Here is a 51,017-nt window from a genome sequence, read left to right as displayed (position 1 = left end):
GTGAGGACAGCAGACAAAATTCTGCCCTTCCCTGTGTGTTCAGGCAAAAGTAAATTGCTGCAGCATCTCCTGGCCAATGTGTTCTTTCTCATTAATATATTTTTGCCATCTTTACTTCAATCCGATGTTGCTTGTTCACATATTTCCTTTGTGAAACATTTAAGGGGGTTGGTCCTAGCAACAATGGTTGATTTTTTTTTTTGGCAGGGCATGAAATCCATGCCATGGCACTGTCCAACTCATGAAAACATCTCATGCAACCACCTACAATGTTGTATAACGACTACTAATATTATTCTAATATGTCCTGATTTCACAACTATGTTTGTGTTGGTGGAATAACATCTGCTTCATATTTTTGGCAACGTTTCTGAAATTGTGTTTTCATTATGGTTCACAGGATGACTACAAGTGTGGCTGAGCAGGAGAGGGAATTAAATATGTGGGCATGACATAGGTTATCCCTTATCTGATATGCCTGGGACAAGATGTGCCTTGGAATTTGGATTTTAGGATATCTGTATTTGCATATATGCATATAATGAGGTATCTTGAAGATGGAACCTAGGTTTAAATACAAAATACATGTATGTTTCATATATCTTAGACATATAGCCTGAAGGTAATTTTATACACAAGATTTGAAATCATTTTATGCATGAAACAAAGTTTGTGTATATTGAACCACCAGAAAGCAAATGTGTCAGTATTTCAGCCATCTACAGGGACATTTAGTTAGTGCATTCGAATTGCCCACATAAATGCACCTGCATGAAAAGGCCCGGAGGAACCTGGAAACTTGTAAGCCAGACAGGGGACACAAAAAGGCTGTTCCCACTGAGGGCAGAGCAGCCCAGACAAGGAGGATCTACCACTTAGCCATAGATCCTGTGGTCCTTGGAATCTCTTGCTCTTCCTTTCCCTAAGCTCATTCCCATGAAGTTCCCAACTAGCCTCATTCATGAGGACTTCAAAACTTTCCTCTCAGTTGGGTGCATGGTGAGATGGGCACAAAACATCGGCCATAACATACAAATAACAGATTGGGAAAACATGTGGAATACTAAACTAAAATACACGGACTCCCATGACCTATGCGAAAACTGGTACAAGATGATGTACCGCTGGTACATAACTCCAAGCAAATTAGCGAAATGTTATAAGAATCTATCGGACAAATGCTGGAAATGTCACTCGCAGGTGGGATCTTTCTTTCACCTTTGGTGGACATGTAAAAAGGCAACCAAATTTTGGAAAATGATCCTTATAGCAATGCAAAGAATTATGGGTCTAACCTGAGCATTTCCTATTAGGAATTGTTGATTTCGCTATGGAAAAAAATAAGGAAAAATTATTTAATTACTTGACCACGGCTGCGAGAATTATATACACAAAAAATGGAAAGGAAAAGACTCACCAAGCATAGAGGACTGGATAATCAAAATTACAGAAATAATGAATATGGACTATCTTACCCAACACCTAAGAAATAAAAAATTGAAGACACAAGAAAAGACTGATTGGACTAATGTCAAAAACTTTATAAACGAAAGAGCCTGGAAGGCAACGCGATCAACAATGGAACTGATAGCAACAAGACTGACAGGGAAAAACACAATCAGATTGACAGCAGAGAGTAAGAAGATCACAACCGCCTTCTCATCACCACTCTTCTCTTTTTCTTCTCTCCCTTTCTCCCCCAGTCACATCCCCCCTCTCACTCCAGCTCCTTCCCTTTCTATCTCTCCCTCTCACTAATATGCTTTTCCTTTTTTATGAAATGCTTTTTCTCTCTTTTTATGCATCACTGTTAAAACTTTAATAAAAAAAATAAAACCTTCCTCTCAGTTGGGGAATCAAGCGAAGCTGGCGAGTTCAACAGCCTCTGCCTGGTGGAGGGGTATTGCTATTGAGCTGGCATATCCCCTCCCAAGTTAATCTGGACCTTTGTAAGACTTTGTGTGAACTTATATTTTTCCTTTTCATTTTTAACTTTTTTCCACTTCACCAAAGTTCTGCTATTGTGAAGCGGCCAAAAGCCTTGGAAGGACTTAGCAGTTGTTTTACCCAATGCCTATCAGACTAAAACCTTTAATAAATGTTGTTCATTTGTTCAGTTGTTTCCAACTCTTCGGGACCTCTTCATGACCCACGCCAGAGCTCCCTGTCAGCCATCACTACCCCCAGCTCCTTCAAGGTCAATCCAGTCACTTCAAGGATACCATCCATCCATTTTGCCCTTGGTCATCCCCTCTTCCCTTTTCCTTCCAATTTCCCCAGCATAATTGTCTTCTCTAAACTTTCCTTTCTTCTTATGATATGACCAAATACTTCATCTTTGCCTCAACTATCCTTCCCTCCAATGAGCAGTCGGGCTTTATTTCCTGGACTGGTTTGTATCTTCTTGCAGTCCAAGGCACTCTCAGAACTTTCCTCCACACCACAGTTCAAAAGCATCTATCTTCCTTTGCTCAGCTTTCCCTTTGGTCCAGCTCTCACTAAATGTACCAAATGGTATTTTGGTGTGTGTTGTATTAATTAATATTGTATAAAGTTAAGTCAAATGTATTGTGAAGGCACCTGTTCATCCAGTTCTATTAACACAAACCCCTGGGATATCTGGCATTATCAACTTTTGTCTTCTGTGCTCCTCAGCTTTGTCTTCCTTGAAACTAGACAGTAAGTCAATCAAGAAACCATCTGCATATCCATGTCATCATCTTCCTTGGTTGTGCGCCCTTCACAGGGGCATCCCCACTATAGACTGGACTGTTAAATTCTTGCAATGGTTACCTGTTCTTCACAACATGGGGAACCCCTCTTCCTGCTTGTGACATGAAGGGAAACCCAAGGAAATCCCTGCATGAATCCTAGCTGGCTTATTTCTCAGTCTATCAGGGGGAGGCATGGGAAGTCTGAATAGCTATCACAATGTATATAATGTATTGTATTTCTCTGTGTGTATGTGTGCTCGTACATTTATAAGTGCTGACTTGGTAATTAGAATCATAGAGTTGGAATCATGGGCCATCCAGTCCAACTCCCTGCCAAGAAGCAGGAATATTGCATTCAAAGCACCCCTGACAGATGGCCATCCAGCCTGTTTAAAAGCTTCCAAAGAAGGAGCCTCCACCACTCTCCGGGGCAGAGAGTTCCACTGCTGAATGGCTCTCACAGTCAGGAAGTTCTTCCTCGTGTTCAGATGGCATCTCCTTTCTTGTACTTTGAAGCATCACTTTTAGCCAAATTGTAATAAACTTCGGTCATTTGCCTTCAATCCTGGGGTGCTTTGTTTTCTGTCCTGGCTGATCTGATTTAGTGAAGCTCTCCGGGCATAGATTTACTATCTGTGGTCTCTGCTGAAATCACTACGGTATGGCTTCCCAAATGGCCTCATTCATGCTGCCTGCTTCCCTGACATAGCATGCATGTGTCAGCATACCACGTCAGCATTAAATTAGAGGAGAATTCCATTTTTTAAAATGTGCATCTTCAAAATTGGTCCATTGATAAACTGGTCCACAATTGGTCCACATTCTATGGTGATTATAAGTTTCCAAGTCAACTGGGTGCTCCATCTAATGTGGGTTTTAGTTCAGATTTTAAATTTGATGTCTAGGATGCTATACCTTATCCCAGAAATGAGATCAGCAATTTGGAGAAATCCTTTAAAGTTCTGAACCAAACGTGGAACACATTCACTAACCAAAAGACATGAGATTTACCAGGCATCACTGTGGATTGAAGATATAGTCAACCTCTGCTCAGGAGAATTGAGACAGATGCAGTCCAACCCCCAGCATTCCCTATTTACTTTATCCTGTAAGAAATCAGGTTCCCCCTTTCCCCAGACTCATGTGATGTTATCATTGAACATATTTATTGTACCAGATACGGCAGAGCAGTAAACATTCATGGCTCAGAAAGATAATGGCAGTTAGTTTAACTTTCACTGCCAGGACAAAACATCTAGGCCTATGGATTCTGTTAAGTTGTAGAAAATGCATTTTATAGATGTGTGTGTGTACACATGTGTCTTCAAGTCACTTGTCAATTTATGGCAAACCCATGCATTTCAAAGAGTTTTCTTAGTCTGTTGTTGTAGGGTTAAACCCCTGTGCCGGCAGGACTGAAGACCGACAGGTCGCAGGTTTGAATCCGGGGAGAGGCGGATGAGCTCCCTCTCTCAGCTCCAACTCCTCATGCGGGGACATGAGAGAAGCCACCAACAAGGATGATAAAACTATCAAATCATCTGGGCATCCCCTGGGCAACATCCTTGCAGATGGCCAATTCTGTCATACCAGAAGCGACTTGCAGTTTCTCAAGTCGCTCCTGACACGATTTTAAAAAAAAAGCCCTGTTGCAGAACACCGAACTTGCATTTAGCTAACATGTTGATTTTTTGTATCTTCCTTGAAACCTATCAGGAAATTCATTATGTGAAAGTGATTCCTTATGAAACAAAAACAGCACGATGTGTCTATATGTCACTTCAACTTGCATGTTGACTTAGAGCAACCCAAGGAACATTTCATAGGGCTTTCGCAGGAAAATAATACTTCGAAGTGGCTTTACCAGTTCCTTCCTATGAAATATGGCCTACAGCACCTGGTATTTGCTGGTGGTCTCTCATCCTATACTAACTAGGTGTGACCCTACTTAGCTTCCAGGATCAGACAGGATCTGATGACTTTAGGGTATTTTAGTCCCTGACATAATTGAACTCCTGGCTTCCAGCTCTTCAAATATGTGATCTAATGGAAGTTTTAGCAATTTGTCAGATCACATCTTTGTATGAACGTGCCTTGATGGATATTATTTCTTCAGAAACCACAAAGCAAATGGACAAAGTCTGCAAGTCACCACCCTCAAAACTATGTACAATAGGTCCTGCACTTTTGCAAGTGTTAGAGGTATAGGACCGCTGTAACCTCTGGCTGAAACTGACCATAGAGGTGCCCTGGAGAACCTTGAAATTTTTAAGGATAACACATTAATCCATTCTGTGAATAATCAAAGCTGCCAAAGTTAAACCTGTAAACATGGAGGGTCTCTCGGCTGTACAGTCTTAGACAGTGAAAGTAAGTCTCATTCAGGCAATAGAGTCTGAGTTTCTAATATTTCAAAATGATTCTTTCAGGGTCCCAGCTGCAGCTGCCACTGTGAAGGCTGCAATGGAGATCTGCTTCTTGACTTCTTCCCAGGCCTTGCGCTGGTCTGGCTTGTGGTCAATGTCAAAAAGTGCATCATAGATTCCAGGGAAAGATACTCCGGCATACTTGTTGTGGTTATTTGGGGCAAAGATGATGTGTCTGAATTTTTTAAAAATAAAAAAGGAACAACACAAGGCCATTAGCAAAATATCATTTACACTGGTAATATCTGGGGGATATTGCAACTGGTGAGGGTCAATCTTTCAGAAGTTTTAAGGAAGGGATGGAGAACTAGGTGAAATCAATTTTCTACACATCAGTCATATTTTCTTTTGAAATAAAAAACCACCATATTCCACTACAGTCTCTTCCAACACATTGTCCAGAAATTACTTGTAATTTTGTGAGGAATTCCAGAGAAAAATGGGATTTGGGGAATTCTGCATCTTCTGACTGCCCTGAGTCCCCTCAGTGAGATAGGTGCAGGATATAAATTATTATTATTATTATTATTATTATTATTATTATTATTATTGAAGGATATGCAAAGGATGGGACAATTTTGAGGGACTTTCTGCTTCATTTGGTAATTTTTACTTGATTTTTTTTAAATGGGGGTTTACAGGAACCTGTGGTGGGCTTCATGAGCCACAAAATTGGGACCTAGAGCTGTTTGTGGCTCATGAGCCATACTTTCCCTCTTTTAAGATGATGGAAGATTGATGGTGCTCCACCTGTTCCTGAACTACAGCTTCCATTGTCCTTCACTACTGACCAGGCTTGCTAAAGCTGTGCACAATACAGCCCTGAAGCATATGGAAAAAAATCATACAGTCCCAATGCAAGTTAAAGAGAAGGGTTTCTTGTTTTTATGTGGGAAAGGGAGTTGGATGGATTGAAATAAATGGTTTGGGGACTTATAGGAAAGAAACAAAACTGAATGTCATTTTGGTTCAGAAAAGAGCCAAGCCAAATCCTTATTTTTGGAGAGACATAATTGGAATTCTGTCAGTTATACAGTGTTCCCTTGCTACTTTATGGTTCGCTTTTCGCAGTCTCACTGTTTCACTGTTTTCCTCTCAGTCCTCCCTCCCTGCAGTCTTGAAGGACCTTCCCTTCCTTTCCTTCACTCTCTCTCTCTCTCTTCACCTGGTGAAGGGAAAGGCGAGGAAGGCTTGTTTCCTTTCCTTCCTTCCCTGACAGCCCTTTCCTTCTCCTGCAGCCACCTCAATGACAGGGAGGCAGGCAGGGAAGCTACGGGGGAGGTGGGGGAGAAGAGGAGGAGGAGAAGAGGAATGCGAAGAAGATGCATGTGAGTGGGGAAGGAGGAAGGGGAAGAAGAGGAGAAGGGGAGGGAGAGCCAGGCGTGCAGTGGGACAGGGTTTCCGGCACCTGGCAGGAAGCGTCCTTCCCGTGCAGGTCTGGCAGGATGTGCCTTTCAGTGTCCCTACTTTGTGGATTTTCACTTATCATGGGTGGTCCTGGAACGGAACACCTGTGATAAGTGTGGGAGCATTGTAATCACAACTAGATTTAATGAGCTGAATTACTGTTGAATGCTGAAATAACACATAGATAAATGCAATGGACTCAATATCTCTGCTCTAGTTGAGATTGAAAACTGAATTTAAGCCTGACTGAATGGCTCATTCCCAAATCATTTTATTGTGAAAGTTTAAAACTTCCTGTTGTCAATGCATGCTCTACATACTTTGGTTAGCAGATTAGATTCAGGGTACAGCTCCTTTAGCTACAATTCTGAACAAATCTTGGAGCAGATGAGATAGCATAAAGGGATAAAAGCCTTCAATCACTTTCCAAACTTCAACTTTTAATAAAAGCTTTCACCTCCCAACATGCCTCACTGGTAAGGGATGGCACTGTTGAGGTTTGGAAGATTTAAAAAGGAGAGGTAGTTTCCCCCTTCTTGATGGAGCATTATGGTATCTCATCCTGTTCCAAGATTTGTTAAAGATTAAGATTTTTGAAATGCCATTCTGTTTCTCATCTGGCAACCTTAATGTATATCTCTTTCTCATCAACTGAATCTAATTTGGCTTTAAAACAAATGGAAGGTACTATAGGAAACCTAAGAAATGTAAAGATGAGCGGGCAGCAAACTTGACTGAAACACACAATCTTTCTTACCTATAGAATGCCCTGCCAGGTAGTCCAAGGGGATCAATAAATGCTCTTTCCAAAAACATCAGCTGGTCATTCAGAGCTCTCACTTCAATTGGGCTGAAAATTAGACAGTGTGGACAAAAAGGTTAGAAGAACTGACCTCAAACAACCTTCAGAGACCACGTCAAGTCATGTGGTTTAAGAGGATATAGACCTTTGGATTATCCCAGGGGACATGTTGGGGTCTCCTGGATAAACCCAGGACATGTATTGAATTAGTTTCTTTAGTACGCATTTCTTAATTTGAGGATAGCTCATGCAAAATTTGACTGTATGCCCAGGACCTGGGAGACCTACTTATTGATGTTCAGGATTTGTAGTCTCTTGTGAAAGTCGCTGGCAACTTCTGAAAAGTTATTCACTGCATCAAATAGGGAATCTGGAACAAGAAGAAGAGATAATGCTTACAGTTCATTGTGAAAAATCTTGTCCGAATTGGTCATTGTGTCCACAGAGACAGAATGTGGATGCAATTACTGTATTAAACAGTTGTGTCTGGAATTTGTTTTCCAGTTCCTCATGTGAAGTCTTGGGTCTGCCTTTTCCTCTCCTCTGCTTTACTTCCCCGTTTATAGGTTTTCCCAATAGTGTAGATACCTTCCTTTGTATTAGTTTTTGAGTGGAGTCTAAAATCCCCCCAAAGGCCAGCCTTAGTTGGTCTATTCCATTTGCCTGTACAGAGCTCTTTGCTGGACTCCTCCTTTTTCTGCAGCAGAGCTACAGTGAACAGAGTCTTGAGTATTGTCTGGTAACCCTAGGCCCAAACAAACCAAAAAACGGGCATCCTTAACACCTGCATTCAGCAGTATTCTTATACCATCAGTATCTGTGACAACAGAAGCTTTTGACCAGCTTAAGCTTCATAAGAAAGTATTGAGACAGCTTATAAGCAACATCTTGTAAACCATCAATTTGCACCAGAGGCAGAAGACTCCAGAGAGATGACTACAACCAGTAAAGGTTCCTTTTGTAAGTTACCTTATAATAGTCCTAGGTGGAGTTAACCCTTTATTCATCTTGTTTTCAATAAACTCTTTTCACCTTGCCTAAAGTGCCTCTCTGTGTTAAGGATCTCAACAGAAGATATACAGATAGCTCCCAAGTAAAGCCAGACACTATAGTTTTTCCAAAGGTTAAGGCATGCCATCACACCTCAAAAAAGAAAACGTTTACAAAGGAGCATGCATTCCATGAAGAAAACATAGGGAAGGGGTAAGCAAAAAATCACCCCTGAAAGCCTTGTAGGGTAAGGTCCAATGCCTGAAATGCCATTCAATAATGAAATGTGAAAAAGAATAGTGCAGTACTGCTGGAACCAAAGCCCTATTAAAAGCTATTGGATGTTTCTGTTGTGTTTTGTTGTTTTTGTTGACAATTCACAAAGTCACTTAGGGATCATGCCCATTGTTCTACTAGCTGGGCATGTATCTCTAAAATGTTCCAAATGTTTTGTTTACTTATCCAAAGCTTACCTGTTCTTGTTTCATTGCTCATGTGAATATTGATACTTTCAAAATATAAAGTCAGCTGAATCACATTGAACTATTCATTATTTCTGTGGATAGGAATTTAATCCAGTTCTTTCCATGTTATTTTAGTCTCTGGTACAAAGTTACTTAAGGACATAGCTACTTTATTAATTGAGATATCCATACACATGGAACAAAGTTCATGGTCTCAGTTTGCACTTCTGGGACCAACTACTAAGTACCCTAAAGGCACCTGACCCTGTCTGATCTTGGAAGCCAAACTGGGCTTAGCTTGGATGGGAGTACTTGGATGGGAGATTATCAACCAATACCAGGCTATAGGCCACAAAAGAATGACAGAAGAATGACAAAGCCATCTTTGAGTGTTCCTTGCCTAAGAAAAGCCTGTGAAATTCATGGGCTTGCCATAAGTTGAAAGACAAGTTGAAGGCACATACATAGTTTGAGTACTAAAGTGAGATTTGGAAGACCATGATTTGATCCCTGATTGGTCTTGGAACTCACTGGGTAACTTTGGTGAGTCCAGAAAATACAATAAGATCCAATAGGATGTCATAAGTTGTAAACAACTTGAAGACACACAATTTGAACACACACACTTGATATTGGAACCCCCGGTGGCGCAGTGGGTTAAACCCTTGTGCCGGCAGGACTGAAGACTGACAGGTCGGAGGTTCAAATCCAGGGAGAGTGCAGATGAGCTCCTTCTGTCAGCTCCAGCTCTCCATGCAGGGACATGTGAGAATCCTCCAACAAGGATGGTAAAACACAAAAACATCCAAGTGCCCCCTGGGCAATGTCCTTGCAGACAGCCAATTCCCTCACACCAGAAGCAACTTGCAGTTTCTCAAGTTGCTCCTGACACAGAAAAAAAAAACCACTTTGATATTTAATACCTACCAAAGGATACCTCATAGGCTGCCACTGCTGCTTGGTGTTTCAGCGTTATATTGTAAATTACTTGTGCATAGCTGCTCAGTGCTGCAGCGTAATCTCGACAATCAAAGGGAATGATGACAGAGTCAGCCAGTTCAAACACCAGCCCCCCTCGGACTTGGGCTACAGCCAGGTGGTTCTTAAAAGTGGGATCATAGAACCGTTCCACAATCTCATAGGTCTCATAGACACTGTGATAAACTGGATAGCTGCTGTATTTGTCCACTTTCTGTAAAAAAAGAAATGAAATGAAGCTATACAGACTGCATTTAAAAAGAGAGAGAACGCTCGATACTTTTTTTTTTTTTTACATTCTGCAACAATAATGTTGCAGAATGTATAAATTAAGATCTTGTACTTGAGGTGTAATGATGGAGGGAATTGGGGCATTAACTTTCCAGGAGAATTTTGACTTTCCCATGAAAGATTTATTTATTTATTTATTTACTGCATTTATATCCCGCCCATCTCACCCTGAAGGGACTCAGTGCAGCTCACAGTAAAGGCACAATTTGATACTAATATATATGGAATAAAACAGCATATACTTTAAGATCACATAATTAAAACATATCAACTTAAAACAATTACTTATAATAACACAATCCAAAAGCATATTCCAGGGTCGATTCTGGTTGTCATTTGCATTGTTCATTATTGCACTGGGATATAATTATTGCACTGGGAATCATTGTCCAAAGGCTTGGTCCCACAAGCATGTCTTCACTTTTTTCCTGAAGGTCAGGAGAGAGGGGCTGAACTAATTTCCATGGGGAGGAAGTTCAACAGGTGAGGGGCCACCACTGAGAAGGCCCTATCTCTTGTCCCCATCAGCTGTGCCTGCAAGCAGGGCGGGATCAAGAGCAGGACTTCCTCGGACGATCTTAACCTCCAAGATGGTTCATAGAAGGAGATACATTCGGACAGGTAAGCTGGGCCGGAACTGTTCAGGGCAGTGGTTCTCAAACTGTTTGTCCCCAGGTGTTTTGGCCTACAACTCCCAGAAATCCCAGCCAGTTTACCAGCTCTTAGGATTTCTGTTAGTTGAAGGCCAAAACATCTGGGGACTCCCAGGTTGAGAAGCACTGGTTTAGGGCTTTATAGGCTAAAGCCAGCACTTCGGAGATTTATTAAGTTATCAAATTTGTGACATTGCAACTTACAACTTCTTACAACTTCAGTTGAACATTAAGAAATACATTTTAGGGGTATAAATAAAGATTATTAGTAATAAGAGAAAATAGGCAGGCAGTTCTATTCTTAGTACACTCAGGACACTGCTGCCATCTTGGGCACAATATAATGTGTTCAAGACCACATATATCTAAGGTTTCATCGTTTTTAATTCAGTTGACTTGATATGTAAAAATGAATCATGCCAGTGAGTAACAGTGAGACTTACCAAATTCTTTGTGTAACGAGCTCTGCCAGAAGCAATGCCCAACCTTTGGAAAAAGACTTCAAAGTCATTGCCAGAGCCCAGCTTGTTGATCCTTTTGATGTGTGAAAAAAGGACAGAGGAAAGATTGCATGAATATCACCACAAAATTGTTGGTTTAAACAAAACACTACAACACCCAGTATATATCTTCATATATAATTACTATGGAACCTAGGGTTCCATAGCAAAGAATGTGTGTATTTGTGTATGTGTGTCAGTGTGTCTATGTATTTACCTATGCAAGGCTATTTTGAAATGGTGACATCATTTGTGAAACAGGAATCAAAATTGGACAGACTTCCCAGCTCAACCCGGGAAGAGCGGGTTGAGCTCTTTCTGTCAGCTCCAGCTCCCCATGCGGGGACATGAGAGAAGCCTCCCACAAGGATGGTAAACATCAAACATCTGGGCATCCCCTGGGCAACGTCCTTGCAGACGGCCAATTCTCTTGCACCAGAAGCAACTTGCCGCTCTTGATGCGGAAAAAAAAATCACATGTGTCTGCTGGTCAAAGAGATAAAGACTAAACTATGTTCCTACTTCCAGCTACCTATCTACCTATTGATTTATTTGCCACATTTCTCCCAGAGTGTAACCAAAGGTGGATTGCAAAAGGGACCAACAAAAATGTGACAACAAAATATTAAACACAATGAAATGAGTAAAAAACATCAATAGCTTCCAATCTTGCAACATTAACATAATCCAATGAGTTCTTTCCATTTTTGTATTTGCATGTCAGCATTAATGTGATCGTAGGGACCAAGATTCTCCTCCTCTCCCTCTCTCCTCCTCCCTCTTGGTATTCCCAAGTTGGTTGTTTTCTTTTGTTTCATACACACCTTTGCCCCTTTTTGTGTTTTTAATGCTGAAATTGAACAATTGCACTAAAAATAAAAACAAAACAAAGGAACTGCAGAAGTGCAAAAGGCAGGGTCATGACAGAGTGTGGAAGTATGATCATGAGACTATGGATTGGTGAATTAGCCCCAGGGTTCTATTGAAGAGAGATCAATGTCAAAGGTGCTCAACATGCTATGAATCCATTATCTACAATAATGGGGCTGTGATTTAATAGCAGGTTCATTTGATACAGTCCTATCTGAGTATCCACTCACTCTCTTAGATACAAAATTTTCATAAGGTGATCAAGTTGAGGTTGCAGGTAGGCTGGAGGTGCTTTGGGAAAGCAGGCACCAGATACTTCTTTCTGCAATATCATAAATAGCATGTACACAAGCACAGCCCTTGCTTTTGCCAGCATTTATCTGCCATAGGAGTCCGGTCTAACTAGTTCACTGCAGCTATAGGAGGAAACTCCACCTCACCCCACATTGAAGCACAACTGATTTCCCCTCCATTCCAACTTGGCATTTACCTGGGGACACCTTTCAGTTCTGTAGATGGGTTTTTCTCATACCAGCTTTCATAAAGAGATTTGCCTTCAAACTCTTCATCAGGGCTTGGTATCTAATAAAACAGAATACAGTTTGCATTCATGAAAGGGAAATGAACAGGTAGAAACTTTGCTGTACTATCCTCTATCCCTTTCAGCAAGGTGGGAAGCAGACAGTGCACTTTCCCTTTAGGAAAAGGAAGTTTCCCTTCAGGAAGTCCCAAGTTCAATTATCTGCTTCTCTGGGAAGGATAGAAAAGAATCTTACCTGAAGAAAGTAGTTGTCAGTCAGTTTTAATAATATTTAGGGAGATAAACAAATATTACTTCAGATTTTCACCTGGACAGTGCCGTTAAAAGCATACATGGAATTACCACAGCATGAGTCTCATGGAGACTAAAAATATTTTGCAGGAGGATTTAAAATAAGAATCTTCCCTTTCTTTCCTTCTCCTCTCTTTATACTCGTGCAAATACTTCTGAATCCCCTGCCTTTGGGGAGTTTTCTTCCACAATGATATGTCTATGCCATTGTGTTATATAATCCTGTAAAGCATCTGATAAGTAAATGTCCTGTTAAGCAACCTGTTGCTTAAGCAACAGGCTTCCTTGCCTGTTGTTTTCCATTAAATATCCATAACTTCTGCTCTTTTGCATTAGAGCAAAAGCATTTACAGTGAACCTTCCACATTTGGAAGCACAAAGCCAGTACAGAAAATGGAAAAAATGCAATTTAAAAAAAATATTTTTTCAACCTGTGAAAACACATCTCTAGGAATCTCTGGGCTTTCCAGAGCATCTTTATGGTCAGTGTCTGTTGGAGGAACTAGAAATTCCAATGGAAGTCCTTGAGAATGTCTAGTCCCAATGGTCCACAATTAATTCCATAGCACAGCACTTTCGTCCCATGTCCTAGTTCATTAGCTAAAATTTGCACTATCCTATTCCCTGCTCCTGTTTGCACTTGGCTATGTTTTACAACAGCTCTCACCCAAGATTTTTGGGTGGAGCTTAAACTTTGTTTTAAATGTTATTAGTTATCTTGCATTGTATTGTCTGTTTGTTTTATGCGTTGTTTTAGGCACATTGTGCCATATGTGAGCTGTACCAAGTACCTTCAGGGAGATGGAGGAAGGGTACAGAAATAAAACTGTTGTGTTAGATATATTAATAAAATCTGTAAATAATGAAATCCACAAAAGTCAAATTGGCAAATGATTGACTTTATAGATTTTATCTGAAATTCTCTTTGTGATCTTGTCCCTTTATATTTGGAAGTTTGGCTATTATATTAAAAGAAAATACATCACAAAGCCTTATCACATGAAGAACTGGCAGCATCACAGCAATATTACAAGTTTTGGGTTGCTGGGGCTTTGGCTAAAAATTATCCAGAAAATCATTCTTCTTGATACTTCCTTGCATTATTTATTTATTTATTTATTTATTTATTTAGGGTATTTGTATCCCGTCCTATTTCAGCCTCCACAGAGGGACTCAGGGCAGCTACCAACCGGCACAGCAGTACCAACAACAGAACAAAACAAGCATAAATATGCATATTATAAAAAACAATATAAAAACATTATAAAACATTAAAACAGTTCGCCAATTTAAGCCGTCATCATAAAAGCAGTCTATCATAGTCCATTAAAACAGTATCTTTGCCAGAAGTCAGTCTAGTCCGCAAACACTTCATCCCATAGCCAGGATTTCACTTTTTTCTGGAAGGTCAGGAGTGATGGAGTGGATTTGATCTCATTTGGGATGGAATTCCATAGCTGAGGGGCCAACACGGAGAAGGCCGTGTCTCTCGTTCCCGCGAAACGCGATTGGAATGGTAGAAGGACCAGGAGCAGGGCCTCCCCTGATGATCTTAAGGTCCTAGGTGGTTTGTAGATGGAGATACAATCAGACAGGTAAACTGGGCCAGAACCATTAAGGCAGTGGTTCTCAACCTGTGGGTCCCCAGGTGTTTTGGCCTACAACTCCCAGAAATCCCAGCCAGTTTACCAGCTGTTAGGATTTCTGGGAGTTGAAGGCCAAAACATCTGGGGACCCACTGGTTGAGAACCACTGCATTAAGGGCTTTATAGGCTCAAACCAGCACTTTGAATTGTGCTCAGAAGCTAATAGGCAGCCAGTGGAGCTGGTGCAGCAAGGGCATTGTGCGCTCTCGATACTCCGCTCCTGTAAGCAACCTGGCTGCCGAGCATTGGACTAGCTGAAGCTTCAGAACAGTCTTCAGAGGCAGCCCCATATAGAGTGCGTTGCAGTAGTCTATTCGTGATGTAACCAGAGCATAGACCATCGTGGCCAAGTCCAACCTCCCAAGATACGGGGGCAGTTGGTGCACAAGTTTTAATGGGTAATTAACATTACCAAGATATTTCAACATACCTACATTTGGGATAGAAGGATTCTGAGCATTGTTTTTAAAATGAATGTGTGCAAAAGAAAAACTGTCTGATTTCCCCATTCCTAATGAAGACATGGACTTTTTGTGGAACTGGGTTTTTTGCTGCTAACATGTAATGCAGTTCAGTCAGTAACCCGTATGCAGCTCAATCCTAAATTAGATTCACCAATGCAGTAATTAAGTTTCTTCTTTTACACAGTATCATTACTCAAGTTGTATTACCTTTGTACTTTTAAACATGAAGTTATTTATGTCTCTAAGAGGGAGGTGGTTGGCTTTAATTATAGTTTCTCAGCAGATCTTTATCTCTTAGATTAGCTCTGAGGTAGATTTAAAAGAACAGTCAGGTTTGTAGTTTTGTTATTTACGCAGAGATCCGTATCTGTTTTTAATTTTCTTCACCTTTATAGAATTCCCTTTATAAAAAGTCTATAACTCAATGACAAGGACAATGTTTTGCATTCATAGGTCTAAAGCTAATTGTTTGTACAAACTGGATCAGACCCAATCAAGGCAATGCTTTTCAGATTGTAATTTTGTTGGTCTGAATCCTGTATTGAAGTTAAGTCTTGATAAGTAGGCTTATGTATTTAGGAATTAGAATTGGGCAGTTACATAATCTCCATATTCATTATAGGGCTGCTGTCATGTTACAGGGGGGCAAAGCCAGAAAAGTGTTGATACTGATTGGGATGAGGATTGGTCTGCACTGCACTCCATGTATATCAGGCACCAAACTGCACCAGACACTTAACTTTCTATGTATTTTCACAATTTGTTAAAAGGGTTTCCTAGCACCTATGTTATTTAATGGCGCTCCGTGCAGTCATGACGGCCACATGACCTTGGAGGTGTCTATGAACAACGCTGGCTCTTCGGCTTAGAAATGGAGATGAGCACCACACCCCAGAGTCAGACATGACTGGACTTAATGTCAGGGGACTACCTTTACCTTATGTTATTTAGCTAAGTATAGTAGGTCCTCCACATTTATTGGGGTTAGCGGTAAAGGATCCTCACAAAAGTAGAAAAATGCAACTTTTAAAAAAGTCCCTTTTTCCCTTGAGAGAATACCTCTCTAGGAATCTCTAGCACAACTCTGCCAGATGATCATAGAATTGCACTGGAGCATTTACAGATGCCTAGAGAAGTTATATCTCTAAAAATCCTTGGTCCTCCAGCATAGTTCTGTGGTCAGACTCTGGTGGAAGCTGATCACAGATGACCTAGAGATTCCTAGAAAGAACATATTCCTCAAATCCACAAATAATAATAAAAAAGTTACACCCACAAATGTGATGGGACAACTGTTCTAACCAGAAGATGGTTGAACCTCAATGTCACAATGATTGGGAAGGAAAGAGAAATAATAATAGTGGGTTGTTGTAGGTTTTTTCGGGCTATATGGCCATGGTCTAGAGGCATTTTCTCCTGATGTTTCGCCTGTATCTATGGCAAGCATCCTCAGAGGTAGTGAGGTCTGAGGATGCTTGCCAAACATCAGGCATTTTCTCCTGACGTTTCACCTGCATATATGGCAAGCATCCTCAGATCTCACTACCTCTGAGGATGCTTGCCATATATGCAGATGAAATGTCAGGAGAAAATGCCTCTAGATCATGGCCATATAGCCTGAAAAAACCTACAACAACCCAGTGATTCCAGCCATGAAAGCCTTCGACAATACAGAAATAATAACACTTTATTTGTATTTCTATCTCCCCGAGGGGACTCAGGGCAGATTCTAGCATACACAAAAACAAGACATATATTCAATGCCTTGAAAGAACTTCCCCTTCGTCCATGGGTCTGAGGATGGTGGTCATCTCCATTTCTATGCCAAAGAGCCTGCATTGTCTGTAGACACCTCCTAGGTCATATGTCCGACATGACTGCATGGAGCTCTATTTACCTTTCCACTGAGGCAGTACCTATTGATCTACTCACATATTGATCTACTGAGATTCACATGTTTTCAAACTGCTAGGTTGGGAGAAGCTGGGCTAAAAGTGGGAGCCCAGCCTGTCCCATGGATTCGAACTGCCAACCTTATAGTCAGCAAATTCTGCAGCTTAGCGGTTTAACCCATTGTGCCACTCTGGCCTCTAACTAGGAAGCTGGTTAAGTATATGCATAGATCTATGAATAATTAAATCCACAAAAGTTAACTCACAATTATGGTGGGCTGACTGTATATATAAAGTTATATTAAGGACTAGGATGTAAGATTCCAGAAAATGTTTATTATATGGAGCTACTCTAATGGGGATTAACAATTCGATCTACACCAGTGGTTCCCAACTTTTTTTTTATAAAACCAGGGATCACTTTGACCAGGGACCACTCCCCAACATTAGTACCAAAAGGATTATGAGTCAGTCTTTGGTAAACTTTAGATTCAGTTTGGTTATTTGGGGTGCTGATTCAGAAAATTGCATTGGATAGACCACATCAGCTCTAGTTTCTGATACAGAACATATGCCATCTATTAGTTACTATCAGCTCACCCCCAAAGAACCATATTTAATGATCTAGAGCTGATGTGGTAGTAGTAATCTTTCTGGATAGTCATTCTCTTCCCTCCTGACATCCCCATTGCCTTGACACTTATGAGAGGGTTTCACAAGACCAATTGTTCTCGTTGCTACATGGTTTTGAGGCAACAGTGCAGTAATGATGAAGCCGCGGACCATATTTTCGTTCTTGCAGACCATTGATGGCCCACGGACCACAGGCTGGGAACCACTGATCTACACCATAGAAATTGTGAAGGGAGTTGGGGAGACTAAGCAACTCCCCATCTATGAAGCTCATTGGGTGATTTCAGAACAAACATCTTTTCGGCCTCACCAGGTTGTTTTGAGAACGGTAATAGAGAAGACGATTACATTTGGTGTGTTTAGGTCCTTGATGGTAAAATAAAAGACAATAAAAGAAGTAAAATTAATTAATATGTTTCTTCACAGAGTGATACGGGTTTCTTACCTCCTTAGTCAGATCATATACAAGGCTATGCATCAGTGGAGTACAGTCAACTCGAAGGGTATAGTTTCCTGGGGGGTAGAAAGAAGGAATTGTATCTTAATTCTTCTTTAGATTGAACGTGATCTTTTCCCCTCTTAAACATGTTACAAATAACATGTTTTGAACTTTGAGCCTCCTTGTAGCCGCTTTAAGTCTCCTTGTGGAGAGAAAATATTAATAAATATAACAATAAACATAATAGTAAGCATTTTAATAATAATACATCCAATGTATTTTTAACTATGTGATTATGTTGCCTTTAATTTGTTGTTAGACTACAATTCCAAGAATTCTCAAAGTATTACAGTCAATGGGACAATGAATAATAATAATAATAATCTTTATTTGTACTCCACCACCATCTCCCCAAAGGGATTCAGAGCAGCTCACAGAAGCACTCCAAGTGCCACATGCAGACAACAATACATAAGTATAAATACAACGACATAAGTATAATAACAGTGCATAAAAATCTCATTAATAAAATTATATAAAATTGAAAATCATAAAATTCCTAAAATGCAATGAGACCGTCGGCCGGCTATCTGTTGTAACAATCAATCAAAGTGCGGGCCAGTACTATCAATGATTCATCACAGTGGCCATAGATTACTCAGGAACAAAGGCCTGACTGAAGAGCCATGCTTTTAGACTCACCTGGAAGGCCTGAAGAGAGGGAGCTAATCAAATTTCCTTAGGGAGGGTATTCCAGAGCCAGGGAGCCACTACCAAGAAGGCCCTCCCCCTCGTCCCTACCAACTATGCTTGGCACAGAGAGAAGGGCCTCCCCAGCAAATCTTAATGCCTGTGCCGGTTTGTTGGAGGAGATGCAGTTTTGAAGATAGGTTGGCCACAAAGCGTATATGGGAAATGCATTTTAATTTTAAAAGTTCAAAATGGTAGCAAACATCTTCTTTCAGTTGAGAAGTGGAAGGGTAGAAGATCACAGAAAAGGAGGCTATCATGGATTCTACTTTTTAAAATACAAGATAAACCTACTATAACATCCCAGACAGGCAGTTATCTAGCTTTGCTAAGATATCTCCACTGAAGCAATCAGTTTCATAGAACACCTGACTCTTTGGCTCTTCTGTTGTTTCTCTTCCATTCAGAATTGTCCTTCTCCAACTGTTTTCTTTCTACAAGAGAAATGATCTGGAAGCTCTATCGGTGTAATTAAGTGTTTTGGTGTCAAGTTTGGATGAGTGCATGTTATGGGCAGAAAATGGAAGCTAGCGGGTTTAGCAATTTTGTGTAGTCTTCAGAGCCTTCAATGCCAGTTGAAGGCTCTGAAAACTAACTAACCACAAGAAGAACCAACAAACATCCACTAGACATTGTCTAATGTCTCTGTCTGGCCCTATTATTATGCTAGTACAGTAAGATTTGTATCTTATAGGTAGGTGTTTTTAATTAATAGGTAGATTAATTATTTTAGCACAAAGCTGGTCCAAGTCAGTCTATTTGTGCATACAATCTGTTGTACATAAATAAACAAATAAGAAAAGTTATTGGATTGGACTACAACTCCCAGAATCTCCAACAATGTTAACCATTGGACATGTTGCCTGGGAAGATTCTGGGAACTGTAATTTAAATCATTAACTTATCCAAGCTCTTCAAATCGAAGTATGCCTCTTTTATGCCTTATTATGCACTTTCCAGAGATATCTGTGTGCCCTAGGCAAAATTAAGAGTAAAAAATTATTTGGCTTGTTTATCTTCATGAAGTCCTGAACAACAATAAAGCAACAAAGCAAATAAATAAATAAATAAATAAATATTCAGTTCAAGATCTTGGAAATTCAACTCTCAGCTAGCTTGTTCAGTGGTGAAATATGCTAGTTGAAATGGTAATTCAAAGACTTTGAGAAGGTCAAAGGTTCCCCTTTCCAACCACAACCAAAATAGTCAAATTACTGAAGAAGTGTAACCATTTGCAAAGCAAACCATCATTATGTCAACTTATCTATTATATCATTGCTTTCTAGATAAAAGATGGTGTATATGTTACCTTCTATGGAGGAATCAGCATTAATATATGCCACTGCACGCTCCTGTAGTATTTTAACATTTTCCTACAGTGGAAGAAATAGAAAAACAAATCGATGCTACTGTCCAATGCAATAAATTGGTTCACACATGCAATCTCATCATTTGCTAACAAGTGATGATGATGTGGATGGTGATGATGTTGGGGAGCATTTGATGTGGATGATGATGATGTTGGGGAGTGCTCCATTCCAGATTTAACTTGATATTAGGTATTACATTGGGCATCTCCAAAAGCTCATCCCAACTGGAAAGCCTGCTGCCAAACTTGGAATTCCCCCGAGACCTTTCTACTGTCTCTCCATGTCTCTATCTCCTTGCCTGTCCCCTCGAAGGTATTCAGCATTGACAAGAGGGATGTAGTTGATTGGAAATAGTTGAGCATATTGTGCCAAATGAGAAACACAAAGTAAATGACAACAGCATCAATATCAACAAAGAAGTTGCCCCACTTGTTACAAACCCACTGAGAATGTATCTTCTCACCACCCCCCCCCCCCCCACATATCATAGACCCCTTCTACAGTAGATTAACTGCCACCAAGTTGACTTTGATTTCTGGCAACCCCATGAATAAAAGCCCTCCAACTCACCCTAACATCAACCACCCTGCTCAGGTCTTCAATCCATCTGGAATGCATTCTGCCTCTTTTCTTACTGCCTTCTACCTTACCAAGCGTGATAGTCTTTTTCTAATGAGTCTTTTCATGATATGTTCAAAGCACAATATCCTCAGGCTGTTTCTAGGTTGCCAAAATATAGTGGATTCACCACTGAACTGCAGTGGGGAGTTCATATGAAGCACAGCTGGATTCGCAAAACAATCACTGTATCTACCCCAGGCATGGGCAAACTTCAGCCCTCCAGGTGCTTTGGATTTCAACTTCCAGAAATCTCAGCCAGCTTACTGGCTGTTAGGAATTGTGAGAGTTGAAGTCCAAAATACCTGGAGGGCAGAAATTTGTCCATGCCTAACCTAGCCATTATTAAACACTTGAGGAATGCAGGATGTATTCCAGAGATTTCTGGAAGCTTCAAAGTGAAACCATAGTTTCTGAGATCTGGACAGCTGGATTGGGTCAAATACAGTGGCATTATCAACACTACTAATAGTACCACTGTGTGTCACCACCAGGAAGCACCTCTCTCCCAGATGCTTGCAAGAGACATTATATTTTTTGTGATATTTCTAGCAATGAGACGTGTGATCAGAAATGCAACAAGGCTCTGGAAGATAGCTGCTTGCTGGCAGTGATACAATGGCAGCAGCAGCTCTGATATACCTCAGATCATCTGGTGTTGTAGATAGCCAAAGAGCTCCAGAGATGCTCCCACACTGCACTGGAGCAACTCCAGAGCCCAGTATACTGGATTTATCTAATAGGTGTAGATGCAGCCTCAGTTTAGCCATCTTAGTTCCTATCTGGTCCCTCACATGAACATTCTGCTTTGGGTAAACCATTCTCATTCTCAGATTCAGCTTACTCCATCACTTTGCTTCATCTGGAACTCACTTTCCTCAAAAGATTGATGCAAAGAGAACTCAATAATTCATACAAAATTATAATTTTAATATACAAAGGCTAAGGGAAATTAACAATTTCCTACTGATTTACCTCAGCCCATTCTGTTGAGCCTATCAAGCCAAACTCTTCAGCATCCCAGCTGGCAAATATTATTGTTCTTCGAGGCCTCCATCCTAGAGTTGCAATATTTAGAGCACCATGATCATTATGATATTAAAAACCAACAACATATTATCAGAGCATTAAGCTAACAATCAAGCACTAAGGTGGCCTTTTTTGCAATGTGATCGTATGTAAATATAGGATTTTACCAAAAAGAAAAATCCAGGTGATGGAGATCAAGTTTTTAAATAAAAAACAAAGTAGTTTTTCCAAAGACTGGAAAATTATTGGTTTAGGTCACAGCTCCCAGAATCTCCTTGCCAGCATGGGGGATTCTGAGGGTTGAGGCTCAAGTTATTATCTTTTTCAGCCTCTGATTCTTGTTTGATCTGAATCTGACATGCCTGGCAAACACATCATTCAGACGTAAACATTAGACCATAATTTTGCACTGCAGAAACATGTCTGTGATAAGGTTCAAAACGACACATTCCTTCCCCATTCTCTTCCTCTAGCACATCTAAAACAGTGGTTCTCAACCAATGAGTCCCCAGATGTTTTGGTCTTCAACTCTCAGAAATCCTAACAGCTGGTAAACTGGCTGGGATTTCTGGGAGTTGTAGGCCAAAACACATGGGGACCCAAAGGTTGAGAACCATGGATCTAAAACGAGATTATTGGAAATATTTGCTTCGCCACTAGCTGTAGTTAGTGTTTGAATCTAGAACCATGTTTAATGTTGGTTTATTTTACTCTTGAGTGTGAGAACAGTGCAATCCTCCAGGTTTTCTGACATTGAAACCTGCACCACTTTATCCAGTTTACATCTAATATTAGTCATATTACAATTTTATCTCAAAATCTCAATATCGTAGGAAGAGTCAGCCTCTTGCAAATGGGTTTGCAAATGAACTATTAGATTAACTTGTAAATTCATCAGAGCAATGTCCCCACATGTCATAGAAACTATGTACACTTAAAGTTATTAATACATTTTGATGAGTTTTCTAATGATATCTGACCTGCTTCTTAAGTGTATTCAAGGTTTTCATTGCCTGACTTATGGTTAAGATTGTTTTGGTTCTGCTACTTGTATTATAAATACGGTAAATAAATAAGGTAAATTATTCCATTTGTTTTTATTGTTTCATATTTCTATTAACTACTTTATTGTTGAATACTTTGAGAGAAGGCAGGATGCCTTTCCACTCTCCCGGCAAGCACTTTGCAAACAGATGTATGGGTGCTTCATTCTTTAAGTCTTACCTTCCTGTTTCAGCTTCCCGAAACTTCTGACAATCTCATGAACGACAGCAGCTCCGCTTTGAGGGTCAATCCCACCAAACACCCAAGAGTCACGGTGGCCACCAAGGATAACGTACCTGTCTAGCACAATGAAGTTTAGAAACAATTTTGAAATGGGGGTGCTACATTATCACTATTTAGTTAAGATCTTACTAAAAGTCAGACCAATCTAGAGGGAAGAGAATACAAAACATTCACTCCATTTAAAAAACCTTCCCCTCCAGCTGTACTGGGTGGATTAATGGACTAGCTCATTGTTAAAGTGACTTCCCAAATTAGGTTACTTCTTAAGAGGTGACATGTTTTTTAGGATTTGGATTGGCACCATTAACCCAAGCTGGTCCTTCAGCTGCAGTGCCTTTCTTGGTTGGGCTGCTACTTTGTCTAAGTGACAACAATCTTCTTGGTTCTGGTGTGTTTCTGAATGGCATCCTCAGTCACCAATGCACAGGGAGCAATATATAGAAAACCACTTTACATTGAGAGAGGCCATTATTCCATGTGGTACTTACTGACTCTGCAGAAGAAAAGCTTTACCTGGCTCTATTGCACCTCGGAGAGTACCAATCACATTGTAGATTCTTCTCACTTCCTTGAAACTGTGGATATGCATTTTGACTTTGCTGATAAAATTTACCAAAAAAAAAAAAAAAGGAAAAAAGAAAAATAATTAGATTTTTTAAAATATATCTTTAAAAATTTGATAGCTCAACACTGGAAGAGAATAGATTTGAAACTAAAGTAACTTCAAACTTAAACAAAGAACCTACTTCACTATTATTTTCCAATAGTGGCTGCTGTGTGTTTGGGGAAATGGAATCTTGGCTGGTCATAACTTGTCCAAAAACGCAGTCAAAGTAAGCCTGACATCTGGATGAAAGACCTCTGAGTCACCTGATCATCAACAGCTCTACTAAGATCATACATACTCAAGATTGTGGCTTTCTTGTATGAGTCTATTAAAATGACATGATTAAGATGTTAGGGACAATGGTAAGTTGTTTCAACATCTGAGGTGGGAAAATGTGTGCTGTCTTGCTTTCTTCTCCATTCCACCTGTCTCCTACCTCCTCTCAATCACAAGCCTCCAAAGGCCTCATTCTGAGGGTTATCTCCTTTAGATGACCAGGGAGACCAAGAAAGGTCTCAATTTTAATTCTGTGACTTCATCTCTATCAGCCATGTGACAGCGCGAGTGGCGCCACCTGTGTGTAGAGAAAACCAGTGCAAAGGTTTAAATTTTGTAACATGCCCAAACTTGCCTAGTTTGTAAATGTATAGTTGGATTGGTTATTTGTAGCTGTCAATCAATGTTGTTGCACCAGTTAAATTGCTCCTCCTGCTCAATTGTTTGACCCCACCTCTTCCTAGAGAGCAGGACAATGTTTCCTTTTCCATTCCACCATCAAACTTTCTATCAGATGGACGTGTGAGAGAGATTTGGCTTGATTAAGTCCTTGATTAAGTTACCTCTCAGCACCAATTTGGAGGTTCTTACCCTTGAGACTTATGCTTCATGTTCAGATCAACCTGGATGATGTCGAAAAGTCTCAAGCGCCTTCAAACCAGTTCTTTGGAACCAGACGAAGGCTTTGTGCCTTCAAAATATAGGCCATTGGAATTGGGGTTGTGATTATTCCGATAGTCACAGCCATTGAGAAAGAGGGACCTGGAAAGGCTTCTCAGCTGCAAAACCCCTTGGACCCAAGACAACCAGAGATTGTAATGTATATTTATATTTATATATTTGTAATATATAATTGTAATGTATATTTTCCTTTACCCCTTTGAAACTTCCAGCTTATTGCCTTAAAGAGCTAACTCTTTGTGAACAATAAAACCTATTTTGAGTTATCTACAGTGTTTTGGTCCTTGGGAGTTCCAGTTTTCCTAAAGGAAAGCAAGAAGCAATCCCCTGGGGAAAGATGTCACGTCCATGCCTATTTCACTAAGAGTTATAGCCCCCAGGCGCGATGACACAAACTAGTTGGTTAGCTGTTCTAAATCCTGGATAGACAAGCTCTGAAAGGCAGGAGCGGAGATACCAGTTTTTCATCCCCAGGGACACAGTGATGCATTAAGCCCAAGAGGAATGGCATTTCATCGTGTTTGCCAAGAAAGGAAAAAGAAAGGACTAAATAATTCTGTGGGATGTGTTGTTGAAGGCTTTCATGGCCAGAATTACTAGGTTGCTGTGAGTTTTTTCGGCTCTATGGCCATGTTCCAGTAGCATTCTATGCATTCTCTCTTACCACCCTGACTGGTACATATAGGGAGGAACATAGGATTAATAATAATAATAATAATAATAATAATAATAATAATAATTTTATTTCTTGCTTTCCTCTCTTCGTGGCTCAAGGAGGGTTACAGCATAGTTAAAACGCATAAACATTGTAAAGATCCTATAAATATACATATTAAAGGTATTTTAATACATAGTAAAACATATTTCTATTATCTGCATATTAAAGCATACATAAAGCCTTCTTGGTGACTGCTTTCCAGTCTGGGAAATTCCCTTCCAGGGGAGTTGGGTAGGCTGGCCTCTTTCTGCTCTTTCTACTAATAGAAAGATACCTCTTTAAGGAAAATAGTTAAAGCCTTCGGGGAGAAGGGGTAATATAGTAGGACTCTACAGTTTTAGAATGCTGGTGTGGAAATAGGGTTCAAAAGGTTCAAAAGATCTTGTTTATATTCCTGTGTGTGGAACATTGCTTTTAAGAAACTCAAGTTATAGTACCATTCTCTATAAAAGTAAAGCCTGAGAATTTATTGAAACCACTACGCATCTTTACTGTTCAAGAACAAAATAAAAACCTCAAATTCTTGTTTTATTTCACCTAAAGAGTTTGTATGGCTTCTTGAATATTTTGGTGAAGGAGGTGGCCTATGAATCAATGAATGGTGCCAGCAAAAGAAACCTTAACAATGAATTGGTGGCAGCAAAGAAATATATAATATACAGTGGTAGCTTCCCACTGTCCTGCCTCATGTGTGGGTGTCCCTTGTCCACTCATGGCCTTGGCTGGCCATATCTGTCGTCCTCATCTTTATTGCACATGGCATTGAATGTTTGGCTCTGTATGTACTGTAAACCATCCTGAGTCCCTACGGGAGAGAGAAAGAGGTCTAGAAATAAAGTATCATCATCATCACCATCACAGGAGGCCTTTGGGATACAGAAGTCTCACCCCTTCTCTCAAATTGATCCAAAATTGTATCTTCCCACACACACCTTTTGGAAGCACTTCCTTTAAAGCCAGGACCAACATTGTAAGACACAGAGAGATTTCCCTTCCAACTGTCATCTGGTGGAGGAGATCCACCCATGTCCCTATTGGAAAAAAGAGAATAATACAAGGTTTTAACAACAACAACAACAACAATCTTTATTTATACCCCGCTGCCATCTCCCCAAAGGGGACTCGGGGCGGCTCACATCAGGCTAAGCCCAAAATTACAAAATAAAATACAGATACAGCAAAATAAAACACAAAGAAACAAAATACCATCAAAATGAATACATAACATAATGAAATAAAATAAAAATTTCCGAAATGACATGAAAGAGAAATGGAGGGAAATTTGAGGGAAATCATTCCCTTCAAAAACAACAGCAAATCACAACCAGAAGTATCCCCCCCCCCCTAATTTTCCAACTTTTCACCAATGATAACTGGGACACCCATGGCCAAGCAATACCAGAATCAGGTGAAACAGGCAAAAGTGACTAATGAGGAAGAACAGGCAAGCTAGGCCAGGCTGTAGCAGCTTGCTTCTGCCTGAGCGTGCTGGGAAGGACTTATAGGAACTGTAAACTGAGGATGACAATGGAAAATGAGAGGAAAGGAAATAGAATCATAGAATCATAGAATCAAAGAGTTGGAAGAGACCTCATGGGCCATCCAGTCCAACCCCCTGCCAAGAAGCAGGAATATAGCATTCAAATCACCCCTGACAGATGGCCATCCAGCCTCTGCTTAAAAGCTTCCAAAGAAGGAGCCTCCACCACACTCCGGGGCAGAGAGTTCCACTGCTGAACAGCTCTCACAGTCAGGAAGTTCTTCCTCATGTTCAGATGGAATCTCCTTTCTTGTAGTTTGAAGCCACAAAATATAGAACAGATCTTCTTCTCAGCTGTTAGACTGATATACCTGGTTATCTCTCTGAATTGCAAGAACAAAGATATGCCAATGCACAAAACATAGAGCAGATCCTCTTCTCAGCTGTTAGCCAGGTATATCAGTCTAACAACTGAGAAAAAGATCTGCTCTACACTTTGTGCAATCACACATCCCCGCTCCTGCAGTTCAGAGAGATAAACTAGGACATTTAAAATGTTGGAAATAGCAACCTTCTACAAGCCTCCTATACTAGTGATTTGTTATATATATAATTATGATTGCTTACTATATTATATATTTATGATTTAGTATGCAGTTTCCCCTTAACTCTATGTTGTTTGAGGTTGTGGGTGGGACTGCAGACCATGCGACCAGATCTGGGACTATTCAGACTGAAACTCCATTTAAGAAGTCAATAAAATAATATTAGATCAGCCCCCTACCTCTTGGCCTTCAGAAAAAAAAGTAAGAACGTGGTATGGGACAAAGCCTTCAGATAGTAATGGTAGTGCAATAAATGGATATGGAATATGTGCAATGACAACTGGAATGGCTCTGGATTACAATCTTGGACTGCATGGTTTTAATAATTGGTGTAATATTTATATTTTTTAATTATTTGGTTTTATTTGTTTATTTAATTGTATGTTGTTTTAAAGGTATTTAATTGTTGCCTATGTGTAAAGCCACTCTGAGTCCCCCTCAGGGTGAGGAAGACGGGGTACAAATATGGCAAATAAATAAACAAACATATTTTGCATCAGTACAGTTTAGAGTTTTACTTCAGAAGCAGTACAGTTTAGAAGTCAGTCAGTGCCGGTATGCTGCAGTATATAGTCAGTCTTTATTGAGTCAATTTCAGTAAGGTATTAGCCTGAAAAGAGTGTTTTAGTCTGTATGCAGCAAAGAGGAGAGCAAAACAGAGTGCATTAGAGAACAGATTGTTTAAACTATTAACCAATAAGAAATGTACCTGTATGCTGAATACATGAAGTTTGTAAGTAAATCAACTATATAACTTTTAACAAAGATTACTTATTTTTGTTCTCTGGAGAGCATGATTTAAAACCAATATATTTTATGGGAGAGTAGTTGTTTTTTGGGCAATTGAAATAACACTTCTGAAGATCTGCTATATATTTTGTGCATTGGAATATCTTTTTTCCTTACAGAGAGATAATCAGCTATAGCAGTCTAACAACTGAGAAGCCTAATTTGCCTCGTATGAATACTAGTGGATATTTACTAGGCATGAATAAGTTCGGTCGGAATCTTCGTAATTTGGAATAAATTTGGAAAGATTTGCTTTTTGAAGCGATTTCTAAGTTTTTAAGGAAACCGGAAGTTCCTTTGCCCTTCCGAAGCTTTTTCTGCCATGTCTGTAATGAAGCGGTAAGTGAGTCAGAAATAATTCAGCTTTTCCCCACTTCTGGTCCTCGGCCTCGGCTCAAACCAGAGAAACCCCTTTAAACCAAATTTCCTCCCTTTCCTCTATCCCTGCTTATGTCTCAAGACAGAGAAGCTGTTTTAAACCAGAGTGGATGAATTTCCTCACTTTCCTCTCCCCCCACTTCTGTCTCAAGCCATTTTAAACCAGAGAAGGATGAATTTCCTTCCTTTACTTCTCTCTCCCCCCCCCCCCCCGCCCCGCTTCTGGAGTAAAACAACTACTTTCAAAGTAAAGACCACCCAATGAAACAGGAAATAACACTTTCAAACCATTAAGGAAGGATTTGGAAGTCTCGAAAAGTTTTGAACATTTCTTTCTGTGAAAATTGGAATTGACTTTAGAATTGAACCACCAGCGCCCCCTACATCCGAAACAAGTTTTGAACTTTTTTTTTTTTATCAAACAAGCCTAATATTTATGTGCTGGTACAGTTGTACCAGGAGCTCCATTTCTGTTTGCTTTGCATTAAATGTTTGTTTGCAATCCCAGGCTTGGGATTTTGCAGCAGGGTGGCTTCCTGCTATAGTTTGCATTCATAGGACAAGCCACCTGCCCATTATAGTTAGGTTCCGCCCCTTTTTGAGTTTTGGAGGGAATAGGAGCCTTTTTGAGTCAGTTCTCACAGAGAAGCCTTTCACACAGGACATAAAACTAAGTAGCTTCGTCTTCTACGGCTTGGCCGGGAAGATATTCAGCCTACAGCTTGGCCGGGGAGAAAAGGCCCCACAGCTTGGCTGAGGGACTTCAGCTGGCCATCACAGCAACCTGAACTTCTTTTTCCCTGGATGTCTACAAAGCTCTGCTTGGTAAGGGTCTCTCGCGGAAGGCAGACGCAGTTGGTGCAGGGGCTCCACGTCAACAGAGGCAAGTACAGACTGCCCAGATTAGAAGTTAGAATTTCCCCATTAGTTAATTACAGTTAAGAAGACAGCGCCTGTTCCCAGTGAACAAGATTGCAAGAGCCAATAGACTGTTAAGAAAGCTTAAAAGTACCTGTTTGTTTTCATCAATAAAGAACTTTGTTGGATTTACTTTAAGCCTCTACAAGACTCTGGGGGAATCTAAGGGCCTTTAATCTGAGGCAGCCCTGGCGTCCCGTTGAGCACACAGAATTTATGTCCTGTCTACAGTCATATGAACAGGCCCAGCGTGCGACAGCACAATTTACCACTCAAAAGGGTATTTAACTCTTCTCTGGAAAATCATACTTTACAAAAGGTTCTTATTATTCCAAATAGTGTGAATGCCAATTGATCTCCAAAAGGGTCATGTTTCCAAAAGATTCCTTATTTTCTAAAAGGTTATGATCTCTAAAAGGTCATGGCTTCCCAAAATTAAAAAAGTATGTAGAAAAATGGGATGACAGAGGAGTAATCCAGATTGGCCCTGGTTCATGCATCCAGTGTAGACACGGCCATAGTTAACAGTGGAACTTCTGGACAACTTTACTTTTGAAAAAAGTCCTGTTGTGGTAATTAGGACTGTCTTACATGTAGGGATGTCTAAGAAGGGAAAAGTCCCTTTCAGATTCCCCAAAGGAGAGAACAGAGAAAGAACACTCATGCTCCTGTATAAAGAGAGACAGTTTGAACCTTTAAGAAATACATTTGGGAACATGCTTTTTGTTTTCAACATGAAGCACTCGCTGTTCCTCCTCCCTCCTCCCATAACACTTTTCTGGCTCAATTCAACAACTTCTGCAAACGTTTGTAAGGCTAAGACAAGGAAGAAGAAGTCAGAGAGCATGTGCCAGCACAGGGTGTTCTTTCAAGCATTGTTTTCTGCAGTGACCTTTCTTATATAAGCCGTGGTTTTAAAACAAAGGTACTTATTGCAGGCAGGTTAACTACAAGTGCCTCTTCACTTTCTTCTTTTTGAGGATATAATTGTGTCTTCCATTCATACTAAAAATACATGCTCATATACATGTGCATGACGTTTGTGAAGAGTTAACATGCAACAAATCACAAACTAATAGGCATTATAAGAAGAGTGGAATTTATCACAAAGCAGCCAAAACAAAGTGTAGAAAAACAAAGAATTCGGCTTCCCAATAACCCCAGCTTGCTAATAGGTTTAAAAAGCCATGTTTCTAGTCCTTTTGATTGTGATGAATTGGGAGTGGCACCATGAAAACTGTAGACAGGCCCTGTTTCTTTAATAATTGCAGGAAAGTAGGCATTTCAGCAGCATCCCTTGCTACTGTTTGAGGCCCCTTCCACACAACTGTATAAAATCCAAATTGAACTGGATTATATGGCTGTTCTGTCACGCACCGGGCCTGTAATAATTGTCTTTTGAAATAGGATGTGCACCTTGTGTCCAGCAGGAAGCCAGGACGCCACAAAAGAGGCCCTCAAGGATTTTCCTGAAGAAATGGTCTTTAGATGGCTTGAAAGGTTAAACAAAGTCCTTTATTATTGAACAAATTAAACAGATATTTCTCAAATCTTCAATGAGTCAAACAAATGCTTCAAGGCTTTAAATCAACTGGTGGCTTCCTTAATCTTGTCCACAAGGGACAGGCAATTGTCTTCGTTAATTGTTCTTATACTTTGGAGGAAAGCCCTTGTTTAACCTCTCCCAGGCTGTCTGTTATCTACGTTTTGTTGGTGTGGGATCTACTACCAATTCCAAACTGCGTCTTGGTACCGAGTAAACCTACCAGACAAAGCTTGTAGATTTTCCAGCTGGAGTTCTTTGGATCTGTACAGCTGTTTTCCTTCTGGAATTTCTTTAAGACTTTAGGGCTGTTTCCCTCAGATGCTGTAAGGCTGAGAGGCTGCAAGCTCCCAGCCAGAACTTTGGGAATTTTCCCCCAGAACGTCTTGAGAAATGAAGCTTTTTCTGCAGGTGAAGCTTGTCCACGTCCTCTAACTTAGCTTTCCTCACTAAGACTAACTAAAATGGCCCCCTCTTCCCTTTCCATCTCCCTGGGAGAAGGGGTGGATCCAAACTTAACAATGATAGACAGGTGGCTTGCCCTATGACTGCAAACCAAAGGAAGCCACCTTTTTGCAGAATCCCTGAAACTTTGGAATGAATGCAAACACTTAATAGAAAGAAAATAAAGTTGGAGCTTTAATAGAAAGAAAATAAAGTTGGAGCACAATGGCAGTGTGGACTCAGATAATCCAGTTCAAAGCAGATATCGTGAATTATCTGCCCTGATATTCTGAGTTATATGACTGTGTGGAAGGGCCCTGAGTGGCAAGGAAGTCATTTTTTATTTATGAAATTTCAAAGTTGAGGATTCTTTTTGGCAAGACTTGTTCACTGGGTGTTCATCTTTGCCTTCCTCTGAGACGAAGAGTATGTGACTTGTCCAACATCTACCACTGGGTTTCGATAGCCAAGTTATGTTGTAGCTCACCACTCAAACCACACTGGTTTTTCTACAGGCTATGAAGAATCCACAAATATATTCATGCACTGATGTGACCTTGGGAAAGTCACACTCTTTCAGCCTCAGAGGGAGGCAGTGGCAAATCTTCTTGACAATCAATTTCTGTGACAGGATACCATAAATCATAAGTTGTGGAAATCACACTTACCTTAGCAGCTTTTCAGCATCATGATAACCAATGGGGTGGACAGGAATAGATAAACGAGCTGCTGCTTCAGATTCATCGTAGCGGTAAAGGTATTCTGGAGGAACAAAAGCTCATTTGCATTAGGTCAAATGTTATACGCATACAGACACATACACTTGTACACTGAAATTAAATGTGTGATGATACTTGAATGAAAAGTAAGAACTATTGCTTGTAGACAACAACCTCAATCCAACTAAATCGTTGTACCATTGGAATTTACATAACTGTTGACTGAATAGGTTCTCAAGGATTCAATGGTTTTGCTTTAGGTAGGACTAAAAACTAGATTTGGCCATATAAGATACAGAAAGGGTGAACCACTGTGACCATTGAGGATCACATCTTTGATTCCTCTTTTGCTCTCCACAGAATTTGCTGCCACTTGGTATTCAATTGGTTATTTATTTGTCGTGTCAGACAAATAAATTCAATTGGTACACATAGAGTATATCTTATCTGGAAATCAAGAAACAGTTTTCTAAGATCTACAGAGAAACTTACAGGAACACATCAGCAAGCAAGAGTCCAAAAGTGGCAGACAAAAACCCAGAAACTCAATCAGTGGCTGATACTGAATGAGAGACTCCTCCCTGGGCACACAGAAGACTGGGCAGTTTGGAAGGCGCGGAATAGACTGCACTCTGGCACCACAAGATGCAGAGCCAACCTTAGGAAATGGGGCCACAAAGTGGAGTCCACGATATGCGAGTTTGGAAAAGAGCAAACCACAGACCACCTATTGCAATACAGCCTAAGCCCTGCCACATGCACAATGGAGGACCTCCTTATAGCAACACCAGAGGCACTACAAGTGGCCAGCTACTGGTCAACGGACATTTAATATATTGTCAGGTTTTAAAACTTTGTTTGTGTTCGCTTCTGATATGATAAATAAATAACCTGGAGGACTTAGAAAATGCATTACAATTGTACCCTTGGTTTGTCCTTCTGATATGTACCCTTGTGATATGATAAATTAATAAATCTGGAATTCTGATATCCAAAATACTCCCAAATCCAAAATTATAGAATCATAGAATCAAAGAGTTGGAAGAGACCTCATGGGCCATCCAGTCCAACCCCATTCTGCCAAGAAGCAGGAATATTGCATTCAAATCACCCCTGACAGATGGTCATCCAGCCTCTGTTTAAAAGCTTCCAAAGAAGGAGCCTCCACCACACTCCGGGGCAGAGAGTTCCAGTGCTGAACGGCTCTCACAGTCAGGAAGTTCTTCCTCATGTTCAGATGGAATCTCCTTTCTTGTAGTTTGAAGCCATTGTTCCATTGTCCTTATGCACATTGTCTGAAACAGAGGTGCCTTTGCTTTCTGACAGTTCAGTGCATGCAATTTTGTTTCATGCACATTATTCACACCAGTGTTTGCAATAACCTTCAGGCTATGTGTGAAAGGTGTTTGTGAAATATATGCAGAGCCTGAAGACAATTCTATACCATCTTTATGAACTGCAAGACATCCTTCTTGTGCAAGGCACTGCAAAAACACCCTGCTCGATACAGTCTTGAGGGATCATTGTGCAGAGCCTGTTTTCCTCCTTGTAACATCAGGAAGGTAAAAGAAGGGAAGAAGCTTCCTCATATTTGGCAGCATGGATGGTAAAGATAGCAGCAGGCATGTAGCCGGGGGGGGGGGGGGGGGCTCGGGGGGCTTCAGCCCCCCCCCCCCCCGAAATTTTCATGGTGGTTCGCGAAAAGGCCTTATTGGTGCATTATTTAAACTGTTATGTTTATTCATATCATGATCTGATCACCATACTCAATATATCCCATATGCATGGGGGTATTGGGGTAATGATACAAAAGGTTTGCTCTTTCACTCAGACTCAGCCCCCCCCCCAAAACTCAGCCCCCCCCCGAAACCCCCCCTGAAAAAAAATTCAGCCCCCCCCCCCCCCGAAACGAAATCCTGGCTACGGGCCTGGATAGCAGTTACCACTTCTACAGCTGTAAATTGATGCACAAAGTACAATTACAGGGGGCATGGTGTGTTCCTCATTTTTATCAATATCAATTAAATGTGATAACCTTTAAAGCCTTAAATGACTTGAGATTTCAATACTTCACCAATTCATAGAGTAGGAAGAAACTACAAGAGCCATCCAGTCCAACCCTACTAGGCAGAAATTTACAACCCAAACACTTTTGGTCAATGGTCATTCAGACTCCATTTGAAAACTTCCAAAGGATGCTTCAACACACTTTTCACACCAGGCAGCTGTGAAAAGATTGTTCCTTGGGACTGTTCACCTTTTGCTGGGTAGCCCGGGGTAAGTGGATCCCCCGCTCCATTCAGGATCAGCACATTTCCACGTTGGGCCCCACCTCCAGGAAGATTCCAGCCATCTGGGTATGGATTTACTCCAGGAGCACAGGAGTTAGCAGGGTCAGAGTACAAAATAACACCCTTGGCACCTGCCATTTCAGCATTCTTAACCTAGGCAAGAACCACATAGTTAAGCTGGGGAACTTGCTAGCACAAGATGTAGTGAGATAAGTGTCCATGTGAACGGTTTTATAGGGACACTTGAATGATTAATGGACGTTAAAGGCCACAATAACTGTGAATCAAGATAGCTGTGAAGTAATCCTAGTATCAGAGGTACTATCTCTCTATATATATCAGGCACAGAATGTGCAATAGAGATTGTGTTGACACCTCATCACACCAGAGCATGGATCCAATATAAATCCAGTTTCTGCCTCCTGCAGAATTCTGGGGTTTGCAGTTTAGTGAGGCCCAGGACCTGCCTGGCTGAACAGTTTATAGGCTCTTCCCTAAACTACAAGCCCCAGAATTCTGCAGGAGACACAAAGTGGAGCCATACTCTAGTGTGATGAGGTCTCCAACTGGCTGGCCACAGTGTGGACATAATGTTGGACTACATGATTCTTCAGTTTGTACCAACATGACTCTTCTTACATTCTTATGTCACAAAATGAAAATTATAGCCTTTGCCAAAATATTTTTTACAGCCACATTAAATGGTTGAATGCGGGCATGGGCAAACTTTGGCCCTCCAGGTGTTCTGTACTTCAACTCCCACAATTCCAAACAGCCTACTGGCTATTCGGAATTGTGGGAGTTGAAGTACAAAACATCTGGAGGGCCAAAGTTTGCCTATGCCTGGTTTAATGGAATCTAGTTCATCAGGTCCACCACATTGTTTCCAAAATGCCCAGCCAGATACCTACAGAAAGTCCACCAACTGAGTGCAATAGCACCCTCTCCTACTATTGCTCCCTAGCAACTGGAATGAACTGGCATAGCCTTCTCTTCTTCTCCCCAAAGTTTTCTGTACACTGTAGAATTACACCACTTTAACTGCCATGCCTCAATGCTATGGAATCCTGGGATTTGTAGTTCGATGAGACACCTACATACTTGACAGAGAATGCTAAAGACCTTGTAAAACTACAACTCCCATGATCTTCCAGTGTGACTGGAAGACTGGAAGATCTTCCATCTTCCATCTTCCATCTTCCAGTGTGACCATGGTCAACCTTCTCTGGAGATTGACTACAGAGTTGTGCTGGAGGATAGAGTTCCTAGAGAGAATATCTCTCTAGGAATACCTAGGTGTTCCAACCTAACTTTATGTTCAACCTCTGGCAGAAACTCAAACAATAGTTGGACTAGGAGATTCTGGACAGACCACATTAATAACATTTGCAAATAATCAAATCCATAAAATGTAAACACACAAATGTGGGGGGCCACTTGTACTATACTACAACACTTTTTATATAAATTGTACAAAAAATAGGGAACATCCATAGATGAATGCATAGGCACATTCTGAGATTTGTGTTACCACCTCGTCTCTGGTCCATGAATTATTCAAAGATAAGAAGAGAGATGGCTACAGTACTATCGTAACTTCACCAAATAGGTCCTCAGTATGAAGAACATAAGATTTATCACTTAGCTATGGCTTTCCCTTCATTATAGTACATTTACATCAAAACATCAAGGCAACGTTAACCATTTTAACAAAAATTCTATCTGTGTCCCCAGAGAATATGGCCACACATTCTGAGACATAATATTATAATTACCTTATTTCCTCTGAAGATTTTCCCATATCTAGCAATGACAATTTTCCCAGAGCAATTAATTCCCATCTCTCGCTCCAGTTTCTGGAAATCTTCTATGCTGCCATAGTTCACATATACCAGATCTCCCTAGAGCGTTGAAAGCAGAATGTTAAAAGATGTGCAAAAAAAAAAAAAATACCTTCTTGGCTTCATTAGAGGACCCCATGGGAGCAGATAACTGCCCAGAAACACTGGAGCTAAGAAGTAAAGAAGGAGCAAAGCACATTTATCTTCACCCACAGGGACTCATGGTGATTTATAGAATTAGACTTAGATGGTCTTGTTTATTTCAACACTACCCTCCAGAAGAAACCAGAAAAATCTGAAAATTCATTGTGCAATTTTTCAGATTTGCACACACACACGAAACACATTCCAGAATGTCATTTCCATGTCAATAGAAGTTTTAGTCTGAGTTTACTGTGCATCTACACTTAAATTAATGCAGCTCAGCACCACTTCAAATGTCAGGGCTCAAGGCAATGGAACCCTGGAAGGAGTAGTTTTCCAATATCTTTAGCCATCTATGCCAAAGAATGTTGATGCACACTACAACTCACATGATTCCATAATGGTGGTGTCAAACAGCATTATTCCTATGGTGCAGATGCATCCACTATCTGGTATTGGTTTTGGGGTGTGATAATGGCACAGGGCAGCAAAAAGTACAAATCAGTAGCTCCATTACTATACGGAGGAAATATTCCAGAGGTGGGTAATAGCATTTTAGGGCAAACCCACATGTAAGAAAAGCTTTTATGTTTTATATTAGGATCTGCTGCCCTGAACACTAAGACTCGGAGCAATGGATTCAAATTATATTAAAGGAGATACCACGCGAACATTAGGAAGAAAATCCTGACTATGAGAGCTGTTCAACAATGGTTCTCTCTGCCTTGGAATCCATTGGAAGCTCCTTTTTGGAGGCTTTTAAACAGAGGCTGGATAGTCATCTGCAGGGAGTGTTTTGATTGTGCTTTTCCTGCATGGCATGGGGTTGAACTGGATGGCCCATGTGGTCTCTATGAAAAGAGCAGGAGATGGGGAAGAACCAAGAAGGTCCCTAAATGAGGCAGGTTCCATTGGAATTATAAAGTTCTCTAAGGGGTGCTAAGCCAAACCAAAACTTAAGGCAGGGTTGCTGTGAATTTTCCGGGCTGTATGGCCATGTTCCAGAAGCATTCCCTCCTGACATTTCGCCTACATCTGTGACAGGCATCCTCAGAGGTTGTGAGATCTGTTGGAAAGCAGGCAAGTGGAGTTTATATATCTATGGAATGTCCAGGGTGGGATTAAAAACTCTTGTCTGTTTGAGGCAGGTGTGAATGTTGCAATTGGCCACCCTGATTAGCATTAAATAACCTGGCAGCTTCAAAGTCTGGCTGTTTCCTCCCGGGGGAATCCTTTATTGGAAGGTGTTAGCTGGCCCTGATTGTTTCCTGCCTGGAATTCCCCTGTTTTTTTTTTTTTAGTGTTGCTCTTTATTTACTGTCCTGATATGAGAGTTTTTAAATACTGGTAGCCAGATTTTGTTCATTTTCATGGTTTCCTCCTTTATGTTGAAATTGTGGATTTCATTGGCTTCTCTGTGTAGTCTGACATGGTAGTTGCTGAAGTGGTTCAACATTTCTTTGTTCTCAAATAATATGCTTTGTCCAGGTTGTTTCATCAAGTGCTCTGCTATGGCTGACTTTTCTAGTTGAAAGCCTTTGTCAACACATAGAACTTAAGGTAGTTTAATATTTAGTAGTAGTCAGAAAACAAGGATGCAGCAACAGAAGAGATGATAAGGTATCACCAAGAGATTAGGACCAGTTCCTGGGAATTAATTTATTCATATTTGACCATATATATATATGGTCATAATATATATGGTCAAACAAGAATAAAATCCCAGGAACTGGTCCTCAAATCATCTCTTTTATGCATATATATATATATATATATATATATATATATATTCTGACTTCTCTAGTTTGATTTTATGGTATTCTTTGACCAAAGTTCTTCATTTTATTGGCATTTACTGTTACCCATTGGTTCACATATCCATGAAGTCTGGAAACATATCCCATACATCCATGAAGTCTGCAAACAGGGGTCATACTGGACTTAGAAATTCAACAAGCAATGTGAACAAGAGCAAAACCATTGAATTAATAGAGTTTTCATGAATTGACTTACCATTCAAAAATTGATTCAATATGTCTAGACTAGTTTGGATTAGTAATTGAATTGAGGACAGTCAGGCCCCTTCCACACAGCTGGATAAAATCCCACACTTTCTGCTTTGAACTGGAATATATGGCCGTGTGGATTCAGATAACCCAGTTCAAAGCAGATATTATGTGATTTTCTTCTTTTAGGTTCAAGGTTATACAGCTGTGCAGAAGGGCCCTGAGTCAATGAAAACTACTTAAGGCTAGTACTAAGTGCTGTCATATTGTCACATTTCTGATTGATTCTTACCTCTGGCATTCCCTGGGCTGAGAAAGCACTGTAAGGAGGCACCACATTTTTAATATTTTCATACCCTGGAGGTGGAGGCTCAAACAATGAGGTATTGAAAATCTAGGTGAGATAGAAACAGAAGGGGAGGCAGCATATGAAAAGCAAATCTGATTCATTCAAATTTCTAGCAATGCATTGATGATAGTTGGGATTGCAGATCTCATCTAAGAATGAGAGAGCCTAATTAGCACCAGGCAGGCTATTCTAGCCTTTGGAATGCTGTGAAGATGAGTGACTGGGGAATAAGATCTGTAAACTTGTCTGTTAAACAGTTAGATAGAAGGCTTATCATCATGGACCACAAAGCTCAAAACAGGTCAAAAGTTGCTCCTGGGTGTTCAGGAACTTTTGGCCCTTAATGCAGGGAAAGAATGGTTAACCTGATTTTACTCATAATAGCAGAAGTTGGTGAATGCTTTCCTAAAATGCTTTCCCCACACTTTGAGGTTGGTGCAAACAACTGGACTGATTCTAATTCAGAAATGGCTCACCGGACACATATGTCAGTGCCACCATCCTGTTTTGCACGTGCTTCACAGATCAAAGACGATAGCACTTCCTTCTGCATCATTTGTCACCATAATCATGGCCACTGAGCTCCGGACTATCGCTGGGCATCTTTGCTGATGTTAGTAAAACCTTTTAGAGAGGAGAGGGATTGCCACCTCCTTTCCCCCTCCTCTCTCCAAGTTACATTGGCAAAGGTGCCCAGTGACAACTGGGAGTGCACCAGAACTGTGTGGCTGCTGCTGTAGTGGCAGATTATATAAAAATAAGGTTGCCCATCTAGCAGGGCTGAACTAGATTTGGCCCAACTGGACAGTCAGAGCTCCAGTCCCACCACTGTCACAGTTCAAGAGCAAATTGATGTAAAAACTGCAACAGAATCCAGCATCAGTCTGAAGCAACAATAAGTTAGGTGTCAAAGTAGATGAGATCAGTCAGGGAGAAATAGTCAGGGCAATAAGGTACTGCATGAAAATCAGTTAGGTTTTATTAAAGAATGAACAGGAACAAGATTATTTGAAGGAAGTATGGGAAACAGACTTGGGGGAAAAAGTGAATAATCAGGAATGGGTAAAGATATGGAGTATGAGATTACTAAAATATGTCTATAAGAATCAAGGAAAATTACTATAAAACGATATGGAGGTGGTATCTAACTCCCATTAGATTAAATCAGATTGATAAAAAATACTGAAATCAGTGTTGGAGAGGTTGTCAGGAAATAGGGACGTACCTTCATATGTGGTGGTCATGTAAAATTATACAAAATTTTTGGGAAAGCATATTCAAAGAAATAAGAGCAATAATAAAAATAGAGATTAAGACTACACCAAAATTAGCTTTATTACTTATACATGACAATACAATTCCATCACAAGAGGAGAAAGAATTGGTTTCTAATTTGATAATAGCAGCTAAATTGCTAATAGCAAAATACTGGAAAGAAAAAAAAAAGAAATTCAATTAGAAGAATGGTATAGGGAAATTTGGAATATAGCTATTAAGGATAAGCTAACCTGCAATATTAAAATTAAAAGGGGAATATGGAAACAAACAGATTTCTGGAAAATATGGGGAAAATTTATTGAGTATATTTTTAATGAGGGAAAGGGGTACAAGCCAGCAACAGAAACAATGACATTTTGGAATTGTGAAATAGCATGAGTAGGTTGGTCCTGGTGAAGGGGGCACAAACTAAGCGTAAAGGGAAGAGGAGGAAAAAAAACAAACAAAAAAAGAAAATCAGTTAGGAAGAGAAGAACTGATGCAATCTGAATATGATTTTGGGAGCTGGGAGAATATATATATATATATATATATATATATATATATATATATATATGAACAAAGAGTTCATGTTGAACTTAACTGTTGCATAATATATCTTGATTGGTTTTATTTTCTACAACAGTGTTGAACTCAAAGGGAGAACTGGTCCCACGTTACTACATTGAATTCACTGATCCACACAGCAACTTGCCCAATATATTGGCTACCTTGATACCAAAGGATCCAGGGAAAGATCCTGAAGGTAAAGTGAAAAAGTTAATAGTTGGAGCCAAAGGGTTGGAGCTGTGGATCAGCCTAGATGGGGGTTCCATTACACTTCCAAATATCAGTTGCTGGGATGGAGCATGTACACCAATGTCCTCTTTATGAGACTCCCACAGCTGCCTGATGTGCAACTGCAGAAACAGAAGCTCAATTAGACACACCTTTGATGCAGCAGATCTCTTCTCACTCATTAATTTTGATTTCTTATTAGATGTAAGAAGTCTTTCTGCCATGGCTTGGTTGCAAAAAAGCATCCCAACATTGTGTTGCTGTGAGGTTTCCAGGCTGGGTGACCATGTTCCAAAAGCATTCTCTCCTGACATTTCACCCACATCTATGGCAGTGATCCTCAGAGGTTGCCTCAGATCCCAACATTTTTTTAAAACCTATAAAAACCCTCTATTCGATTGCTTAAAATATCTTAAGAAAAGGAGTGGGCCAGCAACATTACCAACCATTATAAGCAAACATAACCATTGTAAGAATCTTAAATATGAACAATTTTCAAGCCTCACTCTCTGCAATGTTAGAAATGTGTGAAAATAACATAATATTCTGGAGAAGGCAGAATAGGGTAGGAGTGAAAACTGACTGAAAAATGGAAATGGCTTTTGTACTTTTAGAAGATGGAATTTCAGTATGTGTCACTTGTCATGCAAACAGGTTGCATGTGCTGAAATCTCTTCTGCACAAACATTAAAGGTAGAACAATCATCTCAGTTTTGTTTCTAGCAACCCAATGCAGGGATACTCTAATTCTACCCCCCAACTGGTAGCTAGATATACCATGGAATCGTATCCACATATGGGTTGATTTATGTGGAGAACACTAATTTAATGTATTGTCGAAAGCTTTCAAAACTGGAATCACTAGATTGTTGTAGGTTTTTTGGGCTATATGGCCATGTTCTAGAGGCATTCTCTCCTGATGTTTTGCCTGCATCTATGGCAAGTATCCTCAGGGGTTGTGAAGTCTGACCTCACAACCTCTGAGGATGCTTGCCATAGTTGCAGGCGAAACGTCAGGAGAGAATGCCTCTAGAACATGGCCATATAGCCTGAAAAATCTACAAGAACCTAACTTATTTCCAGGAATGTATGCTTTTCTTCTTGCAAAATTTGTTGACTAAGAAGAGTGAGGAAGAATTTCTCTCCTTTACCTCATTTCCATGCTCATCAAGAATTGAGATGTAATTGGGATTTGTCTCATTTGGGTAAGAAAGCAAAACGTCGTAAGGAGCCAGGTGAACTGAGTCCAGGCCAAATGCCTCCCACTGGGCTTGTATTTGTTCAGCCAGGTGTAGATTCTCCTGTGTGCCAGCCAGGTGAGGCTGCCGAGTGAAATTACTGAAAGAGAGAGACAAGTGTGTTATTTATTGGAACGTGGAAGTTCTATCCATTGTTTCATTAGATTTGTTTGCAGTTTGAAACTGGAGTTCCAGTACAATAAAGTAGTGCATGTGCCCAACAAAAGAGATCCTCCCTCGGATTTTTTTTGTCCTCCAGGTGATTCTATAGTATACTTCCACTGGAGACTAGGACGTGGAACAATGGCTTCAAACTACAAGAGAGGAGATTCCATCTGAACACGAGGAAGAACTTCCTGACTATGAGAGCTGTTCAGCAGTGGAACTCTCTGCCCCAGAGTGTAGTAAAGGCTCCTTCTTTGGAAGCTTTTAAACAGAGGCTGGATGGCCATCTGTCAGGGGTGATTTGAATGCAACATTCCTGCTTCTTGGCAGGGGGTTGGACTGGATGGCCCATGAGGTTTCTTCCAACTCTTTGATTCTATGATTCTATGAACATTAGCATAGATTTGCCCTGGTGGACCTAGCAAATTTCTAGAGAATATCTCTTTCTAGGATTGTTTTGATCCTCCAGTTTGACTCTATGGTAACTTCCAGCAAAAGTCATTCATTTCAGTAGGCTTCAGTGTAATCCACAGTTTTCTGCTTCCATGGTAAGTTCAGTATTGTATCACCTGTTGATACAGAGGTCATACTGTATTTCTAAAATCTAACTTTAATGAAAAGAGAGAACTTTTCTGAAGTAGAACACCAGATCGGCCAACTGTTCTGTTTTGGTAGGGACAGTCCCGATCAAGCCCTCACTCTCCCATTTCTTTTGAAACTTGTTCATGGTTGGCAGAAATGTATCCAATTGTCTGGTGATTATGTGGAAAACTGAATAGTGGTAGTTAAAGAGCACATTCTAAGAATTATTTCTGCATTTGATTTATTAAAATATTCCCATCCAAACCCAAGTAATGAAGGTGGAGGCATTACTTTTCATTCAACCCTTGTCTGAATAACTAAAGAATGAGGAGCTTTTCATAGATGCACAAGGGGAAGGGAAGCATGCAGCTTATATCAAGCTCCTGCAACCTTCTTCTTTCCCGTTATATTACACTACAGCTTCCATTATTCCCAAACAGGAGACGAAGAAAGGATAATTGAAGTAAGATGGGAATGGTAGTACAACATCTCTGGAAGCAATTCTGAAATTTTCTCGTTAATTAAAAAGCAAATTTGGCTGAAGGCAGTTATAATTTGAAAGCCCCAATTGGCCTACTTAATTAAGACACACACACCTATTTCCCCCAATCATTTAAATGCCATTTTCCTTCTGTAATTTAAGATTTATGTTGGCTGTTTGGGGAACAAAATGAGTTTCTGCTTTCCCCTTGTTAGCTTCTAAAATATGTAACATGCCCTCAGAGATATTGCAGCCTTGAATGATTGAAAGAATGAATGAAATAGAGAGAGAGAGACTTCAAAACTCAATTTCAGTGCTGCTTAATGACCACAAAATGTATAGAGCTGACAGTGGGTAGACAAATTTCAAGACATTAGAAATCATGACTGGAACAGTGGCTTTGTTAAATCGCTAATGATTCTGTGACATAGTATTTTTCCCCACCGGAAAAGTGTGCTGTGCTCTAGCATTCTGAATAATAGCAGTGGCATGGATGAAAAACCAGCTGATGTTGTAATTACAAGTCAGCATAATTGCAAGTCAGTGTATTGTAAGCCATTTTAGCACTATACAGAGTATATAGCCAAATTAATCTTAGAAAGTACCATGGACTCAATAACTGATGTGTTCAAAATGGTGTAAAACAGGTACAGTGGTTACTAGTCAATGCAAATGAACTTTCTAACCTCGAATGCCAAAGGGTCTTAGTATTTTTCCTTTGGATTTCCCCTTTTGTTTTGCACAGAAATGATAGATGCATCCCATCTAAATGCATACCCCCGGTGGCACAAGGGGTTAAACCCTTGTGCAGGCAGGACTACTGACCACAAAGCCAGCAGTTTGAATTCAGGGAGCAGGATGAGCTCCCATCTGTTAGCTCCAGCTTCCCATGTGGGGACATGAGAGAAGCCTCCGACAGGATGGTAAAACATCCGGACATCCCCTAGGCAACATCCTTGCAGACGACCAGTTCTCTCACACTGGAAGCAACTTGTAGTTTCTCAAGTCGCTCCTGAAACCCACCCATAGAATAATAGAATATAGAATCATAGAATCAAAGAGTTGGAAGAGACCTCATGGGCCATCCAGTCCAACCCCCTGCCAAGAAGCAGGAATATTGCATTCAAATCACCCTTGACAGATTGCCATCCAACCTCTGTTTAAAAGCTTCCAAAGAAGGAGCCTCCACCACACTCCGGGGCAGAGAGTTCCACTGCTGAACGGTTCTCACAGTCAGGAAGTTCTTCCTCATGTTCACACACACCTCTTTGTTATTGGAAATACAACCAACCCTTCACATTTGCCATTTGCTGGGGTAAATCTATTCTACCTGGGAAAATAATCTTTTAGGAATCTCAGAGGAAGGCAAAGCAAATCCCCTAGGTCACCAAAAGTTGGAAATGACTTGGAACAACAACAACAACAACAAAAGGAAGAGGAATAATATCTGGGACTTTTCAATTAGTTTGGATGCCCAGTTGGTCTTGTTTTCACCCTTGCCTAGCGCTGTTGCAGGTATCCTTTAGCCTTCCAGATATTGTTGGACTCTCAGGAGATCTAACCAGCCTTATTGATGACAAGGGATGCTGAGATTGCAATCCAACAACATCTGGAGGACTGCATTGTTCCCATCCCTGCTGTATTGGGGAGCTCAAGACAAAAGAAAACAGTGTATGTACCACTGACAATAGAGTCTCTGTCAGACTACTTTCATGCCACTCTGTCACACCACATTAGCTCTCTAAAAGCTATTATCTTTTTCTTTCTAATGACTCCATATGATTGAATCATGGAAATTAAAGTGGTGTTACACTACATTAATTCTACAGTATGGATGCACCCTAGGACCCAGGGAGAACAGGATTTGAATCTCTGCTTAGTCATGGAAACCCACTGGGTGACCTTAGTCAAATCATACTCTGTCAATCATAGAGGAATGCAAAAGCAAATTGTCTCTGAACAAATATTTCCAAGAAAACCCCACAAAAGGTTCACCCTAATAAACTGGAAATGACTTGAAAGTCCATGACAATTACTACTAAAACAACAAGGTGATGGCAAGTCTCCTGTGAATATACTTTGCCAAGAACACCCTCCAAAAAGTTTGCCATAAGTAGGAGTTAACTTGAAGGCACATAGCAACCATGATATAAAATTCAAAGAAGAATGAGTAGTCCCTCTGTGTGTGTAAACACCACCAAGAGGATCTGTTTCACTTACTATAAAAACTCCTTGATGTTCTCTGCTTTCATTTCTCTCATAAATGCCCTTTTCATCTTCTGATGAGAACATGTCTTTGGTGATTGATCTGTATTACTCAGCCAGCCTGATAGACAGATAAAATGGATGATTATCCCAACAGGATATATGACAGGCAACATATGCAAAAACCAATTTACAGAGTTTATTACAAGAAGAAGATGGAGTTTTCCTTTTTTTGCACAGGCACACACTTATTCCCAAAGTTTTTGCATGCAAAGTGACCCCAACATGCTCTGAAGAATCCATGTATGTTTTAAGGATAGTCTTCAAAGTAAGGAGGCCATCTCCGTATGATCTGTGCATGATTCAGTGCTCTGCACTTCTCTCCTCAAAAACAGAACCAAAAGTTTTACATCAGAGATAGGAAGAGCCTGAATATCATAGAGGTACTCAATCCCCTGTGTTCATGGAAGCTAAGTAGAGTCAAATTGAGCTAGTACTTAGTGAATCCAAGATGAAATGTGTCTACAGAAGGGCAACCAAAGTGGGCAAAGTTTTGGAAGCCAATTCTGATGAGGAATGTTATAGGAGCTGGTTATGTTTAGACTGAAGAAGAGAAGGTCAGGAGGGAAGAATACTGTAAAATTGTGCTGGAGGACCTAAACAATGCCTAAAGAAATGTTCTCTTTAGGTTTCTAGCACAAGTATGTAGGTCAGCTTCCATCGGGAGTTCCACCAGAAGCTGGCCATAGAATCTCATTGGTTGCTGCAATCACATCCTTCAGTACTGGTATCTTATTGGATGCTTGGAACTTTGAGGCAGTGCATATGTGTCAAATGGAATATATAATTTATTGTATAGTTTTAATATATTCTATCTAGTTTTATATACATGGACTTATTGTCATTATGTTTGCAATATTTAATTATAGCCTGCCTCATAGAAATCCAGTAGTATATAAACACTCTAGGACAAAAGACAATTCTTTCATTTTTTTTTTGTTTGACTTGGTGAGAACTCTGGCTACGTCACATTTGTGTACTGGAAATCACCTACTATGTAGTTACACATTTACTGAGTAACCCATTGTACTGAATAACAATGCATCAATAGGAGCATAGTGTCTAGATCTAGGGAAGTAATGCTACCCCTCTACTCCGCTTTGCTTAGACCACACCTGGAATATTGTGTCCAATTCTGGGCACCACAATTCAAGAGAGATATTGACAAGCTGGAATGTGTCCAGAGGACAGCGACTAAAATGATCAAGGGTCTGGAGAACAAGCCCTATGAGGAGTGGCTTAAAGAGCTGGGCATGTTTAGCCTGAAGAAGAGAAGGCTGAGAGGAGATATGATATATGTGTATATGTATAAATATGTGAGAGGAAGCCACAGGGAGGAGGGAGCAAGCTTGTTTTCTGCTTCCCTGGAGACTAGGACACGGAACAATGGCTTCAAACTACAAGAGTGGAGATTCCATCTGAACATGAGGAAGAACTTCCTGACTGTGAGAGCCATTCAGCAGTGGAACTCTCTGCCCCAGAGTGTGGTGGAGGCTCCTTCTTTGGAAGCTTTTAAACAGAGGCTGGATGGCCATCTGTCAGGGGTGATTTGAATGCAATATTCCTGCTTCTTGGCAGGGGGTTGGACTGGATGGCCCATGAGGTCTCTTCCAACTCTTTGATTCTATGATTCTATGAATAAAGCCCTATACTCTTCAGGTGCAACCTATTTTTGAGACCGTATGTCCGTCTATGAACCGGCACAGGCATTAAGATTTGTTGGGGAGGCCCTTCTCTCAGTCCCACCACTGTCTCAATCATGGTTGGTGGGGACGAGAGAGAGAGGGCCTTCTTGGTGGTGGCTCCTCAGCACTGGAATATCCTCCCTAAAGAAAATAAATTACCCCCTCTTTTCAGGCCTTCTGGGTGAGTTTAAAAACACTGCTCTTCAGACAAGTCTTTGATCCTGATTAATCCATGGCCAACGTAATGAATCATTGATAGTACTGGCCCGCACTTTGATTGCTTGTTATGACAGATAGCTGGCTTACCTCCAGGTTACACTGCGTTATAGGAATTTTATAATTTTCATACTTTTATAATTTTATCAGTGAGATTTTTATGCACTGTTGATTATACTTCTGTCATTGTATTTTTACATGTATTGTTGTCTGCATGTGGCACTTGGAGTGCTTCTGTGTGCCGCCCTGAGTCTCTTTGGGGCGATGGTGGTGAGGTACAAATAAAGATCTGTTATTGTTATTATTGATGCATGCCAAAGGGTAAAACTGGATGTACAACCAGACAATGTGAACACATACATGTGTACTCAGATGAGAGGCCACATCCATATGCGCAATGTCACTTTCACAAGTATTAAAGAGAATGCAACATTTTGCATAGGACACAAATATCCAATAGTTTGTATAGGGAAACTTACACCACTTGTGAAGAACTCTGGATACTGATAGCAAATAATACAACAATAGGCACCCCAACAAAAAGTTGCAGTGTGAAGAGCTGCCTGTTGAGGATGCAATATTTTTTTAGCCCACATCTTCCCTTCTCTTCCATTGCAACAGATATGCAGTATTCCATGAAACATGGACACCCTGAGTCCTCGCTTGGCTATGGAGGGGGCCAAGGGAAAGATTTGCTTCTGTAAAGAGTTTTGTACTTGTGTAAATTTCCTGATGTTTGCTGAAAGTTTTCCCTGTGGTTGATGGGCTATGCAAACAATACTCACAGACCTGAATGTTAGGAATAATGAGGGGGAAAGAGGAGATGATAATAACAACAAAAAACTTCCTCTAATCTTAACAGAGAGGGGAGAAGGTGTTCTAGCCACAAAAACTATACAATTAATGTGCCATTAAGAGTTATAGACTAAGGGTGCATATGGACCAAATACCTTGAGGTTCTGTGATATCCACATGACCCATAGAGTCATCTCACTCCCAACTGGGGCACATTTCCTTGGCTTGGTTGTGCCCCAAAGAAGACAAACCAGAAAATGCTCCAAAGCTCTTCCAAAGTTTTTCAGAAGCTCTGTAACACTCACATTTCAGAGTACGCGTGAACAGTTTGGCCAGCGCTAATTTGTAATGATCCTACTATTCACATGGCCATTTTGCTTTCCATGCCTTTGCAAATGTCAGCAAATGTGATGCCTAGGAGTTCTGAGTTCAACTAAACAGTGCAGACTCTGCTCCGGCCACTGATGCAGTTTGGGAGCAGAGCTATGTAAAAGCGGAATCAGTGCAGAATTTTTCAGGCTAGTCCCAGGGTTTCCTGATCATGAAGAAGCACCCTCACGTAGCACATAACTGTCAAAAGGTTGGGGGTTCAAATCCAGAGAGTGGGGTGAGCTCCTGTCTGTCAGCTCCAGCTTCTTGTATGGGGACATGTGAGAAGCCTCCCATAGAATGGTAAAACATCTGGATGTTCCCTAGGAAACATCCTTGCAGATGGCCAATTCTCTCACACCAGAAGCGACTTGCAGTTTCTCAAGTCGTTCCTGACATGAAAATAAACAACAACACGTTATTACAACATAACATAAAATCAGAAATCAACTTTCAGCTCAGTCCACTGCATTCAAAGAAGTTTCTACCCAGATAAAACTCACATAAACGTAATCCAAAACTTCCCTCCCAATTACAAATAGTCATGTACTATGGGAAAATGACAATTTCAAACAAAAAGAGATACCCTTTCTTCCTTGTTTTTTGGCTTCATAATCTATCACACAAAGGTACTGTGCTTCTATATCCATAAGGTTCAGTTTAAACTTCATCATTTCTTGGTACTGAAAGACTTCCTTTTCTTTTCCAGACTTTTTAAGCAGTTCTTTTTGAGTCTGACTGTGCAGATTAGTGAATTCCATAAATGCTTTGCCTGTCTCAAAGCCTCTGGTGAGTAATATTTGCTGCAAGGGAGAAGACTGTAGTTTTTCTGGGTTCCTCAAAACAGTATATAAGAAGAAAGAAAGAAAGAAAGAAAGAAAGAAAGAAAGAAAGAGAAGGAAAGGAGGGAGGGAGGGAGGGAGGGAAGGAAGGAAGGAAGGAAGGAAGGAAGGAAGGAAGGAAGGAAGGAAGGAAGGAAGGGCATTTGTATTATCCTTTAGTAAAACAATGTATCTCAATATCCTTACTCAAAATAAAAAGAAAATGGTCTGGCCCTCAACAATCTTCAGGAACAGAACTCTCTCCTTAGAATGCGGAATTCATTTTCTTGACCAAAGGAATGACAAATCACACACACATGCATCCCCCACTCATTTTTCACAAACAGTGTTTTAGCAGATCAAAAGTTTGCACAGTCTGACAGATACCGATAAGGAAGCCAAGCAGGAACACGCCGACTACCAGCCCCACGGCCAGCACCCAGAAGCGTCTCCGGCTGCCACAGGTGGTGCCCCCAGTGAAAGTGGGTTCGGTGGCAGCTTGCAGAGTGGTCCACATCCTTCCTGCTCAAGTGTTTTCCTCAAGCTCTGCATTCAGGCTGATCCCCTCCAATCCTTGTAACAAGAGACACACGCAAGCAACACACACACACATTCCATTCAAGGGGGCGAAGTCCTCCTCACTCCTTTTGCACAGATCTCAGCTCCTCCCACAGGCAATGCAGATGGGAGAAGACGGATCCTTCTGCAGGCCAGGCTCCAAGCGTTGATCCCATGCCAAAGCTCATGGCCTGGCACTACCATGCCTTTGTTCACAGGAGCCGAGTGACAGGTGCCTTCAGAAGCTGAGGCAGAGCTTGAAAAGTCTGCTTTCTGAACTGAAATAGTTAGATATATCATTCCAAGCCCTATCAAAAGTAGTTAGCTTCCACTATAGTTACAAATGGTTACACATCTCTCATTGGCCAAGATGTGGCATCATACTGGCACAATGGAAAGCCACACAAACATAGGGTGCATCTATACTGCAGAATTGAATCCACGGATGCAGAATCCATGGATTTAAAGCAGTGGTTCTCAAGCTTCCTAATGCTGCATTCCCTTAATATGGCTCCTCATGTTGTGGTGACCCCCAAACATATTTTTTTCATTGCTATTTCATAACTTGGGCAATTTATTTTACTACTGTTATGAATTGTAATGTAAATATCTGATATGCAGGATGTATTTTCATTCACTGGATCAAATTTGGCACAAATACCTGATATGCCCAAATTTGAATACTGGTGGGGTTGGGAGTGGGTTTTGTCATTTGGGAGTTGTAGTTGCTGGTATTTATAGTTCACCTACAATCAAAGAGCATTCTGAACTCCACCAACAATGGAATTGAACCAAACTTGTTGCACAGAACTCCCATAACCAGGAGAAAATACTGGAAAAGTTTGAGTTTTGGAGTTGTAGTTCACCTACATCCAGACAGAACTGTGGATTCAAACAATGATGGATTTGGACCAAACTTGACACACTCAATATGCGCAAACAT

The 51,017-nt window shown here is 40.5% G+C and overlaps 1 protein-coding gene across 1 annotated transcript; it reads right to left on the bottom strand.

Moving 5' to 3' along the window:
* Window positions 1-1,520: 1,520 nt before the first annotated feature.
* LOC132772240 (putative N-acetylated-alpha-linked acidic dipeptidase) lies at window positions 1,521-50,166 on the bottom strand. Its single transcript, XM_067466513.1, has 19 exons — window positions 49,904-50,166; window positions 45,586-45,691; window positions 42,051-42,237; window positions 38,788-38,889; window positions 36,280-36,405; window positions 34,471-34,657; window positions 32,163-32,256; window positions 26,270-26,368; window positions 23,569-23,654; window positions 22,993-23,112; window positions 21,715-21,797; window positions 20,061-20,124; window positions 18,008-18,075; window positions 12,586-12,677; window positions 11,169-11,259; window positions 9,731-9,995; window positions 7,638-7,719; window positions 7,305-7,397; window positions 1,521-5,315 (listed from the first exon to the last, which is right to left on the bottom strand). Exons 1-19 carry the CDS (start codon window positions 50,031-50,033, stop codon window positions 5,126-5,128), a joined length of 2,265 nt encoding a protein of 754 aa, XP_067322614.1. The 5' UTR covers window positions 50,034-50,166; the 3' UTR covers window positions 1,521-5,125.
* Between the last annotated feature and the right edge of the window lie 851 nt (window positions 50,167-51,017).

This window comes from Anolis sagrei, chromosome 3 (assembly GCF_037176765.1).
Source record: "Anolis sagrei isolate rAnoSag1 chromosome 3, rAnoSag1.mat, whole genome shotgun sequence".
NCBI classification, from domain to species: Eukaryota; Metazoa; Chordata; class Lepidosauria; order Squamata; family Dactyloidae; genus Anolis; species Anolis sagrei.
The sequence above is the reverse complement of the archived record's forward strand: the minus strand, read 5'-3'. Positions and strand labels throughout refer to the sequence as shown.

What these genes read in the sequence shown, in the direction of transcription:
- LOC132772240 (XM_067466513.1), bottom strand. Translation starts at nt 50,033, where the DNA reads ATGTGGACCACTCTGCAAGCTGCCACCGAACCCACTTTCACTGGGGGC. An exon ending in TTGATGAGCATGGAAATGAG is followed by an intron (nt 38,890 to 42,050) that starts GTAAAGGAGAGA and finishes TATCTCACCTAG; the next exon opens with ATTTTCAATACCTCATTGTT. An exon ending in CAAATCCTGAACATCAATAA is followed by an intron (nt 7,398 to 7,637) that starts GTAGGTCTCCCA and finishes TCTAATTTTCAG; the next exon opens with CCCAATTGAAGTGAGAGCTC.